The sequence below is a fragment of the Henckelia pumila genome, chromosome 1 (assembly GCF_033568475.1).
Source record: "Henckelia pumila isolate YLH828 chromosome 1, ASM3356847v2, whole genome shotgun sequence".
NCBI lineage: Eukaryota > Viridiplantae > Streptophyta > Magnoliopsida > Lamiales > Gesneriaceae > Henckelia > Henckelia pumila.
The window spans coordinates 105,670,094-105,742,182 of record NC_133120.1 but is presented as its reverse complement, the minus strand read 5'-3'; the positions used below and the strand labels follow the sequence as shown (position 1 = coordinate 105,742,182).

Sequence of the window (72,089 nt, the reverse complement as noted above, 5' to 3'; positions counted from 1 at the left end):
GTGAATGGAGTACGAATATGTGTGAGCCTCTGCTAAAATCTCAGCTCTTAACTGATCGACGTTTGGTACCCACATCCTACCATGGTACTGAACAATGTCATCTACAACTGTATAAAGACGACCACCCTTGGCCTCATCTCTCTGCCTCCAACGCTGTAACTCCTCATCAGTAGTCTGTCCAACTCTGATCCGATCTCGTAGAATCGGTTGCACCATCAACACTGACAAGCTCGGTGCATGACCACTCGAGTAAAACTCCAAATCAAACCTCTGAATCTCGCTCTGCAGTGGTAACTGCACTGTTAAACATGATACCACTATCGACTTCCAACTCAAGGCATCGGCCACTACATTAGCTTTACCTGGATGGTAGCTAATGTCGCAGTCGTAATCCTTCACTAACTCCAACCATCTCCGTTGTCTCATGTTTAACTCCTTCTGAGTGAAGAAGTACTTGAGGCTCTTATGATCCGTGAAAATCTTGCACTTCTCGCCATACAGATAGTGCCTCCAGATTTTCAAAGCGAAGACCACTGCTGCTAACTCCAAATCATGTGTCGGGTAGTTCTGCTCGTGAATCTTCAACTGCCTCAACGCATAAGCAATAACCTTACCACACTGCATAAGTACTGTGTCTAAACCTAGCTTAGACGCGTCGGTGTACACCACTAACTCCTCGTGTGGTACTGCCATTGCCAAAACCGGTGCGGTAGTAAGTGCTTCCTTCAACTGATCGAAGCTCCTCTGACAGTCTGGACTCCAAATAAACTTCGCATTCTTCTTGGTTAAGGAAGTCAAGGGTACTGCAATAGAGAAAAAACCCTTGATGAACTTCCTCTAGTATCCTGCCAAACCCAAGAAACTGCGAATCTCTGAAGAATTCTTTGGAATCCCCCAATTCTGAACCGCCTCAACCTTCGACTGATCCACTGCAATCCCATCTCTCGAAATAATGTGGCCAAGAAATGCCACCTGCTCAAGCCAAAACTCGCACTTGCTGAACTTGGCATACAAACGATACTCCCTCAAAGTCTGTAAGGCTGTCTGTAGATGCTGCCTATGCTCCTCAATGCTCCTAGAGTAGATCAAGATATCATCAATGAAGACTATGATGAACTGATCAAGATACGGCTGAAATACCCGGTTCATGAGATCCATGAAAACCACTGGAGCATTGGTCATCCCAAATGACATCACTAAGAACTCGTAATGCCCATAACGTGTCCGGAAAGCAGTCTTGGACACATCTGCATCTCTAACTCGCAGCTGATGATAACCAGATCGCAGATCGATCTTAGAGAACACTGAATCTCCCTGCAACTGATCAAATAAGTCCTCTATCCTCGGCAATGGGTACTTATTCTTCACCGTGACTCTGTTGAGCTCTCGATAATCGATGCACAGTCTCATACTGCCATCCTTCTTCTTCACAAATAACAATGGAGCTCCCCATGGAGAAAAGCTAGGACGAACAAAGCCTTTCTCTAATAACTCCTGAATCTGCTCCTTCAACTCTTTCATCTTGGTAGGAGCAAGTCGGTACGGTGCCTTAGAGATAGGCACGGTGTCTGGTACTAAGTCGATACTGAACTCTACATCTCTCACTGGTGGAATTCCTGCAACATCCTCCGAAAAGACGTTCGGAAAATCACGAACCACTTCTATCTCTGATAGTGATCTGCTAGATGGTTCTGAGGCCGTGACAATACTTGCTAAAAAACCTTGGCAACCCCATCTCAACAACTTCCTCGCCTGAATAAGAGATATCACCTGAGGAGTAATACTGCTCTGAGATGCATGAAAAGTAAACGGGTCGCCTTCTGATGGTTTCACTGACACTGTCCTCCGACGAAAATCAATCGAAGCTCCATTGACTGTCAACCAGTCCATACCCAATATCAAATCAAAGCCGGTCAACGGCAAAACCACTACATCTGCGTGGATGTAGTGCCCCTTTAGCTCTAACTCCAGCTCTCGGATGACACTGGTGGTAGTAATAATCTGTCCTGACGGCATAGTGAAATCATAACCACTGTCGGCAATCTCAGGTGTAATGCCTATCCGTCTGATAAACTCTAGGGAAATAAACGAATGTGTAGCCCCTGAATCTAGCAACGCAAACGTGGAGTTTCCTCCTACTAGAATTCTCCCGGTGATCAAGGAGGTGTCTGGGTTTGCCTCCTCTGCCTGCATGACGAACACTCTCCCAGTGGTGTTCTTCTTCCTCGGGCAATTGGATATCTGGTTCCCTGGCTCTCTACAATGATAATAGACACCTGCTCCTAGAAGACACGGTCCCGAATGCATCTTCTGGCACTTCGGGCAAGTAGGATATCCTCCAGGATTAGGGGCCCCGCCCCTCGGCTGCTGCCTCTGCTGGTTCGGGCCCTTAGACGGCCCAGTATACTATTTCTTCGCAGGAGGCTGCGAAGATGGTTGCTGAAATCCAGACTGAAACTTTCTTTTACTCTGATGTTCCCTCTGAATCTCTCTCCTACCCTCCTCAGATCTCAGTGCTCTACTAACTGCCGCCTCATAATGGGTGACGTCCATCATACGTACGTCATGCTTGATGTCCGCCTTCAGTCCCTCAACAAACTGTCTCATCTTCTCTGGTGCACTGTCAGCAATCAGCGGCACAAAGTGACAGCCCCTCTCGAACTGTCTGATGTACTCCACAACTGTCCTGTCCCCCTGCCGAAGACTCATTAACTCCCGAATCATGCGGCTACGCACATCCTCCGTGAAGTACTTGGCGTAAAAGATACGCCTGAACTCTGCCCAAGTTAAGGTAGGAAGGTGTACTCCCCTGGCAGCGCCCTCCCACCATAGAGCTGCATCTCCCTTCATCATATAGGTCGCACACTTGACCCGGTCAGCATCAGTAATCCCCATGTAATCGAAGATGGTCTCGAGAGATCGAATCCATCCCTCAGCAACTAGCGGATCTGTAGTGCCCGAAAACTCCTTCGGTCCCTTCTTCTGGAACCGCTCAGCCACATCCTCCTCATGGGAAAGCCTAGGACGCGCCGACTGCTGCTCCAACAGAGCAGTAATCCCAGCCATCATGTTTGCATTGGCCTGCTCCAATGCTGCAATAGGGTTCTGCGGAGGTGGAGGTCCCCCGCGTCTATTCATCGGTCTCGGAGGCATTCTGCACCACCACATTTTTCTTTACGTAAATCGACATGCATAACTAAGTACTTAAAAATTTTCTGCTAACATAAATGCTTAAGTCTTAAACATGATACGACTAAATCAGACTAAAAGCAATTAAAACTTACAAACCGGTAGCATGGATTTCTGAGCTCGCATAACAGTGATGACCCCTCCAAGAACGCGACTTTGATACCAATTGAAACGACCCAAACATTCTAAAATAATATATGTGGAATTTTTTTTTTAAAATAATACTAAGTAAAATAGATGTACATACATGTCCATACATGTATGCACAAAATAAACAGATTTAAAAATAACATAAATAAAAATGCAACATTTTTACTTCAATAACTAAGTCAAACTTAAATAAAATATTGTCAAACAATCCACTAAAAAGTTTGCATGCAATAAAATTATTTAATAAAATAGTACTAAAATTCACCACTGAAAAGTCATAAAAGAAACAGAGTTTAAAAATTCTTAAAAATGTTCTCAAAGACTCAGCCGACGGTCACGGGGGATCACTGCATGTCCCTCATACGTCCTCACCACCGGTAGGTACTACATCTTCCTCTACGTACTCACCTGCACCATATAAGTGTAGTGAGCCTAGAGGCCCAACATGCTAACATAACAAGGGTTTAAAATCATTTAAAACACTAGAATACTAATACATAACATATACATGAATGAGCATGCTTAAAAATTATGAATCATAACTTAAAATCTTGCTTAAACTTGATCTTAAATATAATCATATATTACATACATAACATTGTTGAGCATAAAATTTTCTAACATCGCATGGTCATATCCGTAGTGTAACCTTAAATACATCAAATAGTTCGACTGATCATCCTCATAAACCAACGTACGTGGCGGTGACGAATCACCTCTTAAATTGGCAGTAAACTAGCGTACCGCCCTTCAATAGTTCACATATGGGGACAAGTCCCCCTTCAATTGTCACACTACTTCAACTTCCAACATAAAATTATTTTCTTTGCTCAATCTTAAACATTAAATCATGCCATAAAATTATTTCATGAATGCATGTACTTAACTAAAAAATGTGTGTCCTTCATATATATTTAATTTAATTTTTATACTAACATATAAATACTAAAATAACATGCATGCATAAAATAATTAAATATATATTTAGGACACATGCAATTTCTCATGGTTTGTACTGAACTGCTGGCCCTAAACTCTCAAGCCCATTTACTTAAATCTGGCCCATTAACACTGAGACTGGCCCATTAATATACTTAAGCCCAACATTACATTTCTAATCCCAATTAATTAATTAAATCCCATTAAAAAATTTCTTGCCCAATAACAACCTATTCTGGCCCAATGGGCCCAAAAGCCCAAAGACTGGCCCAATAATTCTCATAGGCTCCCAAGCCCATAAAAATTATTAGGCTAACTTAATTAAATTATTTAAGACCCAAATAAAATTATTTGGAAGCCCAAATAATTTTCTAACTATTTAATTGGCCCAAAAAAAACATCATAAATCATTAAATACTTAGAAATAAAAATACCCGAGCCCGGCCCACCTAACCCGGACCCGGACCCTATTGACCCGACCCTAGACCTACCAGACCCGACCCAGGCCCCAACCCGACCCGTGAACCACCCCCTAACCCAAAACCCGTAACCCCCCCTTCTCGGCTGCTCTCGGCCGTGAGCAGCAGGCCTTCTTGTCATGTTGCCGGCCAGCTCCGGTCGCCCCTGGCCGGAGCTCCGCCGCCCAGGCATAGCCCACGTCTGGGCGGTCCTAACCTGCCCTGGCTCGGCCTCAGCCCTTCACCCTAGCCCAAGGCCGAACCCCCCTTTCCAGAAACCCTAACCTGGGCCCCCATGGCTTCTTCTTGCACCAGCTCGCCCAGGCCTCTACCTAGCCCATAGCCGACCAAGCCAAGCTAGCCTAAGGACCCCGACTGTGACGACCCGAGTTCTAATCTCTCAAAAAAACAATAATCATTAGACAATAATCAAAGTATAAACAAAAGAATAAAAAAAAATATTTTTTAAAAGAGGCTCCTCGCTCGATCGGTGAAAAATCACCGATCGAGCGAGCACAAAATGCTCATCCCTCGGGTTCAAAAAAATATTGGTCTCGCTCGATCCGCAAGAAATGACCGATCGAGCGAGCCACTCCCATCAAAGGTTCTGCCTTTCGAAATAAAGCCTCGCTCGATCGATAAGAAATACCCGATCGAGCGAGCACAGGAACAGAGGAAGAACATCAGCTACATATTGCTTTCAAAATCGAAATCTTGCATCCATTCAATCTAGTATTATCTCCTATGGATTCCATACATAATCAAAAACCAACAAACATGCTAACATGATAACGTTGATAAGATGGAATCATCTCAAAGCCTTAATACATACTCATAAGAGTTCATAAACATGCAAAAAGCCATATTCAACCATACAAGATCAAGTTACAACATGTTGAATTCAGAGGATTTACATCATATTTCCAATCCTATAAAAATCAACAAAACCTCAACTAGATCATCTATAAGTTGTGAATCAAGTAGCTAATACAAGATCATGTTTAAGGCTCAACTCTACATCATGACAGCTCAATCAAACTCATCTAACTCGGATCATCACGCTATGTTCATCTCATTCCCTTGTTCTTTAAGTACGCCTTTGCCCGGTTCCACTCCCTCTTATTGCAACGACACATACAACAAAACAATAGCCGGATAACTTCGGTGAGAAATATATTTCCCAGTAAAAGCGACTAAACAAGCATACAAGCATATATCAAGATCATGATATAAAGAAAAGCAATGCATGCTTTAAAACAAGGTTCATTTCATCATTCGTCGATTGGGATCCCGAGAAGAAGATATCATAACTAAACCACCGACACAACCAATCGAGGTGGGGCTACTATCTTGCTTCTCTAGACTTCAAAGCAATCATATATGCAAATCAGACACTAGGCTAAAACAACCACCCAGGCCATACATATACAATTCCTCAAATCGTCTATTCGAACGTTTCCGTTCATTTCAAAGTCAAGAATAAGTCTTCAAGATGAATGCAACTTATATCATAATCAAAGCATTCATTATATCAAAAACTTATTCAACCAATCAAAGTAAAGCACATAAGAGCAATTAAGCAAACAAGTATGTGATTTAAGGGAACTCGATACAAACCATCTCGAGTTGTAATCCCAATCAAACAGTAGTCCACTTTTACCTTTCAAATATGATGTTTAGGATTTCTTCTAGCTTGTCCAAATCTGTACAAGATCAATCACCAAACTCATCTCAAAATCTGCTCCAATTCAACTCAAACGTCAAAGGCAAAACTCTACCAACATTGTGTGTTCTTCTATCGGTTTCGAAGTCAAGATTATGTAGTTGAAGTGCTCTGATTATGAACTGAAATGATAACATATAGACCAAGTAATCATCAGCTAAAACCCAGCAACAACTTAGTCTAAGATACAATAGCAATTCACTTCAAATCATGAGTTCGACGGCATATCGGTATTACTTCGGCGATCCCGACCATATCAATACCAATATCAGCTATATAAGATTCAAAACCAACATAATCTTCAAGATATCAGTAGGTATAACAATCGAATCATAGCTGGAGATTATAAGAACAAGATATAACAATCAATTTTCAATCCAATCTCAAGAACACAAGATAGCAAAGCTCTTCAACAACAAATCATATCAACATCTGATATCTGTCAAATTCGACTTCTCCAACCTTGATAAACAAAGAAGAAACTTACATCAAATCGAAGGTCTTGTCGATAGGATTCCAAAACATCTTTCGAAATCGAAATCGGATGTCCGTAGCTCAAGATATGGCAATTCGAAAATGAAGAGGAAGCTTGGAGTTCTTGCACTCGGTTCTTCCTTTTCCTTTTTATGAATAAATCTGATGATAATTAATGTATTACACGTGAGGAGGTTGAGAAAATCACAAGTGTCCAGCCCAATTTCCCATATTTGCAATTTGGCCCCTCAATAGTTCAATAATTGCAATTCAGTCCTCAATTCCTCTTTTGATTCAATTTCAATCCTAATCAATTTATGAATATTAGAATTTAAATAAAAACTCCAAATATTCCCAAATTAATTATTCTCGAATTAAAATTAAATAATTCCGGGCGTTACAATTCTCCTCCATTAAGACACGATTTCGTCCTCGAAATCTCAAGTAGTATTACCAGATCAGATAACAGATAACAGATAACAGAAAACTAAAGGAGACTCACATCAATGAAACATCTCTGGAAAATGTTGCCTCATATCTGATTCAGTCTCCCAAGTCGCTTCTTCAATACCATGACGACTCCACTGAACTTTCACAAGCGGAATAGTCTTCGTTCGAAGTTGCTTGTCTTTTCGATCAAGAATCTGAATTGGCTTTTCGAAATAACTCAAAGTCTCGTCAAGTTCAGCCTCATCAGATTGAAGTACATGAGATTCATCAGCAAGGTACTTACGAAGCATCGATACATAAAAGACATCATGTATTCTAGATAACGCCGGAGGAAGAGCTAATCGATAGGCAAGATTGCCTATTTTCTCCAGAATTTCATAAGGACCAATGTAGCGTGGAGACAACTTTCCTCGCTTGCCAAATCTGACAGTACCTCTGAATGGAGAAATCTTCAGAAATACACGATCTCCCTGTTCAAAAGACAAAGGTCGACGTCGAATATTGACATACTTCGCTTGTCTGTCTTGAGCTGTTTTCATTTGTCCTTGAATAAGCTTCACTTGATCATTCATGTCACGAATCATATCAGGGCCAGTGTCAGGTACCTCAGAGATATCATCCCAGTACAGAGGAGATCGACACTTTCTTCCGTATAAAGCTTCAAAAGGAGCCATTCCAATACTCGATTGATAGTTTTTGTACGAGAATTCACAAAGAGGTAATGAATCTTGCCAATTCGTGTCAAAATCAAGCACTACAGCTCTCAACATGTCCTCCAATGTCTGAATGGTACGTTCAGACTGTCCGTCTGTCTGTGGATGATAAGTTGTGCTCAGATGTAGCTGAGTACCCAAAGCATTCTGTAAACTATGCCAGAAGTGAGATGTAAATCGAGGATCACGATCTGATACAATAGACTTCGGCACACCATGTAATCTGACAACTTCACGGACATAAATCTCTGCCATCTGATCATGTCTATACGTCATACGATAAGGTATAAAACATGCTGATTTCGTCAATCTATCAATAATCACCCAGATAGCATCGTAACCTCTAGAAGATCGAGGTAATCTCGTCACGAAGTCCATGAAAATATGATCCCATTTCCATTCAGGCACTGATAAACTCTGTAACAAACCAGGCGGTTTCTTCCTTTCAGCCTTCACCTGTTGGCAGTTAAGACATCGAGATACAAAATCAGTGATATCAGACTTCATTGGTTTCCACCAGTATCGAGTCTTTAGATCATTATACATCTTCCTACCACCAGGATGAATACTATAACGACTACAATGCGCCTCTGTCAGTATTTGTTGTCGCACATCAGAAATATCAGGCACTACAAGGCGATTGTGAACGTAAAGAAGATCATCTTGAACCCGGTATTCAGATACATGCCCTGATCGGACTTTCTCAATCGAATTCTGCACACTCTGATCAAGTTTCTGAGCATCTCGAATTCTTACCAATAAAGCTGGTTCAACTTGAATTTGATAGAGTCGTAATGGATGATAATTTGTATCAAATACTAATCCATATAGACAACAGTTTTCAATCAAATTCGATACACCAATCGTCGATAAGGACAAAGAACATACCTTTCGACTAAGTGCATCTGCTGCTGCATTCGATTTCCCCGGATAGTACTTAATTTCACAATCAAAATCTTTGAGCAAATCAAGCCACCTCCGCTGTCTCATATTCAATTCTGACTGTGGAAACAGATATTTCAGACTCTTATGATCAGAATAGATCTCAAATTGCTTCCCATATAGATAATGTCGCCAAATCTTCAAAGCAAATACAATGGCGGCCAATTCAAGATCATGAATCGGATATCTGGTTTCGTGAGGCTTCAACTGTCTCGAGGCATAAGCAATCACATGTCCTCGCTGCATCAAAACACACCCCAATCCTCGATGAGATGCATCACAGTAAACAGTGAAACCACCAGTAACTGAAGGAATCGTCAAGACTGGTGCACTGGTCAGTCGCTTCTTCAACTCAATAAAACTGGATTCACAAGCTTCAGATCAGACAAAAGGAGCTTTTTTCTGAGTTAACTGAGTAATCGGCTTCGCAATAATGGAAAAATCTTTAATAAAACGACGATAATACCCAGCCAAACCCATGTAACTACGAATTTCAGGAACAGATGTAGGTCTAGACCAATTAATCACAGCCTCGACTTTACTTGGATCAACAGAAATACCATTTCCAGATATAATATGTCCAAGAAATACCACCTGTTTCAGCCAAAACTCACATTTCGACAATTTAGCATACAGCTTCTCAGATCTCAGAGTCTTCAATACAGTTCTCAAATGCTCAGAATAATCAATCAGATTCTTCGAATATATCATAATATCATCAATAAATATAATAACGAAATCATCGAGATATTTTTGAAACACACGGTTCATCAAAGCCATAAACACAGCTGGAGCATTCGTCAAACCAAACGGCATAACTATAAACTCATAATGGTCATACCTGGTTCTGAAAGCAGTCTTAGGAATATCAGAATCCCTAACTCTCAGCTGATGGTATCCAAATCTCATATCGATCTTGGAATACACTGAAGAACCCTGCAACTGATCAAATAAATCATCAATACGAGGCAAAGGGTATTTGTTCTTTACCGTTGCCTTGTTCAGTTGCCGATAATCGATGCATAATCTCATTGAACCGTCTTTCTTTTTGACAAATAGAACTGGAGCACCCCAAGGTGAAACACTGGGTCGAATGTATCCCTTGGCCAGTAAATCTTCCAACTGTTCTTTTAACTCTTTCAATTCCACTGGTGCCATTCGATAAGGTGCTTTCGAAATCGGTGCAGTTCCTGGCATAAGTTCGATGTTAAAATCAATCTCACGATACGGAGGTAGTCCTGGAATTTCATCCGGAAAGACATCCGCAAATTCACTAACCACTGGCAAATCAGCCAGGTTCGGGCTAGCTTTCAAAATATCCACTGCATAAACAAGAAAACTCTCCGCTCCTTTCTGCAAAAGTCGGGTCATAGATAATACAGAAATAAGAGGAATCTTCGCACGTGAACCCTTACCATAGAACTTCCATTCTCCAGCCATCTCGGGTCTGAATCTAACTACCTTCTGAAAGCAATCGACGGTAGCTCTGTACTTGTTTAGCATATCAATCCCGATAATGCAGTCAAAATCAGACAAACTAAGTACAAAACAATCTATCTCAATCTCATTACCTTTATACTGTAGTACACAATGCTTAACTGTCTGAATCGAGATAAGACCTTTCCCCAAAGGAGAAGATACAGATACTACAATAGGTAATGTTTCGACAGGCAAAGCATTCAATGAAGCAAATCGTGTAGAGATAAACGTATGGGATGCACCTGTATCTATCAATACATATGCAAGATAACCATAAAGAGAACAGTTACCTGCAATCACGTCGTCTGGTGCTCCCTGTGCCTGTTCCTCTGTCAATGCAAAGACATGAGCCTGCTGTCTCTGAGGCTGACTTCCGGTCTGACTTCCACCTGGTCGAGTCTGTTGATGTGGATGTGCTGGTTAGAAGGAATGAACAGAATAGGCTTGTCTCCCAGGTTGAGCCACTGATCGTGATGACTCTGCACCTCTTGACTGTCCAGAACCTCTTTGAGGACACACCCTCGCAAAATGACCGGTCTGTTGGCATATATGGCACCTCCCAGATACACCTCGACACTGATCGATTGGATGATTTCCACCACAACTGTTGCAGAACACTCCTGACTTCTGTTTCGTGCCACTGTAACTCGAAGAACTGCTCCCAGACTTTTTAAACTGTTTCCCTTGTGCTTGCAAAAACCCTTTCTTTCCACTGCTACTACCACTTTCAAATCGAGGAGGTTGCTGTGCAATTGGAGTTGAGGGTTGTGACTGTCTCGGAGGCTGAGTGGTATACGAAGCTCCTCGCTGCTGTATCAAGCCAGCCTCCGCTCCTTTGGCACTGTTCAAGGCATCAGCAAAGTTATTCGGTCGCCTTGTGTTCACCAAAGTAAAAACATCCGGACTCAGGCCATTAATAAACTGATCAGTCATAGCCTCGTCACTGTCAGCAACATGTGGAGCAAAACGTAGCAATGTAGAGAATTTTGCAACATAGTCTTCAATATTCAAATTCCCCTGCTTCAGATTAGCAAATTCAGCTCCTTTATCCTTGCGGTACGACACAGGAAAGAAGCGTTGGTAGAACTCGGTTTTGAAGACATTCCAAGTCAGTACAGTTCCTCTACGCTCCAAGGCTTTCTTTGTTGTGAACCACCAACTTTTCGCAACTTCATGCAATTGATGCCCAATCAGTCTGACTCTTCGTTCATCACCGTAGTCAAGTGAATCAAACAACATCTCCATGTCATCAAGTCATCTTTCACATTCAACTGCATTTTCTGTACCTTTCAGGGTTGGCGGCTTGTAGGATTGAAAACGTTTCAGCAATGTTTTCATTGGAGTCGCAGTCATATCAGTCATGTCTCTCGAAGTACTTCCATGTTCATTACTCGGCACTGCAATAGCTTGAGGCACTATCGGTGTTACCACTGTCGGTGGAGTATGAACTGTCTGCTCCGATAGAGAAGTAGGGACCTGTGGTAGAGTAGGGACATGTGGTCTAAGAGGAGGTCTTCCTGGTCGTCGAGACATATCTGATTATCAAAATGGTTAGGATACCAAATCATCAAATTATCTCAGTCCTCCTCTGATCATCTTACCTCTGATCAAGACTCGGTTCTGTTCAGGTGTAAATAAATAATCGAAGTACACAACCAAGACATGCTTCCAATAAATTCCGATAATCAGGTAGCATATCATAATTAACAGATCACATGCCTCTAATCATTCCAGATATTCCAGTAAGCATGCGTCTTTAATCATCGTAAATCATACTTCCAAATAAAATAAATACAATACTGTAATAAATTACTTGAAAGTAAATCATGCTAACATTTAAAACATGTAATTCAATCACGTAATTAAATCATAGTATGATAAAAAAATTAAGCAAGGAAGATGACTCGATCTACCCCACTCACTGTCTAACTAAGTCCAGAATTTTCTTGCTCTGATACCACCTGTTGTGACGACCCGAGTTCTAATCTCTCAAAAAAACAATAATCATTAGACAATAATCAAAGTCTAAACAAAAGAATAAAAAAAAATATTTTTAAAAGAGGCTCCTCGCTCGATCGGTGAAAAATCACCGATCGAGCGAGCACAAAATGCTCACCCCTCGGGTTCAGAAAAATAGTGGTCTCGCTCGATCCGCAAGAAATGACCAATCGATCGATCCACTCCCATCAAAGGTTCTGCCTTTCGAAATAAAGCCTCGCTCGATCGGTAAGAAATACCCGATCGAGCGAGCACAGGAACAGAGGAAGAACATCAGCTACAGATTGCTGTCAAAATCGAAATCTTGCATCCATTCAATCTAGTATTATCTCCTATGGATTCCATACATAATCAGAAACCAACAAACATGCTAACATGATAACGTTGATAAGATGGAATCATCTCAAAGCCTTAATACAAACTCATAAGAGTTCATAAACATGCAAAAAGCCATATTCAACCATACAAGATCAAGTTACAACATGTTGAATTCAGAGGATTTACATCATATTTCCAATCCTATAAAAATCAACAAAACCTCAACTAGATCATCTATAAGTTGTGAATCAAGTAGCTAATACAAGATCATGTTTAAGGCTCAACTCTACATCATGACAGCTCAATCAAACTCATCTAACTTGGATCATCACGCTATGTTCATCTCATTCCCTTGTTCTTTAAGTATGCTTTTGCCCGGTTCCACTCCCTCCTATTGCAATGACACATACAACAAAACAATAGCCGGATAACTCCGGTGAGAAATAGATTTCCCAGTAAAAGCGACTAAACAAGCATACAAGCATATATCAAGATCATGATATAAAGAAAAGCAATGCATGCTTTAAAACAAGGTTCATTTCATCATTCGTCGGTTGGGATCCCGAGAAGAAGATATCATAACTAAACCACCGACACAACCAATCGAGGTGGGGCTACTATCTTGCTTCTCTAGACTTCGAAGCAATCATATATGCAAATCAGACACTAGGCTAAAACAACCACCCAGGTCATACATATACAATTCCTCAAATCGTCTATTCGAACGTTTCCGTTCATTTCAAAGTCAAGGAATAAGTCTTCAAGATGAATGCAACTTATATCATAATCAAAGCATTCATTATATCAAAAACTTATTCAACCAATCAAAGTAAAGCACATAAGAGCAATTAAGCAAACAAGTATGTGATTTAAGGGAACTCGATACAAACCATCTCGAGTTGTAATCCCAATCAAACAGTAGTTCACTTTTACCTTTCAAAGATGATGTTTAGGATGTCTTCTAGATTGTCCAAATCTGTACAAGATCAATCACCAAACTCATCTCAAAATCTGCTCCAATTCAACTCAAACGTCAAAGGCAAAACTCTACCAACCTTGTGCGTTCTTTTATCGGTTTCGAAGTCAAGATTATGTAGTTGAAGTGCTCTGATTATGAACTGAAATGATAACATATAGACCAAGTAATCATCAGCTAAAACCCAGCAACAACTTAGTCTAAGATACAATAGCAATTCACTTCAAATCATGAGTTCGACGGCATATCGGTATTACTTCGGCGATCCCGACCATATCAATACCAATATCAGCTATATAAGATTCAAAACCAACATAATCTTCAAGATATCAGCAGGTATAACAATCGAATCATAGCTGGAGATTATAAGAACAAGATATAACAATCAATTTTCAATCCAATCTCAAGAACACAAGATAGCAAAGCTCTTCAACAACAAATCATATCAACATCTGATATCTGTCAAATTCGACTTCTCCAACCTTGATAAACAAAGAAGAAACTTACATCAAATCGAAGGTCTTGTCGAGAGAATTCCAAAACATCTTTCGAAATCGGATGTCCGTAGCTCAAGATATGGCAATTCGAAAATGAAGAGGAAGCTTGGAGTTCTTGCACTCGGTTCTTCCTTTTCCTTTTTCTGAATAAATCTGATGATAATTAATGTATTACACGTGAGGAGGTTGAGAAAATCACAAGTGTCCAGCCCAATTTCCCATATTTGCAATTTGGCCCTTCAATAGTTCAATAATTGCAATTCAGTCCTCAATTCCTCTTTTGATTCAATTTCAATCCTAATCAATTTAAGAATATTATAATTTAAATCAAAACTCCAAATATTCCCAAATTAATTATTCTCGGATTAAAATTAAATAATTCCGGGCGTTACAATTCTCCTCCACTAAGACACGATTTCGTCCTCGAAATCTCAAGTAGTATTACCAGATCAGATAAGAGATAACAGATAACAGAAAACTAAAGGATACTCACATCAATGAAACATCTCTGGAAAACGTTGCCTCATATCTGATTCAGTCTCCCAAGTCGCTTCTTCAGTACCATGACGACTCCACTGAACTTTCACAAGCGGAATAGTCTTCGTTCGAATTAGAAATGGTTATATTATCATTTTGATAATGTGAAGTGGGCTTTGGCAGCTCGATTTTCGAGCATTAGTCGACGAATATGGGGACATGGTTTTTTGCGAGTCGATCTCAACTGTTTTGAAGGAGTCTCTTCTATGATCTGTTGAAGCCCTGCTTCTCAGCTCTCATTGCTTTGTTGCTGTTGTCCACTTGTCAAGGTAATACTCTCTATTTTCGAGCTTGTTTTCGCCTTCGTTGTATGGATTCCTATGGGAATCCCATTTCTGAAACAAAGAAATGGTTTTTATTGTTGAAATGGTGGGGAAAGAAAAGTGATGCCCACCATTGAAGAGGAGATGGGGAGAAGATAGTTGCTTTACAGTCTTTTAATGCCTGTGATGAGCCTATTTGTGCCATCTTGCCGGTGCAGCATAGCAACAAGATTTGTCGACTTGGTCGATGTCAAGATTGGACATGTATGAGCTTGCTGTCACCACTTATGCAGGTTTAAAAAAAAATCAAGAAAATTAGTGGAATATATTCTTCATTGGCATGATGTTTTCTTTGAACTTTGTTTCTATCTATCTTAATGTAGGGTTGTATTGGTATAGAGTTGGTGATGTGCTTCCAATGGCGGGATTACAATGCACCTCAATTCAACTTCATTTGCAGAAAAAATGTCTTGAGCATCAACACAGATAAAACCGATGAAGTCGAGCTGCAAAATGCTGTCAAGAATGCGGCGAGCCATTTATGCCATTTTGGATATTCAATAATTACTCTTGTAATTGGAGAAACTTTATGTGAATTTGTAGTTGATGTTGTCTCATGATATTTTTATTTTTTTATCATTATTTATATTAAATTTTTTTAGATTTTAGTCTCAAGATAATTTTAGGCATGCATGTGTTCCATAAGATTAAGGAGAAAATGCCTTTATTTCCATATATTAAATGAGAATTTGTATGTTTTAAATTTATATATGTAATTATGCACTAAATGAAAAGGAAAATAAAATCAATCACAAACTTATAAAAATTAAAATAAAAAAAATCTCTATTAAAAAAATTATATAAATCTAATAATAAAAAGTTTTTTTATAAAATAATTGTCAAAACACATTTTTAATTATTTTTAACTATACAAACGTTTTTTATAAAATAGTTGTCCAAACACATATATATTTATGTTTGAAAAAACTTTTAAAACATTTTATAAAATTTTTTTGAAAAACATTTTTAAAATATGTCCACATTTTAAAAATATATGTCCAAAAAGAACCACAGTAAAAAGGAAAGTGATAATTAGATTAGATAAATTGGAGCCCAATAATGTAGTAATTCATCCCATGATTTCATTATTTATTTAGATTTATTATATTTTAAATAATATTTAACATATATTTTTTAATTACGTTTTATTACATTGCTGGTATCTAGCTACTATCAATAGTTTTATTTACCAACCGTCAAAAAAAAATAGTTTTATTTACCAATTCTGGTATCTACTATATATATATTTTCCTTGAATCAATCAAACTTTAGAACATCATGTATTGGACAACAAACGTATATATATCCAGATTGTCTTGATTCAAACCTTAAATAGGTGTACTAAATCATAGATTCATAGTTGTGAACTTGAACAATAAAAAATAAAGTCATAGGTTCTCTCCCACGGTCCCGTCCGCTCGCTCCCAGATCATCATTCCAACCAAACCATGCTGTTTACATGAGGTATCGGATAATATTTGCTCGCACATTTTTCCAACTGAATCCACTGAACATCTCTTGTCCGAACATTATAAGCCCCGCAAAGTTTCTCGGAACCAACAATACCAAAGAGCAACACTTCCCCAGAAGCTAACATACCAAAGACATTGATCGAATTCAAGCCCTTGAATCTGTCACTCAAAGGTTTCAAATCTGAGGTAAACAACATAGTCCACTCTCCAGTTTCAGAATTCATTTCCCAAACTTCCATTAAATATTCGTGGGATTTTGGCTGTCGGGGCAAATGGTAAAAGAATATATTATGGCCCATTGCTAGAAAACCTCGTCTAGGCCCAAATTCAGGCTTAGCAAACTCATAAATGACTTCAGTTTCTACATCCAATGTCAAAACAATTAACGAGTCGATCCAGTGCACATAACCACGAGTAACCCGTGGCTCATTCCATAATACACTTTGAGCTAGCATTGATATGTGTTGTATGTCGATATACCTCCATTCTTCATCAACCCCGATTGTTAGCAAACCAACACACCATGACGATTTGGGATGACATGAGCGCACCACTTTATACTTCATGGAAGCCTCAGCAAATGCTAAAGTTGTAGAGAATATTACAGAATCGTCATAAGGAACTCCCACATGTTGTTTTGTCAAGGGATTGAAAACAGAGAGAATTTGTTTGTCTCGTGATTCTTTATCCTTAGGGGTGGCCAACACTAAACCATTAACACTATTCCCAATTAATTGAAAGGACCCACAATCAAACTTGCATATCTCGAGACAACCTCGTCGCATTTCAACATAAATCCCGTAATTCTTATGATTCTCCATGATTAGGATTCCAGGAGTTGAATTCCAAAGATGACTGTAGATAAAATCTTTTGCACCGGTCATTAACTTCCATTCCTCGTAAACATACCTCTTATCATGTATAACCTGAGCTGGAAGACGTAAAAGAATTTCGAAAATGATCTCTTGAGGAAGACGTCTCCTCTTGTAAGGGTAGATGGACACACTATTGAGATCATCCACCTGCATGGTCTTGCAGAAGAATCAAGTGCTTAGTTGAGAATTGAGATATAGATATCCACCACAAATTCAAAAAAAAAGACCCAATGGCAAAAGAATTAGATAGATATCATAACTAATCCATGAAGTTTCCGTACAAAATAATTCAAACGAGCAAAGAAAATAAGCAGAAAAAGATTGAAACTTGATGTCCCATATACAGATATAGATTCGGGTTTGCCAAACTGCAAACGAAGCAGGTTCAACACAATCCCAAAAAGATCTCAAATAAAAAATCACCGAGCCCCAAAGAGTCTACAATCTTCTCCAGAAAAAATTAGCAGAAAAAGATTGAAACTTGATATCCCCTATATAGAAATAGATTCGGGTTTGCCAATCTACAAACAAACCAGGTTCAACACAATCCAAACAAGATGTCAAATAAAAAATCACTGAACCGAAAAGAGCCTACAGTCATTGAATAGATTCCATAAATTAACTGATAACCACACACTATGTCATTAAGTTTCAATAAAAAAAACTTTAAACTTTCTGCTAAGAATTCAAACGAGCAAAGAAAATTAGCGGAAAAAGATTGAAACTTGATATCCCCTCTATAGAAATAGATTCGGGTTTGCCAATCTGCAAACAAACCAGGTTCAACACAATCCAAAAAAATGTCAAATAAAAAATCATTGAATAGATTCCATAAATTAACTGATTACCACACACTATGTCATGAAGTTTCAATAAAAAAAATTTAAACTTTCTGCTAAGAATTCAAACGAGTAAAAGAAAATTAGCGGAAAAAGATTGAAACTTGATATCCCCTCTATAGAAATAGATTCGGGTTTACCAATCTGCAAACAAACCAGGTTCAACACAATCCAAAAAAGATGTCAAATAAAAAATCACTGAACCGAAAAGAGTCTATAATCTTCTCCTAAACAAAAATTAGCAGAAAAAGATTGAACCTTGGGTAACTGAAAGAAGAATACATATTATCGTTACCTCCGTCTTAGTTACAGTGTCATCATCTGCATCAACCATCAGATCCGCCAATCTTCGGGACATGGTGAAGCAAGTGGTTGGCGGCGACACAACTTCTCTGGGAATCTCTTTCGTTTTTCTATCTTTCTTTTGTTTTTTTGTTTTTTTTTTTACCCTCAGAATCTCTTTTCGATTGTTATAAAGACAGGTTGACAGAAGATGATAATGATGTGTGGTATATTTGTATTTATGGGTGAATTAGAAATCAGTTCCTATATTCAAACATATATATGTTTTCAGTCCCTTGTCAGTAAAAAAAAATTGTTTAAACTCCTTGGGCCCACATTTATTTTGGAATGAAAATCGGTACAAAACATTGAAAATATGGTACGAATGCATGATATTCGAGCACTAATTGTTCAATATCGAGTACAAAAAATAAGATTTTGAGTATAAAATCTGAACATCATTACTAATATGAACTTTAATATATGTTTGAATACTAAAAAAATCATACAAAGTCGGTATAAAACAATGAAAATATGGTACGAATACATGATATTGAAGAACTAATTATTCAAGATCAGGTATAAAAATAAGATTTTGAGAGTAATTCGTACCATCTTTATTAAAATTAACTTGTTGTATCAGATCTAACACATTTGGTACTCAAAAATCATATATTAATACCATATTTTTAATTTTTTGTACCGATTTTCATCAAAATAAGATAAATGTGTCATTAATATCAATATTTTCTTAGTACTCAAAAATCATATATTTGTACCAGATCTACCACAGTTGATACTCAAATATCGTGTATTTGTACCATATTTTCAACGTTTTGTACCGAAATTTATCAGAAAAATTATGTGGGCCCAGGGAGTTTAAACTATATTTTTCTGACAAGGGACTGAGGATGAAATTGTGTTGGGTTTAGGGACTGATATCTAAATTGTTGTATATTTATACGTGAGTGTGTTGCGTGTGTTAGCAGGATGGTGACATACCCAAATTAGGGACGACAACGAGCCAGTCGGCCCAGTCCCGTGTAAAACCCTTCTATTATATACGAGAATGGTATATATTCGATCAAACGAATTATGGAATAAGGCGGGTCCAAGTCAATGGGTTTGGAGACGTGTCCAGGGTAGGTCTCGGGTTTTGATAGACCCGTCCCGGATCCGTCCCACATTTATATATATATTTATGTATATAGACTATGTTTACTTATGTTGATAGGATTGTGAAAATATAATTTATTAGATGATTATTAAACTAATTAGATATAGAGTGTTATGGATAAATAATAATTTGTTTACTGTGATTGATTACGATTGTGATTCGAATTGTAATTAAACACAAATTCACAATTTTGCCCTTAAATATAATAGAAATGATTGGAAATAAGGATATATTAAAAAATTTTAATTTTTTTTATTTATACAAGTCATAGATTATTTATCTTTAATGAAATTGAGGATTGAAAATCATGTTTAAATCTAATTATTAAAGGGCCCTGAGTTTAGAAATTTTTGTAAATTTTTAAGTTAACATGAAATGAATTATTATTAATAGCCTTATCACATGATAATCACTACAACTCCCAAGTAAACGTAGCCATACAATATAATATATATAGTGTAATAAATATTATATTGTATATTGTACATATATATATCTATGACCATTAATAAAGCAAGAACATGTCATAGTAACTGACTTTTGGTATTTCTAGGTGAACTTTCAAAAATAACCTTATCCAATAAATAAATATAATATTTAATAATTTCAATTCATTTTTATATAACTTTCCCACCATTTCATACTTCATATGTGACATATTTTAATTTCAAAATCAAGAAACTAATCCTCTCATATATTACCTACGTGATATCATAATTTTTTTAAAAAAATTATAAATTTTATCATAAATTATTTTTTAATATAATAATTTGATAAACACACGCATTATGTGTGAAAAACGCTAGTATATATTATATATAATGTATACTATGTAATATATATTATATTGTATATACATACATATATATATATATATTATATATACATATATAATATTTACAATATTTATTTTATATATCATATAAAAAAATATATTGTATATATATACACATAATATATAATTAAAGAGTTATTTGCAACAAACACCCCTGTAAAATATTGAAAATGCACAATTCTCCCTTGTGAAATTTTAATAGGCATCTTCAACCTTAACCATTTAAAAAATTAGCACACTCGCCCCTTCGAATGAGAGTGATTGTTGCGCACGCGCCCCTCATGCGACTGGACAAAGATTTTGAAATTTTTTTTGCATCAAATACCCCTGTAAAATATTACAAATGCATATTTGACCCATGTGAAAATAATTTTTAAATCTATTCAACCCATAATACACAATTTTTATTAAAATCTAAATATAAAATATTTAAAAACACTTTTCGTTTTATTAATTTTATTTTTAATTTTAAATTTATTATGATTATATAATTATTTTATAAAAAATATTATTATTTTATATTGTTATAATTATTTTATTAAACTTTCTTTTCGTTTCCATCTTTTTCATTAAACATGCATTCATAAACAATTATTTAAATAATTTCAAGTACCAAAATATTGAACTAAACTGATAAGTTCAAACATATTTCTTTTTCGATTTAGGACTATATATTATTGAACCAAAATTTAAATTTTTCAAAAATATGCATTGCACAATTTGTAATAAATAATAAAAAAAATTACATGCTTATATAATTCTAAATAAAAAAATTAACATTCATAAACTTATAATTTGGTTCAATATTTGGTATTTTTTTATATTTAAATTCTTATTTATGAATCATGTTTAATGAAAAAATTGAAAACACGAAGTGATTTGATAAAATAATGATAACGAGATATAGTAATAAGTTTTTTAGAAATAAATTAATTATAAATTATAAATTTAAAATAAAAATAAATAAAAATAAAAATGTTTGAAAAATATTTTATAATTAGATCTTAATAAATATTGTGTATTATTTAATGAAAATTCTACAATGCATTTTAAAAAATTTAGATTTTGGTTCAAAAATATGTAATCCTAAATTGAAAAGTAACATGCATGAAATTATCATTTTGATTTAATATTTTGGTACTTTTAGGTATTTAAATCTTGTTAATAAATGCATTTTTAATTGAGAAGTTGAAAACAAGAAGAAAGTTTAATAAAATAATGATAACAAGATAAAATAATAATATTTTTTAGAAAATAATTATAATCTTAATAAATTTAAAATTAAAAAAGAAAGTAATAAAACGAAAAGTGTTGCTAAATATTTTATAATTATATTTTAATAAAAAATATGTATTATAGGTTAAATAGATTTAAAAATTATTTACACAGGGGTCAAATATGCATTTTTAATATTTAACAGGGGTATTTGGTGCAAAAAAAATATCAAAATATTTGATCAGTCGCATGAGGGGCGCGTGCGCAACAATCACTCATTTGAAGAGGCGAGTGTGCTAATTTTTTAAAAGGTCAGGGTATAAGATGCCTATTAAAATTTCACAGGGGAGAAGTGTGCATTTTCAATATTTCACAGGGGTGTTTGGTGCAAATAACTTTATAATTAAATATGGACGTATACATATTATATATATATATATACATATTATATATATATATATATATATTTCATATAATAAATATGTATGTATTTAGAAATAGAGCCCGTTTGGATTTTGTAGTGATTTTTTAAAATAAATGCTTTTTTAAGCTATAATTTTTTGCTTTTGAAAAAATTCTTTTTTGACTTAAAAAATGCTTTTTTAAGCACTTATGTGGCCATCCAAACACCTTATTAGCCAAAAAAAACTTTTTTGTAAAAAAAAAAAAAAAATTTGGCCTGGCTTTTGATACCAAACGTGGCTATAATATATATCAAAATAATAATTAATTATTATTTTTAAAAAAATTAAATATTTGTGGGTCCGCGACGGGTATAACCAGGATTGGACCTGTCAGGTTTTTTTATGCGGGATGGATCTACAAAAGGGTGTTTGGGTCCGGGTCCAATTTTCTTTAGCGGGGCGGGTCTCGGGTTCGGAGAAATTCATTCCATTGTCAGCCCTAGCCCAAATAACACTTTTTTTATTGAGTAATTAATTACTTATAAAATTTTGAATTTGGGCCATAAATTATTTTCCCCCAAAAAAAGTCATTGCGGTGGCCCAATATCAGTTTCGGACTTGCATTTTCTTGTACACATGATTCTTCGAGATTTTTGTTACGATAACTTGTAATCTTATTGCCAACATAAAAAGTCACGAATTACAAGCTAATCCTGCCAAACAGACAGATTCCCAGACACCCAAATGAAAGGTGCAGGAGAATATCAAGCAAATTTAGCAAGGGAGCGAGTCACTACATTGGCTGACCTCCTTGCATGCAAAAACAAATATTATCAAAATTACTGCGTAGTGAATCTATCTCCAGAGCACATGAACCAACATAGGTCAGATCATTTAAAGGATCCAAGACTGTTTGCACTGCAAAAAGAATGAATCAGAATACACATGAATATGGTAAAATCCTCTGTTTCAGGCGACATAGATACCTTATTTTAATGCGCATAACTCCCCAATCACTATGGCATCAATCTTAGTCTTGGGTCAATCAAATGCCGCTACCACCTGACCATTTGGAGTACGAATGACACCCCCAACCCCACACTTTGTGGCACCGAAGCTAGCATCCACTTCAGTAGGTACAAATCCTTCAGGCGGAAGCTTCCAAATCGTCCGAGAGACTCTAGGATTGAACGGCCGAGGTAAGGAACATTCGATCATGGCCGCCCGATAATCATCCAGATATGAAGCTGCACTAATAGAAATAAGCTTCAATTCTGGGTTTCTAGGTTGTGAATAGCCTTGCACCGAGCTCCTCACAACATCCAAGCATGACACACAAACTCCTCGGAGTAGGCTCTATCTGTATTAGCCATCAACCACATGCATATCTCTTAAATATCATATTTGTAAAAAATTTTAATCATCCACCAAGCATCATTTACTTTCCAAAGTACACACACAACTAGGCAGAAAAACAAAGCATGACACGTAGAATCGTCCGGGTTTTGACACAAATGGCACCAACCCGACATTGGCACATGGTGTTTAGCCTGATTAGTCTCAGTGGGAATAATGTAGTGAAAAACTGTAGTGACCCGCGCCGTGATCACCTACTAATCAAAACTTAAGCATGCAATTAATCAATAAAATAAGCTTAATCAGAGTAGCTGCGGAATTAAAGTAAGTCAAATACCAGGTAAGCAAAACCTAGTGGACAACCTGCTATCCAGCCTTGGCCACCACCTAGCCTCCCTGTCCCCGGGAGAACTACCTGTAACTACCCCATGGAATAGGGCATCCAGCCAACAAAAACAACCAAAAGTGAGCCTAACATGCTCAGTATGAGTATACAATATTATATGCGCATGAATGCAAATGAACTGGGTATCAAGACACGAGGTCAAGAATATCTGATAGAGAACAACTTGGGCCTTGGTATGTACCACGCTGAGCCTTCGCTACTGTAACACCCGATATTTTTAATACGTAAATTCGCATGCATAATTAGGAATTTTATTTATTTAGAATTTTAGATTATGGGTTAAATAATTATGTGAAATTAATTGTGCATGTTTTAAGTTATTTTAAGCATTTAACCCATAATTAGTGATTTTCATGATTTATGGAAATTTATTTATTTTATCGCGAAAACGGGACCGTGGACGGACGAGATGACAACTTTCTATCCAATTTATTTCATGATCATTTTTAGAGCCCAAAAATATTATTTTGAGTTTTATTTCCTCAAAATTTTTAGTATTTAATTTTATATGATTTTAGGAGTCCATTTTTATTCAAAATAAGCCAAAATAATGACTTTTTATTATCTTTAAAATTCCTTTAATTATTTATTTCGGGATTTTTAAATTTGTTATCAGATTTTAATTATTAGTTAGAGCTTTTATTATATATTTCATAATTAAAAATCCATATTAATATTTTATTATCCTAAAAACCTATTTTAAATTAAAACCTTACCCTAAACCTACCCAAACCTCATGACTCAAAGCATTCAGCCGCCACCTCCTTGATCTTCAGCCTTCTTCATCGGCTAGCATCTCTAAGGACTCCATAGCCACGAGTTTGAAGCTCCCAAGTTGTCATCGTCGCCTCGTCGTCCCGGAATCGTTATACACGCTTCTTTTCTCTTCAATTTCGGTGCAAGGCATGTTTTTATTCCTCTTTTTCACGCTATATCAGTAACTAGTATGTGTGTGTTGAGTATACCTCGAAATCTTTCAAGAATTTTCAGAAAAACAAGATGTGTTATGGTTTGATGCGTTTATCCTTGTGTTTCTTGATCATGTTCACGTTTGGTTTGCCATGGTTGTGTCTAGGCTGCTGGTAAAGGGTCCTATGGTGTCTAAGGTAAGTCTAGACTCGAATGGCTCGAGTGATTCGAGCCAAACGAGCCCAGGATTCAAGCCAAGAGGAGATCGGCCGAATGGGGTGCATGCTTAGGGTTCGATGGTAAGGGGGGCTGGGCTCTGTGCGTGGGCTGCATGGGGTCAGGGCTAGGGTCAGGTTTGGACCGCCCAGACGTGGGCTACGTCTGGGCGGTGGGGCTCTGACCAAGGGCGGCCGGAGCAGGGCGCCAGCAGCCCTAGAAGGGCTGCTGCTCGCGGCCGCGGGCTGCAGGGAAATGGGGTCACGGGTTGGTTAGGGTTTGGGCGATCCGGGTCGGGTTCTTGGGTCCGGGTTGGGTCCAGTAAGTCATGGGTTATGTTAGTTGGGTCTGGGTCCGGGTCCGGGTCAAGTTAGTCGGGCTCGGGTATTTTTATTTTTAAGTTTTAAGTTTAATTAAGTGTTTAATGGGCCTAATTAAATCTCAAAATTTATTTGGGCTCCATTTAATTATTTTGGGTTGAGTTTAATTATTTTGGGCTTAATTAAATTAATTAAGTGAGTCTATTAATTTTTATGGGCCTTGGGGGCCCATGGAAGTTATTGGGCCAGTCTTTGGGCTTTTGGGCCCATTGGGCCAGAATAGGTTGTTATTGGGCCAGAAATGTTTTAATGGGCTTTAATTAATTAATTGGGCTTAGAAATGTAATTTTGGGCTTAAGTATGTTAATGGGCCAGTCTCAGTGTTATTGGGCCAGATTTAAGTAATGGGCTTGAGAGTTTAGGGCCAGCAGTTCAGTACAACCCATGAGAAATTGCATGTGTCCTAATTATATATTTAATTATTTTATGCATGAAAGTTATTTTAGTATTTATATGTTAGTATAAAAATTAAATTAAATATATATGAAGGACACACATTTTTTATTTAAGTACATGCATTCATGAAATAATTTTTATGCATTATTTAATGTTTAAGGTTGAGCAAAAGAAAATATTTTATGTTGGAAGTTGAAGTAGTGTGACAATTTAAGGGGGATTCGTCCCCATATGTGAACTATTGAAGGACAGTTTACTGCCAATTTAAGAGGTGATTCGTCACCGCCAGATACGTTGGTTTTCACGCTGATCAGTATTTAATGTATGATTTAAGGTTACACTATGGATACAACCATGCGATGTTAGAAAATACTTTGCTCAACAATGTTTATGTATTATTATGATATTCAAGTTTAATTTAAGTTATGTTATGTTCATGATATTTTAAGCATGCTCATTCATGTATATGTTATGTATTAGTATTAAAGTGATTTAAATTATTTTAAACCCTTGTTATGTTAGCATGTTGGGCCTTTAGGCTCACTACACTGGTATGGTGCAGGTGAGTACGTTGAGGACGTAGTACCCACCGGAGGCGAGGACCTATGAGCGGACATGCAGTGATCCCCCGCGGCCGTCGTCTGAGTTTTTATGATTATGTTTTTATGAAATATTAAACATGTTGTTCTTTTTATTCGTTTTCAGTGGTTGGTACTAATACTTATTTTTATTTAAATATTTCAGTGCATGCAAACTTTTACTTATTTGTTTATTACAATATTTTATTTTAATGCATGACTCAGATATTTAATTTACTAAAGATTGCATTTTTACTTAAGTTATTTATTTCTAAATTTATTTATTCTGTGCATATATGTATGGGCATGTATGTACATATATTTTAATTAGTACTTTATAAAAAAAAAAAATTTCCGCATTTATTATTAGTATTAGATGTTTCAATTGGTATCAGAGAAGCGTTCTTAGTGAGGTCATCACTGTTATGCGAGCTCAGAAATCCACGCTACTGGTCTGTAAGTTTTAAGTCTTTATAGCATGATTTACTTTTAAGAATTTAAGTTAGCATTAATGTTCAAGAACTTAGCTATGCATGTCGATTTACGTAAAGAAAATGTGGTGGTGCAGAATGCCTTCGAGACCAATGAACAGACGTGGGGGACCTCCACCTCCACCTCCACCTCCGCAGAACCCTCTATCAGCATCGAAGGCATTCTGCACCACCACATTTTCTTTACTTCGAGACCAATGAACAGACGTGGGGGACCTCCACCTCCACCTCCACCTCCGCAGAACCCTCTATCAGCATTGGAGCAGGCCAATGCTAACATGATGGCAGGGATTACTGCTCTGTTGGAGCAGCAGGCTACACGTCCCAGACTGTCCCACGAGGAGGATGTTGCTGAGCGGTTCCAGAAGAAGGGACCGAAAGAGTTTACTGGTACCACCGATCCATTGGTGGCTGAGGGGTGGATTCGCTCTTTGGAGTCCATCTTTGCATATATGGGGATTACTGACACCGACAGGGTGAACTGTGCGACGTATATGATGAAGGGCGATGCAGCTCTTTGGTGGGAGGGTGCTGCCAGGGGAGTACATCTTCCTACTTTGACTTGGGCGGAGTTTAGGCGTATCTTCTACGCCAAGTATTTCACGGAGGATGTGCGCAGTCGCATGATCCGGGAGTTTATGAGTCTCCGATAGGGGGACAGGTCAGTGGTGGAGTATGTGAGACAGTTCGAGAGGGGCTGTCATTTTGTGCCTCTGATTTCAGACAGTCCACCGGAGAAGATGAGGCAGTTTGTGGAGGGACATAAGGCGGATATCAATCACGACGTACGTATGATGGATGTCGCTACTTATGAGGCGGCAGTTAGTAGAGCACTGAGGTCAGAGGAGGGTAGGAGAGAGATACAGCGAGAGCAGCAGGGGAAGAGACAGATTCAGTCTGGTTTTCAGCAACCATCTTCGCAGCCTCCTGCGAAGAAGCGGTATACTGGGCCGTCTAAGGTCCCGAATCAGCAGCAGAGGCCACAGCAGCCGAGGGGTGGGGCCCCTAATACTGCAGGTTTTCCTACTTGCCCGAAGTGTCAGAATATGCATTCGGGACCTTGTCTATTGGGAGCAGGAGTTTGCTTCCATTGTAGAGAGCCAGGGCACCAGATAGCTAATTTCCCAAGGAAGAAGAACACTACTGGTAGAGTGTTCGTTATGCAGGCTAAGGAGGCAGATCCAGACACCTCCTTGATCACCGGTATATCTTACCCCTAGTATTTTATAATTTTTTCCTTTGGTTAAGAATTTCGATTTTCTTTGTGGAATATTTGTTATTTGGGATTTCCTATCTGCATGTTAGAATAGGAAGCATGTTTTGCTTGTGATTAGAATTAAGGGTTGTTAGTGACTCATCTTTGGGGGAAAAGTTTAGTAATAGTATGAAATTGTTGGGATTCTTCTGCGTGCAGGGAGAATTCTAGTTGGAGGTAACTCTACGTTTACGTTACTAGATTCAGGGGCTACGCATTCGTTTATCTCCCTAGAGTTCATCAGACGGATAGGCATCACACCGGAGATTGCCAACAGTGGTTATGATGTCACTATGCCGTCAGGACAGATTATTACTACCTCCAGTGTCATCCGAGAGCTGGAGTTAGAGCTACAGGGACACTCCATTCGCGCAGATGTAGTGGTTTTGCCGTTGAGCGGGTTTGATTTGATTTTGGGTATGGACTGGTTTACAGTCAATGGAGCTTCGATTGATTTTCGTCGGAGGTCGGTGTCAGTGAAACCGTCAGGAGGCGACCCGTTTACTTTCTATGCATCTCAGAGCAGTAGTACTCCTCAGGTGATATCTCTTATTCAGGCGAGGAAGTTGTTGAGACGGGGTTGCCGAGGTTTTCTAGCGAGTATTGTCACGGCCTCAGAACCATCTAGCAGAACATTATCAGAGATAGAGGTGGTTCGTGACTTTCCGGACGTCTTTCCGGAGGATGTTGCAGGAATTCCACCAGTGAGAGAGGTGGAGTTCAGTATCGACTTAGTGCCAGATACCGTGCCTATCTCTAAGGCACCATACAGACTTGCTCCTACCGAGATGAAAGAGTTGAAGGAGCAGATTCATGAGTTATTAGAGAAAGGCTTTGTTCGTCCTAGCTTTTCTCCATGGGGAGCTCCAGTGTTATTTGTGAAGAAGAAGGATGGCAGTATGAGACTGTGCATCGATTATCGAGAGTTCAACAAAGTCACAGTGAAGAATAAGTACCCACTGCCGAGGATAGAGGACTTATTTGACCAGTTGCAGGGAGCTTCAGTGTTCTCCAAGATCGATCTGCGATCTGGTTATCATCAGCTGCGAGTTAGAGATGCAGATGTGTCCAAGACCGCTTTCCGGACATGTTATGGGCATTACGAGTTCTTAGTGATGCCATTTGGGATGACCAATGATCCAGCGGTTTTCATGGATCTCATGAACCGGGTATTTCAGCCGTATCTTGATCAGTTCATCATAGTCTTCATTGATGATATCTTGATCTACTCTAGGAGCATTGAGGAGCATAGGCAGCATCTACAGACAGCCTTGCGGACTTTGAGGGAGCATCGTTTGTATGCCAAGTTTAGCAAGTGCGAGTTTTGGCTTGAGCAGGTGGCTTTTCTTGGCCACATTATTTCAAGAGATGGGATTGCAGTGGATCAGTCGAAGGTTGAGGCGGTTCAGAATTGAGGGATTCCAAAGAATGCTTCAGAGATTCGCAGTTTCTTGGATTTGGCAGGATACTATAGGAAGTTCATCAAGGGTTTTTCCTCTATTGCAGTACCCTTGACTTCCTTAACCAAGAAGAATGCGAAGTTTATTTGGAGTCCAGACTGTCAGAGGAGCTTTGATCAGCTGAAGGAAGCACTCACTACCGCACCGGTTTTGGCGATGGTAGTACCACACGAGGAGTTAGTGGTGTACACCGACGCGTCTAAGCTAGGTTTAGGCGCAGTACTTATGCAGTGTGGTAAGGTTATTGCTTATGCGTCGAGGCAGTTGAAAATTCACGAGCAGAACTACCCGACACATGATTTGGAGTTAGCAGCAGTGGTCTTCGCTTTGAAAATCTGGAGGCACTATCTGTATGGTGAGAAGTGCAAGATTTTAACAGACCACAAGAGTCTCAAGTATTTCTTCACTCAGAAGGAATTGAACACGAGATAGCGCCGATGGTTGGAGTTAGTGAAGGATTACGACTGCGACATTAGCTACCATCCAGGTAAAGCTAATGTAGTGGCCGATGCTTTGAGTCAGAAGTCGTCAGTGGTATCGGGTTTGACAGTGCAGTTACCACTGCAGAGTGAGATTCAGAGGTTTGATTTGGAGTTTTACTCGAGTGGTCATGCACCGAGCTTGTCAGTGTTGACGGTGCAGCCGATTTTGCGAGATCGGATCAGAGTTGGACAGACTACTGATGAGGAGTTACAGCGTTGGAGGCAGAGAGATGAGGCCAAGGGTGGTCGTCTTTATACAGTTGTTGATGGCATTGTTCAGTACCGTGGTAGGATGTGGGTACCGAACGTCGATCAGTTGAGAGCTGAGATTCTAGCAGAGGCTCACACATCTCCGTACTCCATTCACCTCGGAAGTACGAAGATGTACATAGATTTGCAGCTATTGTATTGGTGGCCCGGAATGAAGAGAGACATCGGGAGAGTTGTGTCAGAGTGCTTGACTTGTCAGCGAGTCAAGGCAGAGCATCAGCGTCCAGCGGACTTCTCAGACCTATTCCTATTCCAGAATGGAAATGGGAGAACATTACGATGGATTTTGTAGTTGGCCTTCCGAGGAGTAACAGAGGTTGCACAGCTATTTGGGTGATCGTGGATAGACTCACCAAGTTAGCTCATTTCTTGCCGGTGAGGACTACCTACTCCTTGACACAGTATGCAGAGCTGTACATCAAGGAGATTGTTAGATTTCATGGCATACTTGTGTCCATTGTATCCGATAGAGATCCGAGATTCACATCCGCGTTTTGGAAGAGTTTGCATACAGCTTTGGGGACTAGACTACTGTTCAGCACAACTTTTCATCCCCAGACAGATGGTCAGTCAGAGAGGGTGATACAGATTCTTGAGGACTTACTGAGAGCCTGTGTCATCGATTTTCAGGGCTCATGGGAGACTAGACTGTCATTAGTGGAGTTTACCTATAACAACAGTTTTCAGTCGTCTATAGGTATGGCTCCTTATGCAGCATTGTATGGAAGGAGATGCAGATCTCCTGTGCATTGGGATGAGGTTGGTGAGAGGATTTTACTGGGTCCTGAGATTGTGCACCAGACAGCTGACATTGTGACACAGATTCGGGATCGCATGAGGACTGCTCAGAGTCGTCAGAAGAGTTATGCAGATACTCGACGACGAGATTTGGAGTTCGCAGTAGGTGATCATGTGTTTCTGAGAGTGTCACCTATGAAGGGAGTGATACGATTTGGCCGGAGAGGTAAGCTTAATCCGAGATTTATAGGGCCATTCGAGATCTTGGAGAGAGTTGGCACGTTGGCCTACCGTTTAGCTTTACCGCCAGGGCTTGCAGCAGTGCACAACGTTTTCCATGTATCCATGCTTCGGAGATATATCTCTAACCCGTCGCATGTGTTGGATTTTGAGCCTCTTCAGTTGACACCGGAGTTAGCATTTGAGGAGAGACCTATACGGATCTTGGCTAGGGAGGAGCGCAGGTTGAGGAGCGGGTCATACCGATGGCCAGAGTCCAGTGGCTGAATCACTCGGAGGAGGAAGCTACTTGGGAGACCGAGGCGGACATGAGGACTCGCTACCCGGATTTTTACGGGTAAGTACTATAATTTCGAGGACAAAATCCAATTTAAGGGGGGAGAATTGTAACACCCGGTATTTTTAATACGTAAATTCGCATGCATAATTAGGAATTTTATTTATTTAGAATTTTAGATTATGGGTTAAATAATTATGTGAAATTAATTGTGCATGTTTTAAGTTATTTTAAGCATTTAACCCATAATTAGTGATTTTCATGATTTATGGAAATTTATTTATTTTATCGCGAAAACGGGACCGTGGACGGACGAGATGACAACTTTCTATCCAATTTATTTCATGATCATTTTTAGAGCCTAAAAATATTATTTTGAGTTTTATTTCCTCAAAATTTTTAGTATTTAATTTTATATGATTTTAGGAGTCCATTTTTATTCAAAATAAGCCAAAATAATGACTTTTTATTATCTTTAAAATTCCTTTAATTATTTATTTCGGGATTTTTAAATTTGTTATCAGATTTTAATTATTAGTTAGAGCTTTTATTATATATTTCATAATTAAAAATCCATATTAATATTTTATTATCCTAAAAACCTATTTTAAATTAAAACCTTACCCTAAACCTACCCAAACCTCACGACTCAAAGCATTCAGCCGCCACCTCCTTGATCTTCAGCCTTCTTCATCGGCTAGCATCTCTAAGGACTCCATAGCCACGAGTTTGAAGCTCCCAAGTTGTCATCGTCGCCTCGTCGTCCCGGAATCGTTATACACGCTTCTTTTCTCTTCAATTTCGGTGCAAGGCATGTTTTTATTCCTCTTTTTCACGCTATATCAGTAACTAGTATGTGTGTGTTGAGTATACCTCGAAATCTTTCAAGAATTTTCAGAAAAACAAGATGTGTTATGGTTTGATGCGTTTATCCTTGTGTTTCTTGATCATGTTCACGTTTGGTTTGCCATGGTTGTGTCTAGGCTGCTGGTAAAGGGTCCTATGGTGTCTAAGGTAAGTCTAGACTCGAATGGCTTGAGTGATTCGAGCCAAACGAGCCCAGGATTCAAGCCAAGAGGAGATCGGCCGAATGGGGTGCATGCTTAGGGTTCGATGGTAAGGGGGGCTGGGCTCTGTGCGTGGGCTGCATGGGGTCAGGGCTAGGGTCAGGTTTGGACCGCCCAGACGTGGGCTACGTCTGGGCGGTGGGGCTCTGACCAAGGGCGGCCGGAGCAGGGCGCCAGCAGCCCTAGAAGGGCTGCTGCTCGCGGCCGCGGGCTGCAGGGAAATGGGGTCACGGGTTGGTTAGGGTTTGGGCGATCCGGGTCGGGTTCTTGGGTCCGGGTTGGGTCCAGTAAGTCATGGGTTATGTTAGTTGGGTCTGGGTCCGGGTCCGGGTCAAGTTAGTCGGGCTCGGGTATTTTTATTTTTAAGTTTTAAGTTTAATTAAGTGTTTAATGGGCCTAATTAAATCTCAAAATTTATTTGGGCTCCATTTAATTATTTTGGGTTGAGTTTAATTATTTTGGGCTTAATTAAATTAATTAAGTGATTCCATTAATTTTTATGGGCCTTGGGGGCCCATTGAAGTTATTGGGCCAGTCTTTGGGCTTTTGGGCCCATTGGGCCAGAATAGGTTGTTATTGGGCCAGAAATGTTTTAATGGGCTTTAATTAATTAATTGGGCTTAGAAATGTAATGTTGGGCTTAATTATGTTAATGGGCCAGTCTCAGTGTTATTGGGCCAGATTTAAGTAATGGGCTTGAGAGTTTAGGGCCAGCAGTTCAGTACAACCCATGAGAAATTGCATGTGTCCTAATTATATATTTAATTATTTTATGCATGAAAGTTATTTTAGTATTTATATGTTAGTATAAAAATTAAATTAAATATATATGAAGGACACACATTTTTTATTTAAGTACATGCATTCATGAAATAATTTTTATGCATGATTTAATGTTTAAGGTTGAGCAAAAGAAAATATTTTATGTTGGAAGTTGAAGTAGTGTGACAATTTAAGGGGGATTCGTCCCCATATGTGAACTATTGAAGGGCAGTTTACTGCCAATTTAAGAGGTTATTCGTCACCGCCACGTACGTTGGTTTCCACGCTGATCAGTATTTAATGTTTGATTTAAGGTTACACTATGGATACAACCATGCGATGTTAGAAAATACTTTGCTCAAAAATGTTTATGTATTATTATGATATTCAAGTTTAATTTAAGTTATGTTATGTTCATGATATTTTAAGCATGTTCATTCATGTATATGTTATGTATTAGTATTAAAGTGATTTAAATTATTTTAAACCCTTGTTATGTTAGCATGTTGGGCCTTTAGGCTCACTACACTGGTATGGTGCAGGTGAGTACGTTGAGGACGTAGTACCCACCGGAGGCGAGGACCTATGAGCGGACATGCAGTGATCCCCCGCGGCCGTCGTCTGAGTTTTTATGATTATGTTTTTATGAAATATTAAACATGTTGTTCTTTTTATTCGTTTTCAGTGGTTGGTACTAATACTTATTTTTATTTAAATATTTCAGTGCATGCAAACTTTTACTTATTTGTTTATTACAATATTTTATTTTAATGCATGACTCAGATATTTAATTTACTAAAGATTTCATTTTTACTTAAGTTATTTATTTCTAAATTTATTTATTCTGTGCATATATGTATGGGCATGTATGTACATATATTTTAATTAGTACTTTATAAAAAAAAAATTCCGCATTTATTATTAGTATTAGATGTTTCAGCTACAGGAGGTGACCGACATACCCAGATGCCCTGATGGTGACCTAACACAAGTTCACGTGTCCAACCAAATATCAGTGACCTGACACGAGCTCATGTGTCCAACTAATATTGGTGACTTGACACGAGCCTATGTGTCCAACCATCTACTGACAAGGTAAATATCCCAATACCGAGTATCACAAGGATACATGCTCAATATGCTCATGTATGCAACATACAGTCGTGACATGCTGTATATATAAAGGCATATAAAACATGCAATCACATAATCCATGCAAACACATAATACATGCATACTCATCTGGATATCTCGAATAAATACTTCCGTACCTTACTAAGGCAGATCCTAGAAGCTCCCATCTAGGTCCAAGCCTACCATGCAGCACTACAATGCATAAATAACCATGCATTACCTAGCATGCCAAACATCATGTACTAGGCTCTAAAAGCCTTAATTAAACTATCGCATACTCCCTATTTACAATAGGAAACCAAAGTCATACTTTCGTCCGTCGTCAGCCCGCTGATGTCGCATGCCCCAGAGCCTGGGCATAGCCAAGATACGACCCCTGGACGTATCATCAGAGCTCCGCCGCCTGGCTGCTACTGCGGACACTGTCCGCTATAAAAATATTATTTCCTACTCCAACTCTTAAATAAAGAGTCCCGAAGCCCTTAAAATAGAGCCATTACCGGGAGAGGAGAGGAAATTTGTCATTCCAAATAAGAGCCTCGGAACCATTTTTATAGGCCTGGGTTTGGACGGTCCGAACTGGATTCGGAGGCTTCGCTCCGGGCATGATTCCACGTGTAGAGTGCATTTTGACACCTCAATCTGGCGGTGAGTTCGGACGGTCCGAACTGGGTTCGGATGGTCCGAACTGCCACTTTTCCTAGCCAATTTTGACACCTGGACTCTGCTGAGTTTGGACGGTCCGAACTAGTCCGCATGCTCCGAACTACTTCGGGCCTTCCGAACTCGTTTGGCTGTTTTTGGACTGTCTGAGACCCCCGGGACCCTTACTACCATTTTTGGATGTTCCGGATCTGATTTTCCACTTATTTTTACAAAATGATGAATCCTTAAACATGTTTTGACACTTTTAAAATTATATGTCATTTTCTAACATGTTTAAAATTACTTAATCTTGTAAAATTAAATCGGGCTATGGTAGGGCTTAGTCGTGTCGCGCCCAAATTAACCCAACTCATATTAACTAAATAAACATGTAGTAGCGAGAGTAGGGATCGTTCCCACGAGGAAAGTGAAATTTATTTGTGTTCTTAAAAATACTGGAAATAAATAAAAGAGGATTTGGAATTTAAATCAATTAACATGCAAGATTAAATTAAACTAGAGAAATCAATTAAAAACAAGCCTTGGTATCGGTCGACTACACCCTTGAAAAATCATTCACTCGATCATCGATTCTCTAAAAATAATTAATTCTCATTGAATATTCACCATTGAAAGTCTAATTTCTGTTTCACCTTAATATTAGTTAATTAGACACCTGCGTTCTAGATTAACCATTACCAATAAATCAACCCAAATACCAGCAATCTAAATTTAAATCTAAGGTAGCATTCATATGAGTGAAACTGAAGAATCTAGACAACACATGCACAAGAGGATGTATTTAGCCTAGTCAATGTTGTTCCTACGATTTAAAAAATTCACCAGCGGAAAAAATATTAAACGCAGTTGCTTCACAAATTAGATGATTCAAACAATTACGGATTTGAATTCTAAATTAGCGGTAGATTGTACGAAAGAATTATCAGGTGATCAATCTAATAATCAAACACACAAGCATGAAATAAATCAGAACAACTCTTGATACTCAAATAAATCAAACAATGGAAAATAGAATCTCACGAATAAATAAAATCAAGGGTTCGTCTTCCTCAACCAAGTTCTAAAACCTAGAAGAATAAAATCTAAGAACAAAAAAGATAAAACTTAGCCTGGGCGTGTTCTTCCGTCTTCAGCCGTCTCCTCTCTGCTTCTTACGATGATGATTCCGAATGATTCCCCGACTCTAAAATTCGAGATATATCTTTTAATTAAGGCTAGAGTCATTAAAATACAAATTCCTAAATTTCAAATTTTTTTCCCGAACAACCCGTCTCGCTTGATCGGTTGAAGTCTGCGGATTGAGCGAGATTCTTTTTCCAATCCTACTGTTTTCGAATTTCTCGGCACCGATTGATCGGTTAAACTCTGCGGATTGAGCGAGCAAATTATTCCAACTTTCTGTCCAGCTTTTCTTTCTGCTCCCGCTCGATCGGTTAAACTTTGCGGATCGAGCGAGCAACTTTTTTTCTAGCGAGCAGCGATTTTGAAAAATTCATATACGAAGATCTAGCCGTCGGATTGAGTTAAAATTTGGACAGCTGCTTTAAAACATCTTGAAATTTATTCTGAACGGTGAAGATTCGATTTTTATTTCTCTAAAATTAAAAATGATTTTCTGACCATTGCTGATTTGTAATTCTTCTCTTATCTGGCTCTTTCCTTCCATCTTTAGCTCCATTTCTTCTCTTTTCCTATATCAAATCACATACAATGATTAAAAACAATAACATGAATCTAGCCAATCAAAATGCATCTAATCATCACAAATTAACTCAATCAAACATAGGAAAATACCATCACATCAAACTCCCCCTACTTAATCATTGCTCGCCCTCGAGCAAAACAAAACCAAAATAAGTTCGAACTCATAATCCATAACAAAAATAACCATGATATTCACGTTTGTGCCTCAGGAATAAACTCAATGCATGATCAAGAAAGGCGCTAAAATGCTAACAACGAAACAAGTTCAATATCCAGACATTTCAACTAGAGATATATCCCCGAACGTGTGTGTGTGTGTTTGGTCATTAGCCAGTGTCATGCACACTTCACAGATCCATTCAATGTAAAACCCCACCAGCTCAAGTTGCACACCAACAAATCAAATTAACCATTGAGAAGTTTTATAATCTTTTCACTTGTCCGAGTAATTGAACCCGGTTATCCTCAACTCCATACATTCTCCTCCATATTTAGCTCTTGGAATTTATAGGACTAGAATTTCAATCCTCATTCCAATGTATCCCCTCACCTTACTAACTCCATTCTTTACTTTTTATTTTCTTTTTCGATTAAGCTCAAAAGGGAGGTTGATAGGCTAGCGACTTCCTAAGACTATCACAAGGCTCACACGACCTTCACTATGTCATATACAATTCACAAGTCATGACTCATGCGTGCTAAAGAATATTTAACAACCATATCAAAGTCTAATTTGCATTGGAGATCAAAGTGTTCCAAAGTTAGCAAATCATCTATTTTCAAAAGCATGCATGTCATCCATTATATATCATCATGGGCTAGTGATTTTCAACAGTCAAATTCATTACAAACTATGAGCTCTAAATTTTTATTTTTATTTCTTACAAAAATCGGCTAAATTCTCTCAATGATTGGCTAAGTCCTCTCCCCCATACTTAAAATCTTACATTGTCCCCAATGTAAGAAAAAATTCAAAACAAAAATAAATAAATACTAAGAATGAAAAGAAATAATCCCCTTGGGTTGCCTCCCAAACAGCGCCTCTGTTTACAGTCGTCGGCCCGACTGCAAGCTTAAGTTGCTCATGGTGGTTCATATCTAGTTCTATTTTCCACCTTCACCCACTTGAGAAATTTTCCAGTTAAATTCGTCCCATGCTTCCTCTGCTTTGATTTCTTGGGGATTCCTTTTGATCGATCCGGAGGAAGTTTCGGCTCAATTTTAGATGCCTGCAAATCAGAAGGAAAAATTTTAGCATTAGAATTCTCAGCAGGTCTTACAACAATATCCTTCGACCTATCCTCAATTACAAACTTTTTTTTTTACTTTTGATAAGTGATCATTGACATCAAGAATATTAACAACACTTTCACAACTAGGATTTTTAAAAGTATCAAAAATATTAAACTTAGCAATTTCCCCATTAAATTTCATAGTGAGAGTACCATTATCAACATCTATGATAGACTTTGAAGTTTTCAAAAATGGTCTCCCGAGCAAAGTTGGGCTATTCAAATCATTATTTTTCATGTCAAGAACATAAAAATCAGCAGGAAAAATCAAATTAACCACTTGCACAAGAACATCCTCTAACACACCTCTAGGAAAAATAGTAGATCTATCAGTCATTTGAGTAACAATTGCAGTTTCAAGCAAGAGCCCTAGTTTTAAGGAAGCATATACAGAGTATGACATGACATTAATCGATGCTCCTAAATCTAGCATGACCGTATCAAGATGAACATCTTCTATTTTACAAGAAATCGAGAACATACCTGGATATTTTCATTTTTTAGGTATTTTTCTTTGAATTACCGTAGAGACCTGTTCTCCCAATTAAACTTTCTGACATCCCTTCATTTTTTGTTTCCTTTTCATAGTACACAATTCTTTTAAAAATTTACCATAACGAGGTACTTGTTTGATAACATCTAATAAAGGAATATTTACCTCGCATCTACGAAAAGTTTCATACAACCCCTTAATACCATCATCCTTCCTAGACTGCTTCAATGCTAAGGGAAAAGGGCCTACATGTTTATACTCAGAAAAAGGAGGGAACTTACCTTTTGGTGCGTCCATTTGAACTGTTTCGTCCTCCTCTACCTTAAATTCCTCCTCCTCTTCATTTTTTACTGGCTCTTTCACCACTTCTTCCCTAACCTTCAACTCATTTCCACTCCTCAAGGTGATTGCACTCACATTCTCCTTCGGATTCACCACTGTCTGTGATGGTAAGATGTTCGAATTCAGTGCCTCCAACCTGTTGACTGCGGTTGCCAACTTCCCCATTTGAGTGTTCAAATGTTGGATACTTGCTCGAGTTTCCTGTTGAAAAGTTACAGTATTAGTAGAAAGATCTTTAACAATGTTTTCTAGAAACTCACCAGGCCTTGGAAATTGAGGACGCTGTGGCTGTGGAGGATACGGTGGCCTATAAGCTTGATTGTGCAGTGGTGCCTGAGGCCCAGGTTGATTCGCCTGTGGGTTTCCGTATCTCAGATTTGGATGGTCATTCCAACCAGGATTGTATGTGTTGGAGTATGGATCATAATTCCGCTGTGGAGGTCCAGGAAATCCACCAGTGGCATTCACATGTTCGATCGACTCCTCTTGAATTGTGGGACATGTGTCAGTAGCGTGTCCCCATCACATTGCAAATTCCACAACCTTTCATAGTTTGTCCATTCCCTACAGCCATTTGACGCACAAGAGACGTCAGATTAATCAGTCTTGTTCAAGGAAAGAAACATTTACCTCATTGCCTCGTCTGGGCGCATGATCACTCCTGTTGGTGCCAAATTGCTGAGAATTGGCAGTCATATTCTCTATCAAGTTCCTTGCTTGGACTGGAGTTTTATACACAAGCACTCCTCCACTGGCCGCATCTAACATATTCATGTCATGAGACAACAAACCTTCATAGCAATATTGGATTAAAATATTTTCACTTATCTGGTGCTGCGGACAGCTAGCACAAAGCTTCTTGAACCCAATACTCATGAAGTGACTCTCCTATATATTGTTTTATCCCATAGATCTCTTTTCTGATATTTGCTTCTCTTGAAGCTGGAGAGTACTTCTCTAAGAAGATCCTCTTCATCTCTGTCCAGGTGGTAATGGATCCAGAAGGTAGGTAGTATAGCCAATCCTTAGCAGCATTCTTTAAAGAAAAAGGAAAGACTCTCAATTGAATTTGCTCCTCTGTTACTCCATGGGGTTTCATGCTTATGCACACCACATGGAATTCCATTAAGTGATTGTGGGGATCCTCACCTACAAGACCATGAAAAGCAGGCAACAAATGTATTAGTCCAGATTTAAGCTAAAAAATAGCATTATTTTCTATATTAGGAAAAGTAATGCATAAAGGATGTTGGTTGGGATCAGGAGTGCCCAATTGCCTCAAACTCAAATTGGCGTTGTCAGTCATTGCTCTTGTCAAATCTTCAACCATGCGCTCTTCCTATTCTGGTTTCTCATGAGCTTCTCTCCTTCTCCTATGCAGAGTTCTTTCTATCTCCGGGTCGTATGAAAATTCTTCTTTCGAAGATTCTCTTGTAAGCATTAACAAACCCGAGAAGCACTGGGGAAAGAAATAAAAAATTAAAAGTAAAAACAAGAACACAAATAAATTAAACACCGTTATCCAACAACGGCGCCAAAATTTGGTAGCGCTTAGTCGTGTCGCGCCCAAATTAACTCAACTCAGATTAACTAAATAAACATGTAGTAGCGAGAGTATGGATCGTTCCCACGAGGAAAGTGAAATTTATTTGTGTTCTTAAAAATACTGGAAATAAATAAAAGAGGATTTGGAATTTAAATCAATTAACATGCAAGATTAAATTAAACTAGAGAAATCAATTAAAAGCAAGCATTGGTATCGGTCGACTACACTCTTGAAATCATTCACTCGATCATCGATTCTCTAAAAATAATTAGTTCTCATTGAATATTCATCATTGAAAATCTAATTCATGTTCCACCTTAATATTAGTTAATTAGAAATCAGCGTTCTAGATTAACCCTTACCAATAAATCAACCCAAATACCAGCGATTTAGATTTAAATCTAAGGTAGCATTGATATGAGTGAAACTGATGAATCTAGACAACACATGCACCTGCGAATGTATTTAGCCTAGCCAATTGTTGTTCCTACGATTTAACAAATTCACCAGCGGAAAATATTAAACGTAGTTGCTTCACAAATTAGATTATTCAAACAATTACGGATTTGAATTCTAATTAGCGGTAGATTGTACGAAAGAATTATCAGGTGATCAATCTAATAATCAAACACACAAGCATGAAATAAATCAGAACAACTCTTGATACTCAAATAAATCAAACAATGTAAAATAGAATCTCACGAATAAATAAAATCAAGGGTTCGTCTTTCTCAACCAAGTTCTAAAACCTAGAAGAATAAAATCTAAGAACAAAAATATAAAACTTAGCCTAGGCGTGTTCTTCCGTCTTCAGTCGTCTCCTCTCTGCTTCTTACGATGATGATTCCGAATGATTCCCCGACTCTAAAATTCGAGATATATCTTTTAATTAAGGCTAGAGTCTTTAAAAAAATTCATAAATTACAGATTTTTTCCCGAACAACCCGTTTTTCTCTATCGGTTGAAGTCTGCGGATCGAGCGAGAGTCTTTTTCCAATCCTACTGTTTTCGAATTTCTTGGCACCGATCAATCGGTTAAACTATGTGGATCGAGCGAGCAAATTATTCCAACTTTCTGTCCAGCTTTTCTTTCTGCTCCCACTCGATCGGTTAAACTTTGCGGATCGAGCGATCAAATTTTTTTCCAGCGAGCAGCGATTTTGAAAAATTTATATCCAGAGATCTAGCCATCGGATTGAGATGAAATTTGGACAGATGCTTTAAAACATCTTGAACTTTATTCTGAATGGTGAAGATCGGATTTTATTTCTCTAAAATTAAAAATGATTTTCTGACCATTTTTGCTTTGTAATTCTTCTCCTCTTTCCTTCCATCTTTAGCTCCATTTCTTATATTTTCCTATATCAAATCACATACAATGATTAGGAACTATAACATAAATCTATCCAATCAAAATGTACCTAATCATCACAAATTAACTCAATTAAACATAAAAAAATACCATCACATCAGGCTACTACAAAAACCCACCACCAAAATATCTGTATCTTTGGTGGATGGAGCTAGAGAGCCCAATTGAATCGCCATCAATTTTGTGTAACAATAAAATCCGACTATATTTCCGGTGGATTATGGAAACCTCTTCCAGCTTTGTATCCACTCTTGACCGAATAATTTCCTTTAGGATCAAATTTCCAGAAATTGTATATCTCTCACAACATGTCGGGATATAGGGGTCTTGAGGAATTCTTCTGTTATATAACACGGGCACACTTCCCATATTCTATGTTCATTCCACTCACAATTATTGATCCAGGAACATACCTGCACCCCTTCTGATTCCTGTATACCGTGGGATCCAAGTTTCAAACCAATCCCAGGAACCAATTTGTATCGCGTAATACTTACTGATTTACCATCCCCAATACGGCAGTATAATCTTGTCACCAATAAGTCCTGGCTTCAGAAAATATAACGCTAGATGTAAGATGGATTGCTTCCAAGTGGCACCTGCATAATATGCAAATTCTTGAAATATCTAGCTTTAAGGCCCCATGCAACTAACGAATATGGGTTCTGAATTATGCGCCACACCTATTTTGCCAACAGAACTTTGTTGAAAGTTTCATGTTTTCTGAAACCCATTCCACCCAAACACTTGGGTTTACATACAAAATCCCAAGATGTCCAGTGTATTTTTCTTTTCTCATTCTCAGTGCCCCATCGAAAATTGGCACGCTCCCTTTTGATTTAATCACACGTTGCTTTAGGGATTTGAAAACATGACATTGCATAGGTAGACATTGCCTGCAACATAAATTTAATCAGTATCTTCTTTCCACCAGTTGAGAAAAACTTACTGCCCCATCCCTTAAGCCTACTCGACACCTTTTCCACCAAATAATCGAATTGGACTCTTTTGCTCCTTAGGGAAAAATTTGGCAGGCCAAGGTACAATTCATGCCCTTGAACCACTAGAATTTTTAATGTAGTTTTGATCAGGTCCCTAATGTGAGGCTCGGTGTTTGGGGAGAAATAAAGAGCTGACTTTTCAAAATTAATCAGCAGTCCAGAAGCCTTTTCATACATATTCAAGCACTCCTTAACTCAAGAACATTCATCTGTCGTGGCCCTAAAAAATATTAGGCTATCATCCACAAAAAATAAATCTTTTAGTATTGGGCAACTGGAAGCAATTTTAACCCCCTTTTTCAGAACCCCGTTAGAGTATGAAGACAGTAGAGGTGATAGCCCTTCGGCACATAATGTAATAGATATGGCGAGAGGAGATCCCCCTGTCGGATGCCTCTAGTTTGCAAAAGGTTGCCCACAATTTTTTTTCGAATTGTTGGATATATCATACACCACCCAAAAGAGCTGACATATTTATCCAAATGTTAAAAAATCAAACCATCTACACTACATCGGTTAACCCATATTGTAAACGTGTTCCCTTCACAATGCAAACTCTGTAGGTTACACAACTTAAACTCATCCAATACTCCACTGAATGCTTCAATCTGCATCGATTATCCCCAATTTTATCTTATCATAACAAATCTCATTAAAATCCCCTGACATAAGGCAACAGAACTCTCTAAGCTCACTCAAGCCCGCCAATCTCCTAATTAGCTCCGAGAAAGAATGTCTGAGGGTCATTTCTAGATTATCATAGAAACCTGTAAATCTCCACTGTTTCTCCTTATTCTTCACAAGATAGTCTAAGTGGCCCTGTGAATATGATTAAATGGAAACCTCAAATGGATCCTTCTAGATCAAACACAGCCACCCCGTTCTCCGACCTCTACTGTCTACCACAAAACAACCTGAAAAACCAAGAGCAGTCTACCAATAACTTTTATTAAGATCTCTTTTTTCTGGTTTCACACGGGAACAAAAGAGAGGGTATCTTATCGGCTATAAGTCATATCATTTTCCGGAATGCCCGTTGGTTCCCAAGCCCTCGGACATTCCAAACAATACAACTCATTTGCGGATGGCGGGGTTGCATCGCAACCACCACCAAAATCGAATCTGAAATTTTTGGTTCCTCCGCCATTTTTTTTATTCACTCAGATACTCTTCATAAAGATGTTGTCATAAGGATCAATACCATCCGATGAAGAAATTAATTAAGAAATTAAACCCAGATCAACCCTTGCAGAGATAATCCGATGAAGAAACCTACACTAGCGTAGGAGAGGCTCTTACTAGGTTCCCAGAAAAACCCTAGAAGAGATTAATTATCGTTGTGGTTCTTCGAGATTTTTAATAAAACAAAACTCTTTGGCATTTCTATCAAATATGATGTTTCAAGTCCTCGAAACCTACTTTAGACTGCAGATCGATATCCGAAGTTTGCATATCTTATGTCCACTTCCTACATATGCGAATCCCTCATGTTGAGACATATAGATCTCTTATTTTATGTTTTCATTGAGAAATTGTCTTCACATCTATTTGTCATATTCATAGTCATACCATGCAGCTATGACTAGTAATATCCTAATAGACTTGAAAATAACAAGAAATGGAAAGTTTTCTCATAGTCAATTCCTTATCTTTGAGTGTAGTCTTTTGCTACCAATCTTGCCTTGAAGGTCAATACTTTTTCATCCGTCCCAAGTTTTCCCTTATAAATCAATTTGAATCATATGAGAAAAATTCTCTCAAGTTGATCCAATAATGTCCAAAATTGGTTTGAATACATGTAGTCCATCTCATACTACATGGTTTCGAGCCATTTAGATGATTCAACATCAGATATCGCTTCTTTGAAGTTTCCTGGATTACATCCATTGTCAGGCTCACCATTTCTTTGCTCGTGAAGGAACGTATATCTCGGAGGTTGTAGCAACACATACCTTTTTTAAAAAAAATTAATTAAGAAAAATATGTGTGTTAAAAATATTTATTACTAAATTTTGGTTGATAAACAAAATTAAAATACACATTTGATTTTAAAATAATAGCACACATGAGTTGAAATAAATCAAACTGACCCAAGTTTTAACCTTGAATAAATAAAATAGTACACCCATTTAATTAAATTGTTATTGTTATGGAGAGAAATACATATATACTAGGCATGGGCCACCTCATTTCATGAGGTGTTTACCCAGCTCTGTAGAGTAATGTCAGGTTTTTTTATAACTTTTTTTCAAGATTGTCCAAGTGTTATTTTATATTTAAATTTATTTTAATATACGAATAACAAGAAAATGGATTTCTGTATGTGTGATGTGTTGGATGTACGATGTATGTAATCTCAGTATTATTATTTTTTTATCGCAATTTATGATTTTTTTTCTAAAATGATAGCAGATATTCAGTGCAACATTTAAGATATTAATGAGAAAGCAAAGTAACTACGATAATAAGAATAAGAGTGCTAAAAGTATGAAATTAATAAAAGAAATCTGGAGATCATTTAATAAGGGAATTAATATTAAAAAAAGAAATGAAAATTTATTGTGGTAATTGTAAATTTAATACAATATATTAATCTATTAATAGGTTTATAGAAACGTTTTACAGGCAATCGTTTTCTATACCATTGAGATAACTATTTTATTTATCATTTCATGTACATAAAAGGTTTTAGTAGATACTATTGATATGCGCTTCTGTTTCGATATTAATTACATACACTAACAGGAGAGAACACATAGGTTGCATATTTAGTAATCTTGTTGGCAGCCGACGCAAGTGCAGTAAAAATTGTTTTCCATTGGATTTGATTCACATACGAAACCTGTAGTTAATAAAAACACAACACCGAGAGAATAAATATCAATAAAGACAACATTCGATTAGAAAATACATCTTCAGTATATGAAGTAAAATTGAAGATGGTAATAAATTTTTATACATCTAATAAAGAATCATGGAAAATAAAAAGCAGAAAACATCGAGTTTTTCAGAAAAACATTGTTAATCCAAGGCAGAAATCTAAAACCTTACGACCCCTATTAGAAAATAGTAAGACATTTGGCCTTAAAATAACAAATGGTCAAAGAAACACAACAAATTCCAGGCCTATCGCAAACCAAAAAGACGAGCAACATAATGCAGCGTGGGGAAAAACCAATAGGCAAAAAAAAACCGAGTAGCAACAATCGGCATTCGGAAATTAAAATGTCTAAACATGACAAAAAGCAGATCTAATAAAATCGGTAGAACATGTGGGTAATAATAACAGGGAAAACAGGCGAAGCAGAAACCACATGACGTAAAACAAAATTTGAATCACGAAAGTAGAAGCAATGAGAAGGGCAAAATAAAAAAAATCTTAACAAAAGAAAAACAGATCTGAGCACATGGGAAACGTTGTGCAACATGGCGGGGGGAAAGGCAAGGTTAAAAAACAAGCGATGAGCAAGAAACCATCCTCGAGAATAACAATCTATGAAAAAATAATGATTGCTTACAAAAATGCGGGTTAGCTTCAGCTTTTCACCCTGATCATAAATTTTTGACGTAGGAGTATTAGAAAACGTACAACAGAAACGAATCGATACGTCACTGGAAATCCATGTAAAACTTGTTTAATCCCAAAACACATCATGTTCACCTCGATTTTTCTTTATTATCTTCCTCTGCTGATTCAGTACCCGAGTTCAAGAATGTCATCTTCCCAAAAGATTCTCTAGCATTGCCAAACTAGTCCTTCACTTTATCGAAAACTATTTTGAGTTCAACCTGAGATGGGAGCTGAGAAAATTGCACGAAAAGGCCCCAAAAGTTATTGGAACTCAGCAAAGAAAAAGTCAAGTGCAATTCCAAAGCAAGGAATATTAATAAATGTCAACCTCTTAAGAGCACATAACTTGGATTATTCAATATCCAAAGTATTACCTCAATCACATCGTTTGCAGCAAGTGCAACACTCAAATTGTTATTTTCCTGCATGATAGATATAGGGAACAACATTAGAAAATGAAAAGGGGGTGGGGATGAGTGTGCTTCCGTATTTTCTGTGTTATCGACAAGAAACAAAAATGCAAAAGAATGTGAAGGGTAAAAGGCATTACGATGAGCTTGTAGCCATATTTAAACTCAGTAGCAGATCGCAACACACGAAACTGTTTCACAGCCATCTTCTGCCTCTCCTTCTCATTCTATTTCAATATGTGAACGTTTAAGATTCAATAAAGATGTATGGTGTGGTTTCCACTGCTAACAGGTAACCTATAGAAAAAGTCGAACAAATTCGGCATATAAGCTGCTTCTTCCCACCTTTAAAGATACCATCCTTAAGTGACTTAGCATCTTTTTCAAAAACAGGCAAAATGATTTCATAAATAAGGTAGATTCATATCTAAGATTGTCATGGTACCAAATAAAACAAAGACAGAAAAGTCTGCCATTTAATATTCATTATGATATTCTGAGAAATGTATCAGATTGGAAAACACTGTCATACAGTAAACAGAAAAAAAAATAGAAAAAGCATTTAGAAAAGGAAGACAATAGATCGTGGAGCAGGTTGAAGCACTTAACAACTAAAACCATCACAATTTTACAACAGCAAACAAATTTTCACGAAAGAAAATAATATTTGCTCGAAATTAACTAAAATTTCAAAAGATAGAACAACTTTCCTCATCCTTGAGGATCATCAGTATACCATGTGGAGTCTAGTTCAAATATATGAAAGCCATAACAGCAGTGGAAAACTCACGTTATAAATGACTGCTGCAAGGTTCCTAGCTAGAGTATCTTTGTATATATATTTCCCCACAAGGCTGTCCTTTGTAGCAAAAATAATTTTTGCAGTTGTGCCTCCTGATACAATATTGAGCGGATACCAAAGGTAAACCTGACCAGAAGAAAGCTCCCAACAGTAAAAATCTTTTCAACCCATGAACCAAAAGCGCGGAGCAATCGAGCTGCTTTGTTAGATACAATACAAAAGGATGTCAAGAACTCTACCTTTGGGCGCTTCATTTTAATAAAATGCTACCGACTACATAAGTCAAAGCAACTCTGTCTTCAAGACGTAAAAGTAACTATTGCAAAGAAAGAGGTAGTCAGAAGGCACCTAGCAAAGAAATATTTTCATTGTATTTGCATACAATATTCGGGATTACTTCATTTCAGAAAGTGATAATGGACGGTGGACTAATTGGTTTGCCACATTTAGGAAGAATATTTGGGCATTGTAACTGTTGTGGTTCAAGTTTCCAAGCTATTAAATAACTTACAGTGGTTTTGGCCTTGGAAAGTCACGACTACAATATAGACATGTGAATTCACATCCATATATAGCTCCACAAGGTCTTGAACAATCTGTGCAGGCTAAAAAGTATAGACGATGTTGTGGCTCTGAGACTTTTAGTGTAGTTTTCACCCAAAAAGATTTTACCTGCAAGTGGGAATGTAGTTATGATAAAATTTCTTTATGAGATTTAAGTAAAGAGAAACTAAATTGTCAATGAAAATTACCGTTTTAGTCAAAATGTGGATTTGATTGATCTTCGAATTTGAGAGTTTGATGGCTGATTTCTGCTTTGGTATGATTTTTCATATAACTTTTGAGAGATCGTTTTCTATATAATCTTTTTTTTTAGCAAAAATGTGAGCCGAAAATATTTTTAATTGGAGTTTTGAAACAACATTAAACAACTTTAAATTTCTGAGATATTTATGAACAAAATTTTGAGAACAAATAATCATCTATAAGTAATGAATAAAACGAATGTTGGCTAAGAAGGAATGTCATGTGCAGTTTTGAAAGGTAAAAATTGTAGTTGCCTATATTTTTTTTTAAGCAAAAATGTAAGGCGAAAAATTTTTAATTGGAGTTTTGAAACAGCATTAAACAACTTTGACGAAATTTAAAAACTGTAATTCAATCCTGATAGTGTTGATAGCAATTAAATGAGTATAAGAATTGAGAATCCATCAAATGAAAGATTTGTATGTTAGAATATATCTATCTCAAAGAAAACTCGCTGCCTGTAAAACATCATGGTACACAACGTTCTTTGTATAATTAGTACTCTGGATCAATGGTGTTGATGGTCTAATAAGCACCTTTAACTGATCCATAGTCTTTGCTCTTGACAATGCAACATAAAGTTGTCCGTGTGAGAAAACAGGTTCCTTCAAATAAACACCAACAAAATCAAGAGTTTGACCTTGAGCTTATTAATTGTCATTGCGAAGCATAGTCGGACAGGAAATTGTTTTCTTTTGAATGGAATGGACGAAAAATTTTCATGAGGAGTTTCTAATGTGATACGAGGAATAAAGACAGTCTTTCCAGCATGTATACCAACTGATATTTCAGCGTAGATTACATTTCCGTTGAAACCTTTACAAAGAAGGCGTGTGTCATTGCAAAGTCCCTCGATTGGATTAATATTTCTCAGAAGTATGATTTGAGCATTTAGTTTCAAAGTTAGTTTATGCGGAGGAAGTCCTTGAGGAGTTAAAGAATGGAATAGTTCTTCTTGGTCTGGTATAATACAAGCACTTATGTTTTCGTCGCAGCTATAATAAGTAGTTTCTTCTCCAGGAAATTTATTAATCAATACATCATTAATGTCGTTGACAAACTCGTTTCGTGTGGTGAGTATTGCTCGTTTAACAAATAAAGAGAAATCTAAATTAACATTGGTAATATTTGGGAACATTGTCTCTATTAACATATTTAAAGATGTAGCTTCATCTATAAATGGGATGTTTGCTTCACATGGAATTAGAATTTCATCTTTCTCGTTCGTTTCTTCAACACCGTCACCAATTTTTAATAAGTAAGAAGAAAATGTCGGATCAAGTAATGCTCGCATGTTTTGCTTCAGTTTTAATTTTTCAAAATGGTTCCATAAAGGTGACATAACAATTGACGAATTTATTATATCATCCTTATTAGTTTTAAGAATCACTGGTAATGTTTGGCGAAAATCTCCACCGAAGACAATAGTTTTACCACCGAATATTGTTTGTGTATTCATTATGTCTCTTAACATTTCATCGAATTTTTCAATGATACTGCGTTTAGCCATTGTAGCCTCATCCCAAATTATTAATTTTGATATTTTTATTAAATGAGCAATTGTGCTTTGTTTACTTATGTTACAAGGTTTGAAATTATTTTCGTCCAAAGGAATTTTAAATCGTGAGTGGGAAGTGCGTCCTCCTGGAAGCAAAGATGCTGCGACACCTAAAGTTGCTGTAGCAAGTGCTATATGACCAGCAGAACGAATTGTGGCGAGAATTGTTTTGTATAAGAATGTTTTTCTAGTACCACCAGGACCATCGACAAAGAATACACGAGACAAATTATTATTAACACAATATAAAATCTGGTTGTAAGCATATTTTTGTTCTTTATTTAATTGCTCAACAGCAAGCAAGTCTTCATTAGGTATAGTTATATTTTTTTCAGTTTGTAATTCTTTTGTCAAATTATCAACAGAACTTAGAAATACTTTATCGGTTACTGAGAAGAAATCTTCTAATCTTTTTCCCATTGAGTATAGATGATACACAATATTGTTTAGTACTTTCTGTTTAATAATGTAAGGATTGAGAGATTTATTTTGTTCAAAATCTTGTGATAAGAACTTTTCATACTTCAACCATAATTGTTTAGGATTCTTTGGGTCACAGTAGACGAGGGCAGTAGCAAACAATTGTCGTAAAGCAGTAGGCATCAAATATGAAGTTGCCTCTTCGATACAGTTGTCAATAGTATTATCATGCTCCATTAATCCTAATATTTGCGCTGCTTCTCTAAATGTAGCATAGGTTTTTTCATTGACTGTTCGTAAATCTTTGAATGAAGTAGGCTTTCGAATGTGCATAAGTAACAACCTTAGATAAAAAATTTCGTCGTATGTTGGATGACAGCTAAAAATTCTAGATATAACTTCATTTCTTTTACGTGGTTCCCATTCCTTTATATCATGGTGCCAAGTAAAGTATTCTGGAAATTCAACATGTAAACAAGCGTAGTCATTATATTTATTCATGTGGAAAAATTGTGTTAACATAGTTTTTTTTATCGTAGGATTATTCGTAATGGTAGATAATGATTGAGTGGCAGTAAAAGTTACTAATTGTTGTCCTTCTAAATGAATTGGTAAACATATTACAGATGGATGAACATGGTGAAGATCAAAACTAAAAAAATTCGCCAAATTGCTTCAGGAGGTGAAATCCATCTTGCACTTTAGAAATTTTTTATTTCGTCAACCAATAAGTGTTTTTCATCATTAGCTAATGTATAAAAAATTCTATCGTGTCCTTTGTAAGTATATTTGTATATATATTTTATGGCTTGAATAGTTGAACATATTTCAACATTGATGTGACAATTAAACTTAGCTATATGATATGGGTTATATGGTACAACCCAACGATTATCAAGTTGTGAGCCTCTAATAGTGAGCATATGGTTGTCATTTCGACGTCGGTATATTGGATATGAATTTATATCAAAATTAGTATTTTCTGAGAAATCTTTTGGATAATTAAACTTACATGAGCCTTTTTTCATACAAGGACATGATGGATTAAGAGAACCACAAGGTCCATGTATCATATGCTTAACCACCAATGAAAATAAATATGGATGTGTTATTTGATCAGGTAATTCTGCACAAACAATTCTATCAAATGCTTCAGGGCAAAACATTTTTGATGCTTGGCTTAAAATTAGAAAGTGAGCATGTGGTAACCCTCTTTTTTGAAATTCTATAACATAAGTATAGGCAATCACGTGACCAAAAATAGAATTTTTAAATAAATCATTTTTCAGAACTTGAAGTTTTGCACGGAATATTCTAGCAATCAAATCAGGTCTATTTTGTATTTCATCAAAGGGTAGACATAAAGCTTTTATTTCTGGCCAATTTGGGTTTGAAGTTATTGTGAGGAAAATATCAGGTTTTCCATAACGTTGTACTAAAGTGATAGCATTCATATATGTCTTACGCATATCTCTAGGTCCTCCTATGAAAGAGGCAGGTAATATCATACGCTTACCAATGTCAGAACCCATTTCAAACCCTTGTGTCATACTATCTAATAATCCAGAGTATATTTCATTGCGTAAACGATGTTGCATGTCTTTAGTTCTGAAAAATTCTAGTCTTGATGTTTCAATTTTAATGTACATATCTATTACATATTGTTGTAAAAGCCTACCAGTATGTAGCAAGAAAGATTTATCGTTTTCACGTATCTGTAATTTATAACAATAATATTCACGACAAGACACGGTTGACCTTTGGTTTTCTGTTTTTTTGGAGGAGTTAGTAATTGTGGAATCTTGAATATCATAAATGTTTTCACCACTACATGTTGGCCTTGGAGTAACATTTTTTTGTCTTTCATTCAATCTTTTAATATTTCGATGCCACCCGGATTCTCCATTTGGAAAAATAAGAGGATATTGCATAGGATCATAACAAGCAAAGTAATGTTTAATTATTTGAGTTTGACTGTTTTTTGGATATATTTGTATGTGTTGACTTGAGTACTGGTGGCTTTCATCGTCTTCTAACCAAATTCCAGCAACTTGGGATATGGTAGGTTTGTTAAAAACACGTTGATCAACAATAGGGTCATCTTGTAAAGCAATATTATATTCGTTTAAGTTCTGAATTGTACTAAAACTTCGGAAGAAATTTCCGTATGGATTTATTTTTAAAATATGAGTTAATTTTTGTACGAGAGTTTCTTGAAATTTAGAACTAATACACATTCTATTTAAGATCTCGTGTTCAGTGTCAAAAAAATACAATTGCATATTTTTAGGGTTCTGATTGTTTGATGGTATTAGTTGATCCAAAAAATGATAAACTTGGCCTTGTACACGGAATGTATAAATCCCAGCATTTCTTATAGCTAAAGATTTGTCACAATGTACACCCATTGATGTGAATGCAAACATATTATTGTAACTACGGACGTAGTTAATGAATTCTTTGGCATTCTGATCATTACCAAGATATAATCGAACTAAGTCAGTAGGCATTTCAGTGTTGAGAAGATTTACATCACCTAATGAGCAACAAAATGTAGGTGGTTCCAAGTAAATATGGTGTGCACCACAATATTGACAGTTTGGAACATCAGGCAGTAAATCTGGACTGCTGACTTTGCATGCTAATGGGTCAACATCAACATTTTGTTTGTCAATTGTATTTGAAATTGAAAGTTGTTTCTGTTTTTGTCGTCGATTGTTTTTAGTCACTCTACGATCTTCTATGCTATTGTATTTTCGTTTTTGAGTTTTTGTTGACATGATTGCAAACGTCAAAAGGTAGAAAAAGTATGACAATATAGGCTAAATATTTTGGAACTTGTATTTCCTGCGAGTAAAAATTCAAATAATGTGATGTTCTAAGATTAAATAATTTTTTTACAGCTAAGTAAAATACACAAAGACAGAAAGTTAACATAATAGTACAAGATAGAGTTTAATTTAATTAATCTAAATAACCCTACATATAATCATTGTTGAAGCTACTGACTAAAGCAGCAAGGAAACAATTTTTTTTAATTTTTTTTTCAACTACAGTCCATTAAATATCTGTAAGAACATATATTATCAAACTACCTAGTACAAAAAAACACCAGGAATATCATTTGACGAAATGATAAAGGTAATCTATAATTGCAGACTGAAGGTTAATAATATTAGTAGTCAGATTTAAGCAACTTGATGAAACATAGGATACAAAATCAGTCTGCATGTCTTTATTTCGTAGTCCTTTTAATTTCAGAATTCAGAATTGACAAATAAAAGAGACAACTGTTAAGTGTTGATATTTTATCGTAATCTTAAATAACAAACCAGTTAATGGTTCAGTCTGTAACAGTCCTTTGATTCTAGGTTGGAAAAATAAAAAGTGAAGACACAGTTAAATGGTAGCCGAATATTCCATATGCATGTGTGGTTATGTTGTATTTAAAAACAATGTAAGTTGCAGACAGAACAAGTAATTCAAAGTGCATTAATTAAGTTACAGGAAAATAAGAGAAATGACATAAACTAAGGTTTTTGAGGTCAGGAACAAATAGAAAGAAAAAAAAAAAGATATGCGAGGACATAAACCAAGCTGTTTGAAGTCAGATGCGCAGAAAAGAAAACATAAGTAAATGTAAACCAAACGAATCAAAATCGGAAGACTTACAACTGAGCAGATCAAAGAAAACAGAAGTAAATGTAAACCAAGCGAATCAAAATCGGAAGACTTACAACTGAGCAGATCCGTGTCGTAAACACAGTCGGAAAACCAACCGACGAGCAGATCGGAGCAAATCGATGTCGAAACCTAAATAAGAAAGATTTAGACGTAAGAGTAGATAAGAGAACATAACTATATTCGTAAAACCATAAGAAACCTACCGATTTCGAGGCTGAGAACCCAGCAGTGAGCAGATCGTGAAAAGCACAAGGAGAGGTGACGAAGACAGTAAAGAACGAAAGCCAAGCGATTGACGAACGGAGCACTGAGGAAATCGGCGAGCAGATCGGAGGAAATCGGCGAGTAGATCGGAGCAAATCGGTGTCGTAACCTAAACACGGAAGATTTAGATGTAAGCGTAGAGAAGAGAACACAACTCAATTCGTTAAACCAGAATAAACCTACCGATTCGAGGATGACAACCCAGCAGTGAGCAAATCGTGAAAAGCACAAGGAGAGGCGACGTAGACGGTAAAAAACGAGAGCCAAGCGATTAAAGAACGGAGCAGTGAGAAAATCGATAAGTTTGATATGTATGCGCAGAGAAGACGGTGAAAACGAATAACATTTAATCATTTTTTTTGTGTAAATCGATGGAGAAGTAGGATACAAGACACGTGTATTTGTGAGAAGGGGAAAGCCAAACGCGTGTAATTGTGGCGGACGGGAGACCGGGAGTTAAATGGCCATTTTAAGAAATAGTACACTTTCATATATGTAGATGTAGATATATATATACATTTCTCTATCCTCCTATTCATCATCATCTTCCCAGATTTTCCGATCCTTCTTTTTTTTCTTCAAACTTTTCCCGTCACACGAAATCAATGTAGCGTGATCGATTTTCGAAAATGCATAGTTTCGGAATCCTCGCGATGAGGGCTAGCTAGTGATACCCATTTTGTAAGGTTTTCTTGTGACACTTGAAAACCAGCCACCCCACTATCCATGTTTTATGCCAGTTACCGCCTCCATCACCGCCAGTATTCATGGTGCTCTACTTTGGGACGATTTGAGTTTAATACTTAGTCTTTAATCACAACTTCAGGCTGTTTTTGGGGTGAGAATAATTTTAGTTCGAATTATGAGATTTTTGGTTTGATTTCGATCCAAATAATTGATAATTTTTTTGTTTTGGGTGTAGGAACAACGTACACTTTAGTGATTCGAGGTATCGAACTCAATTTCCAGCGTTAATTGTGGAATTTTGGAAAAATTCAGATTGATACAAGTTGAGATTTTTGAATGTTAAGAGCTATTTAACTCTATATTTTGATGGTTAGATGTGTTAGAATTGGTATATATTAATTTCAGGATTTATGAGTAATTTTCTGGAATTTCATATTATGAAAATTTGGGTATTTCGTACCGGATGTAACTGCAACAAAAGGAAATGAGTTTGAAGATTACTTTCTGAAACGTGAACTGTTGATGGGAATATACGAGAAGGGGTTTGAGAGGCCTTCTCCCATCCAGGTGCTCTTACCGGTAGGGATATCCTTGCCCGGGCTAAAAATGGTACCGGGAAAACTGCTGCATTTGGCATTCCTGTATTGGAAAAAATTGATCCAGATAACAATGTCATTCAAGGTATCCATGCACCTGTTATAATTTGGTAGAAAGAACTATTTATCCAATTGTACAGAAAATTTCTTTGTTGTGTTAATATGGGTAGCCGTTCAAAATATTGTATGAAAATAAATATTGTCAATCTGTCATTTTAACCAGAGTATGTTAAATATAATCAATCTTTCGTTTTAACCTGTGAAAGTGTTTACTGATGTGATTTGCGGGAGGAATTTCTCTTGCTTCATTACAATACCTCAAAACTAGCGAATCTTTGAGTAAACGAGCATTAACTCTGCCTTTTCAATCCAGTTTGGTTGAGGAAATATTGCAATTTTCTAATAAACTAGTATTTTTTTTATGAAACTTCCTTAATCTATTAATTTGAATTTTCGATCACTACTAGGGAGGGATAAAGAATGTGAGTCAAAATATAGAAAACATGAGTTGACAGGTCAAGGATCGCTGCCTCACTCCTTGTCTGATTCAATCATCATTCAATGTTATGAACCTAATTGAAATTTTAACCAAATTTTGAATTGCTGATAATCAATCTGAATCTACTAAAAAAAATCATTAGTAAGACCCAATGGAATTTTGTTACTTGACTAATCCGATTCTGTGGGCAAACTACAAAAGGTCAAATTATTGGCTCAAAAACTATATCTGTATTTTGTAGAGAAGGATTTTAGTGTCTGCTGATGTAGTACCTGAAACTTTTTTTTACATTTGATGATGTAAAAAATGTTCACACCTCCACTGATGGTTCCCTGAAAACTATTTATATGCACAAGTTTTTAGTTTTCCCCAATTGGTTATGCTATCAACAACACTTACCATTTTGTTTTATCTGGCACAGAGTAATTAGATTATCTTTTTATCTGGTTTCATTTTTCCATGAAGTTATTTGTAGTTCTTAAGAGATTAATTATCAAAGACACTTCTAATTAGTTAAAGTGTTGGGTTTTACTGTTTATTCACTAATGTCATCAAAACATCGGCTGACTTGAAAGATATCATTTTCCTGCTCTGTCTATGTCTTACGTTTTTTGACCGGTGAATGTTTATCATCGATTATCTTTGTGAAAATTCATCAATTAAATCTGATGTAGTCAACTTTGATTTTATGTCCTTATTCTGAGCTTTATGTGTTTTTACTAATGAATGCAGCTGTTATATTAGTACCAACTAGAGAATTAGCACTTCAGACATCTCAAGTCTGTAAGGAACTAGGAAAGCACTTGGAAATTCAAGTGATGGTGACCACAGGAGGAACCAGCCTGAAGGATGATATCATGAGATTGTATCAACCTGTCCATTTACTGGTTTGAACTCCGGGGAGGATAGTCGATCTGACCAAAAAAGGGTTATGCATTTTGAAGGATTGTTTGATGCTTGTTATGGATGAGGTTTGTGGCTTGTTACTCTTTTCCCTCATTTTGGCTATTTAGTATTCCTCTTTTGTATCATTCTGATTCAATGTATCCTATGACTGCCAAACCCATAGTTTCAAATATTATAGTGACTCTCTTTTGCTTATTCTGGTGTTCAAAATATGCTAGCTTTTTAATAGATTTAATTTTTCAGGCGGATAAGCTTTTATCTCCTGAGTTTCAACCTTCAATAGCGCAGCTGATAGCTTTTCTTCCTCGGAATCGGCAAATTTTGATGTATTCGGCAACATTTCCAGTGACCGTGAAAGATTTTAAAGACAGATATTTGCATAAACCTTATGTCATTAATTTAATGGACGAACTCACACTCAAAGGTATTACCCAGTATTATGCTTTCGTAGAAGAAAGACGGAATGTTCATTGCCTGAATACACTTTTCTCTAAGGTTTGATTGTAACTTCTCAAGTCTTGTTTATGGCAGCCTTCTTCTTTATGGGAAATTTGTAACACTTTTTACACATTTACAGCTGCAAATTAACCAGTTAAATCTTTTGCAATTCCGTGAATCGAGTGGAGTTGCTAGCAAAGAAAATCACTGAGTTGGGTTATTCTTGCTTCTATATTCATGCTAAGATGCTGCAAGATCATCGCAACAGGGTTTTTCATGACTTCCGAAATGGTGCTTGCAGGAATCTTGTTTGCACTGGTATACTGCTGATTTTTCTCTCTGCCTTGATGAAATTCTATTGCTCAAAGTCTGTCACATCAATGTAATGGAAGCGACACTAGTATTTGTGTGTGCTTAAACACTATGTTCGGCAATATCAAGATTTTCTTTCGTGTATTCTACAGATTTATTTACGAGAGGAATAGACATACAAGCTGTCAACGTCGTCATCAATTTTGATTTTCCTAAGAATTCAGAAACTTATCTTCACAGGGTATGTGGAATTAACTTCTGAAGGAACAACTCGCCAAAGAATACTTGGGACTTGATCCAAGAACTGGAACTCGATATAGTGAAATAATGTTGGTATGTCTACTTGTTTAGGTGGGTCGCTCGGGGAGATTTGTGCATCTCGGATTGGCTGTCAATTTGATCACTTACGAAGATCGCTTCAAACTGTATGTCTAATCTTTCTCCCTAAAAGAGCTTTTGCTTGATTTCTCTTTTTTGGTTTGCACTTGAAACACGTTCACCTCATTGATAGTAAGAGACTAAATTTCGGTATTAATCTCCTTTTTTCCCCCTCTTCTCTGCTTGCCTTGCCCTTTCTTTCAGGTACAGGATTGAGCAGGAGCTGGGTACAGAAATAAAACAAATTCCTCCTTTTATTGATCAAGCTGTCTACTGTCAGTGATACCTGAACCATATGGTGGTGAGTTCCTCGAGCATTTGCTATTTAGATGATGTACCGTTTCCTAGTGTGTCGAGGTGGTTCTATCAAGACTTATATGTCTCTCTTATTTAAATTTTCATGTATGTTCTTAGGATGCCAAATAAAGATTGGGGGTTTCCATGTTCTTGATTATGTTTTTGTGCAACTCAGTCAAGATGGAAACCGGCGATGGTTCATTTGCTACCTGGAGGCTTGGACATCTGGATTGACTTGGGTAATTGGGAGACTGCTTTATTTTTTGAAAGCACGATCAACCAAAAATCTGGAGTTTTCTCCATCATTGCATCTAATGTGTTCGTTGCGTGCTGTACTGCTGTTCATGTTTTTTGTGGTAGTTGTTTTATTTATGTAATGCTGTTACATACGACTTTGCTTGTATTCTCTTGCTATAATGTGTTTTCCTGATCAGCAAAAAATTGAGTAGGTTTTTCTGACGTAGTTCTGAATTGTATCATTATTCAACTAGTAACTAACAGTTGGAAGAATCTTGAATGGATTATGATTATAGGGTTGAATTCTAAGATTAAGTGGGTTTCGTGTTTATTCCTGTTTCTACTGTAAAACTATTTCATTCCTAAATCGTTGGGCAATGGATGTCGCCAGTGTTTGGAAATGCATAAAATAAAATGATTATGGAAAGTTGATAATCATTTTTATTTGAGTATTTGCAAACACTATGTTGAACTTGCAAACTAAATTTGATTCGAGTATGATCGATAATTTAAGAATGAATGCAGAAATCCTACCACTGGCTCTGGCTCTGCGCTGATTTGTGGGCTTGAAGAGTCTAAATATTTTATTTTATTTTTCAAAGAATATTTCTCCAAAATATTATTCATAGTATTATGTTCTTGTATATGTTTCAAATTAGCAGCGATGTTTTTCGCATTTATCACACAACTATCTTCGTAATACTTTGTTAAATATCGAATCATCAACTTCCAAAATAGCGCAATACGATTTCCTTGGATAAAACAAAACTATTCTTAAATAACTAGTTCCCATTTTTTTTATCCAGTAAATATTTTTTTTTAAAAAAAAAAATTCGAATTGGATTTGAGTCGAATTTGAACTTATTTGATCCATTTGACGATATATAAGGTTGCATTTGGATGGTGGGAGTTGGAATGATTCAAATCTTCCAAACAGACCGTCTCAAGTTGCCTTTTAGTTTCTAAATTCTTTAAATTTGAAATCATTTAGTTATTATTCTTAGTTAATTTCGATGATTTCAAATTCTTACTTCAATTAGTACTCATTTGAAATAGATGGTTTTTAAGATCCATATTTCTGAAATCAGATTCTCCAATCGAAATGGAGCCTAACAAGATTTAATCCTTGATCAAACCTAATGCAAGTGTAAAAATTGAGTTTCATTAAAAATTTTTGCAAAACTCAAACATAACAAGTCTTAGTTTCTATTTTATTTTTAAAAAAAATGTTAGGTTCCGTTTGGACATGTATTTATAAAACGTTTTTATAAAGTTTTTTTAAAAAACTTTTTATAAAATGTTTTAAAAGTTGTTTTAAAAATAAATATGTGTTTTGACAACTATTTTATAAAAATATTTTAACATCTCAAAAGTAATATTGTTTATGTTTGTATTCCACAATTCCATTCTAAAAATATCTAAACGGACCTATAGTTTTGTTCTGGGCCTGGTGGAAGTTTGCTGGTTCGTAGCAGACTTCCCACTAGTGCGAGCTTGGGCTTTAAGGATATTTTTCATCACGTTATTGGCTTTTTCTTTTTTCTTTTATTATTATTATTTTTTCTTTTTCAAAAAAAGTTTCTAAGACCATGGCTTCTAATCATTACAGGCTTTTTTGAGCTAATGCTGATATTTTTCAATATGCATAGTGTAAACCCTTGGCTAACATGATAGATTTATTTATTTTCTAAAATGATGTATAAATGAGTTTATGATAGTTGGTGTTCACATACATACAATGTATATCTTTCTGTCCTTCAATACATTATATTTTTATCAATTTCTTGGCAATTTAGATTAAAACGGTTTGATTATTAAGAAAATAATAATAATAATAATAATAATAATAATAATAATAATAATAATAATAATAATAATAATAATAATAATTTAGGAAACTCTAAGGCAAAATGTGCATTAATTGGCATGATGGATGATGGACCAAAAATGGTCAATCGAGCACTTTATGTTGTCTCCCTCACGACTACATCGTCTGATGATTGCAACCTTCACATATTGGGGACCTTTCCTTTTAGCCAACCTATCCTTCGTGATTGTATGTACCTTTTTCTATCTTTCAATTATTCCTCTTCTTTATTCTTTTCTCGTTTTTCTTTTCTTATGAATATAAATTAATTATTTATTAGCCCACTTGACAATTAAGCTGATAACTTGTGTACTTAGATATGCGGATGCCATCTTAACATGTGGTCTAAAAATGCTAACTGATCTTACATACAAGATACAAGTAACTTTTGATTTTAAAAATGGGATAATTGCATGGACTATCTCTGTAAATTCACAAGATTGCTGAAACTTTTTATGACTACTAGCAATCGTGGCACACGCGTTGCGTGTGTAACGAAAAATGTGGTAAACGTATTCTTGTGTAATTAAATTGATTCATGAACGCGTGCGAAAAAATGTGGCAAACGCGTTCCTGTGTAATTAACTTAATTCATATTTCATATACATGTTCCAAAATAAATTTAATACAATCAAATAAGTTAACTAAAATACATAAAACACAAACCAAAACACGCACCATGAACCATTCAAAAGGCATACAACTAAACTCTTTTCCAAATCTACAACTTTCGTACGGTGTCTACAACTATGTCCCAAGAAAATGATAAGATTAGACTATCATAATCATCATTAATATAAATTTATCATCTTCATTACCATTTCGAACAAAAACGGAGTTTGATTCAAGAACCAGAAATCATTTGTACGGGTAAGATGAAAGTATGTACACTATTTTCGTTTTTTCAAGTTAGTAAGTCCGAGCTGAAATTACAATGGCATTTTACTAAGGAAATTGGAAAAGTCATGTGTACGGGTGCAATGATCATATTCATTTGGTGCTAGCTAATGGAGATTTTTTCAGCTTGTGCTAGCATAATGAAACATGATACCCGCACCGTACAAATGTTTACGGGTGGGAACCAAACAAATGTAGTAGTTAGTTACATAATTTTCGCTCAGGTTCAGGAATGAAATATCAAGCTTACTATCAGGGCAAGGAGTTGACCTTTTGCATTTTTGCTACCAAGACACTTCTTTATAGTAGTCTAGAAGAGACAACTTGAAGTCTTGAACCATCTAAGCTGATTTCAATCAGCCAATAAGAGGCACAAAAAAATAGCATGGGCAAATTCACAGAGCTAAAACAAATATTATATTGCATTCCAGCATCAACAGTTATTTATTTGAAAAAAAGGGGGAAAATGAAAGAACTCTGCAAGAAAATTCAAGAATGGTGCAGGTTTAGATGTTTTTGTTTTTACTTCAGCATATTCTACGCACATTCTAACAAACTTATTGCAATTCCTACTAATACAAATGATAATTGAAACATACTCAAACAAACTCATCCTAAAAATTCATTAGCTAGCACCAATTGTTGTTCAGAAATTCAACCAATCTGTAATTGTGCAGTGTATGAAGGAAATTGCAAAAGAAAAGAAAACAGAAAAACGAATAAACTTATTGAGCGAAAACGAAGCCTTGGGCACAGGAAAATTGAATGACACGTATCACCTTGAATTGAATTAAATAAGTTGGCCCGATTTTTGTTTTGCCATAGAGTTTCACCAATCCAGATTTCAAAAAATGTGGAGAGTTTGTTTTGTCTATACTCGATTTTCCAATCCCATTGTTGTAGGAATTTATCGGCTTCGAGTGAGGAAGCAATGGAGAAATCGGTCTTTGCATCATGGGAGATAACCCTCTCATTGTTCGGTTACCAAATGTCACATTTGAAGAAAATAGATATGTGCATCCAATATATATAGGCAAACATTCACTTTGCAATTTTACAAACAGTTAGTGTGCATCCAATATATGTAGGCCATACATAAGGGCATGATAAATCATCAAACATCAATATTCATTGAACATACCTGAGCAACAGGAAAAAAATCCACCTAAAACATAAAACTGAATTTTTTTAGTTTTACTCATCTACTTGATATTTTTGTTAGAAACAATCATATGAAATTAATAGGAGATGTCAAGTCAATGTAAATCTAAATCTCGTCATAGGTCGTATTATATGGCAATTAGAAAGAAGCTAACAAAAATGACCAAACCCATAAAAGATAAACTTGGAAAAACAACTCTAATCACCAAAATAAATGACCTGAAATATGTGAGCCATGGAATTGAAAAATCTTAAAAATTGTTGCGAGTCAATGAAGAGGAATTTTTTTTACCTCAGGTGTAAAGTGAATTTCGGAGGAAGAAGAATAAGTTGTGAGTGTGATTGTTACGACAATATAGACTGTGAAAAATGAAGATCGTTACTTTCTTCACAACTTTCTTTATCTGCTAAATCTGATGAACAAATTTCATAAGCAAACCGAATAATCACTTGAAGCAAAATCTTGTGAATACCTTGTAAAGATTTTCATAGAAATCTTTGAATTACCATATCAAATCCTTCATCACATGCCCAATAGATTGGTAATTTAATGGATCTTGATCGGAGATGCAGGAGTTTTAGAAATAGATTTGGGAAGGTGGCTTTGGGTTGGAGAGAAAATAAACTGTTCCCTCTGTCATTTCATTGGAAATTTAATATTGGTTTGGGTGCAAACTTTCAAATTGAATTTGGTTGAAAAGAGGTTTTCTCGGTGTAAAACGTGGAGTAAGGAGTGAGGAGGAGTTTATAAACTGCACTATTGTTGGATAATTTGAAAAGCCATACCATACTACTAAACAGTTATTATTCCATGCTTAAACTTAATAATATAGAAAGAGATATTTTGGATGATAGGGATAAACCAATCATAACAATGTTAGAGTCCATTAGAAACAAATTGATGCACAGAATTCAGGTGAAGAGGCAAGGAATGGAGAAGTACAATGGTGATATCTGCCCTAATATCATGAAAAAGATTAACAAATGCCAAAAGATGTCCAGAAATTGTTTTGCTATATATTCAGGACAATTTGAGAAGTAAAGAAATTGATAAACTGGCTCACCTGTTCAAGCCATCAGAAGACTTGCCGCAAGGTAGATGGCATATGCATCAATGGATGCAAACATGATCTGCCTTGACCGTAGGCATCCTTTGCCCCACCTCCTGTTGATCGCCTTTGGGGTTCGGTAAGAGCGGTTCAGTACGTGCAGAGCAATGTTCTCTATTCTCCACTTTTTGGTGGCCTCGGCCACCATGACCCTCAAATCTAATTTTTTGGACCCTGATGCTTTGAGAACCAACCCGAATCGAGCCTGTAAAATATCAAGGATGGAGTGAAGAGGAACCCCCACAACAGTGTTGTTGGGGTTATTCAGAAGCATTTGAATGGAATTTGGTACGTAACCACACAACTGAACTTGAAATATCAAACATCTATTCCCACAGCATAACTGAATAATTGCCGGAACTGAAGTTTCGCGACTGTATTTTGCCGTTATCGCCACAGCACAATTTCTAATCGGATTAGCCCATTGATCGGCGGCCAAAGCTTCAGATGTTACCGTCGTAACTATTACGCTGTCGTAAAATCTCACTTCATAGATCTGAGAAATCACAGAATCACTCACAAAAGAAACACTCAGATTCTCCATTTTTCTGCCCGGAGAAGATTCGATCGGCGACGGAGAAATATTCCGATCGGAGACGGAGAAAGAGAAAAAATTGGGGCTGCGCGTGAAGGGGATGGAGATGGAAAGAAGAGAAAAGAAACTGCTTATTTTCCCATTTGTTTTTCTCTGTTTTAACATGTAAGCGCGGTTTCAACACTTAAAAACGTGTTAGCAATCCCGGCCCCAAGTCCTAACGAGGGTATTAAGCAATGATTTGTTAATTAACTATTTCTCCGTAAAATTAACAAATCTAGTAAAAATATGATTTATTTTGTAGAAATTTTTTAACAATTTGTAATTTATTTTTAAAAATAAAAATAAAAAATTGAAATGAATTTAATATTAAAAAACAGTTTAACAAGTCAAAATTAAGTTATCTAGTGGAGAATCGAGTTCATTTATAAACTTGGTTTTCATTGTATATATGTTTTAAAATTGAAGTGATTTTTTTCAGTTTAACAATGAAATTCTCATGTATAAACTTTTATTTTAAAAAAAATACTATTTTAATTTTTTTTCTCGCTGGTTTATAAGTTCAATTTAAAATTTACAGTTTTTATTATTTGACTTTGACCAATGTTGCGGTTGTTACTATACTTATTTCTTGTAAATATTTACTTTTAGACTCATTATTATCGTCTTAGAAAAATACATTTTTAATTTTTTATTTTAATTTATGTTATAATTCTATTACTTAGTTTATTATCAGTATTCTTATTTTGAGTACCCATTTTAAAATTTTAACGGGTAATGATTCATTGGGTTCAAAAAACTTTAATTTGTTGAAAAAAATTGATTCGAGGAATGATATATCGGGTTTAAACTTCAGAGCCCGGCCTTGGAAGAAGTCCAAAAATTATTTTTAAAAAATTATATATATGTTGAGTTGGTGTCAACGGAAATTTTTTTTGAAAAATTTAAACAAATTTTGAATTTTTTAAAACAAAAAGACCAAGGCCTCTGCCCTCAAGGTCGCCCAAAATTATTTTTAAAAAATTTTATATATATTGAGTTGGTGTCTATTGAAATTATTTTTGAAAAATCTAAACTAATGTGCAATTATTATATAGTACTAATATTCAAGTGTACGCGTTATTTGTTTGTATATTTTATTTTTAATCGAAAAATAAATGTTGAAAAAAAATTACATTTTCATAAATAATAATCTTTTTCCATTGAAAAAAATGAAGGAAAATGGCATTACCTTAATTAAACAATCATCAAAGGGCATATCAATTACATACCAAACCTCTAACACTTAATATACATTAATAGAGATAGAGACAGAGATTCGGAGAGATTTTAGGATTTTGTAAGGATTTTAATGTGATCTATGTTAGGGTTATAATTGAATCAAGCCGGTTTGAGAATTTTTCGACTTGACTCGATAAATATTTGATTTATAATCGAAGTTATCGAACTCTCGAGTCAAGTTCAAACTATTTTTCAAGCCAAATTCGAGTAAAATTATTTTGTTGGAAACTTTGTGAGCCACTCACGAACCTGAACATTTTATTAATATAATTGTTATATATATATATATATATATATATATATATCAATCTTCTCGGATATTTCAAACTTTCAAGCATTCATTCTCGAACATTTATGTTTAAGAAATCTATAGTTTAAATAGTTCGCTAATAAATTCAAATATTTCGAGCTGATTTCAAGCTAAAACTTTAAAAATCTTATATTCGAATCAAGTTTGAACTTGAATAATTTATTAGCCCGAATCAAAAATTAAATGTTTGTTAATATTCAATTGATTGGATTCGTTTGCAACCATAAGAATATTCTATGTTCTAAAAGTATATATTCAAATTTAAATCTATTCGAAAACATAGTTTGTTGTCGTGCCCAGAAAATTTTTATGGTATAAACATACTCCGCCTTTATGCTTATACATGGAATTTTATTCATATTCCCAAGAATAATAATAACTATGATAATTGAGCTCGGGCAAGTTGCCCCGGTGGTTGAGCCTTACCCCAATGTATCAATTGACCCTTGTTCGATGCGGGCCCCCACCCCTTTAGACTAGGAATTTCAAAAAAAAATAATAATAATAACTATGATAACCACACACTGACGGTATGTATATAAAATAATATAATATATCGTGTGTATAAAAATAATATAATATATTTAGTATTATATGTTATATATAAATATTATATTTTTTATTTTTCAATAATTTTTAAAATTTTATTGTTTAATTTATAAAATAATATAAACTAGATTTAAACGCTATTATCATTTTATTGTGTATAATTGTTAATTGAGAAAAATATTAAAATATATACATATAAAATCAAATTTACTTATTTATATGGAGTAAGGACAGCTTTGAAAAAAAATAGGTGTCTGATACCCCGTGAAATTATTTTAACCCGAACCCGTTCATTATGGGTTTATGAGTGTCGGCCTACCTATAGGATTGTTATTATTATGAAAATTCCAGCCCGGTTTTCTACCTGTTAGTTTTGTCATGACCAGGGCTGCTGATATTGGGCCGACCCAAGCTGATGGCCCAATGGGCTGGGCAGGCTTTTTTAAATAAAGTGGGATTTCGATGCATTGAGGATAAGTTTGACCATCTCCAGATATTCACGAGATAGAGATAAACTTAAGGGCGGTCCAACGAATGAAGAGTCTTACTCCAGAAAATGTTATAATTCGACTAGATAACTTATTTTATTTTCTCCTATAAATACAGGTATTGTTATTGTTGTGTTCATTCGTTACTCACTATTTATTATTCATCACACATTCACGCACTCATATTCTCTTGTTTTCGCATTCATCATACTCTCTGTCTTCAAGCCACTGACTTAGACATCGGAGGGGTCACGCCGAAAACACTTTCGGTGCCCCCTGACCTAGCTATTGCTTGTGCAGATTTCATTGATACCCGACCCGACCTGCTCTATAAAGGAATTGGAGGATCCATTCTACCAGACCGAATCCGAGTTAAAATTTCGACATCATCAGTGTCCTCACTCTAAGTCTTAAGATGCTCAACTATTATATATAGTATAAATAACAAAACTAGATCTTAAAATTTAGAACATTTCACCTTCCAAATACTTAATATACTATAATAGACAAACTCATTACATAAACAATAATTGATCATTTTAATAGATTTTCAAATTTATCATTATCATTCTTTTAACGTATTCAATAATTAGAAGACAAAAAAAAATTAATTCATTATATTTACTAATCATGAACGATGTTACATTTATTATAATTATTATAGCTCAATTCAGAGTCAACTCCAAGGGAAGGCAGCCTAGGCAGTTGCCTAGGGCCTCCCTTTGGTGCGGGGTATCGATAAATTTTATTTAATTATCAATAATTTTTATTTAAAATATTATGTGTGTCTTTTAATATTTTTGTTCAAATTTGAAATTACGGTCAATTTTTTGTATTGTTTTTCTCATTTATTTTGGTTAAAAACTCATTTCTTGTAAAAAAAAAAAAAAAAAAAACATGTCTTTTGTAGTTAAATTGTTTCATTCTGATGAATTAAAAAATGTTCAACTTGTGTCAACTATTTTCATTTTTTATTGAAATTTTATTTTCTATTTGTGGATTGTGATTTGTATTTTATTTTTAATTTATTTTTGTTTGTGCGTGGTCTATGAAATTCTAAAATCTTGTAATTTTTTATTTCAATGTTGGTCTTATTTTTACTCAAATCGATCAAAATTATTCTTTTCTTTTATTTGTATTTAAATTATAGTTTTTATTTTTTTTTATAAAAATAAATTATTTACACTTATTTAGTTGATTATTCTTATTTTAATCTATGTGTATTGTGTATTAATACATATATGACTCGTGAGATTAGAGAGTTCATTGAATTTTTTTTTAGTTTCAACTTTTTTCTTCTTTCAATGTCATTATTTATGTCATTATTTTTAATTGAAAGATTATATATATATATATATATATATATGAAATTCTCATAAAAATTAGTCTAGGACTTCCAATTTTTCAAGAAACTCGATTAGACCACAAATGATGCTACATTGATGGTGAACTCTGATACTTCTTGTTGTGCAGCATAGAGCTTTTGGTACAATAGTTCGAAATCTCATAAGTAATCGCGAGAGTTTTTCGATAGTAACTAATCGTATGTGTTCGAATAAAATTTTGATTTTTTTAAAAATGTTATTTAAATTAAATTTATTTAAAAAATTGATATATATTTTGGAATTAAAATTAAAAAAAATCGGATTAAATGTTAATTAAAATATTTATATGGAATAATTGTCCAAACATCTTCTTAATTATTTATCTATAAAATATTTATTTAAAAATAGTTGTTCAAACACATTTTTAACTCTAAAAATGTTTTTTAGAGTAATTGTTCAACAAATTTATTCTTAAATCAATTTATAAAAAATTGTAAAATATTTTTAAAAATGTTTATATGTAATTGTCCGAGCTAGAACCCTAATGAATATATCTTTTACTATCTCTTACTATTTAATAAAACATGTCTATAAAACTACTTTCTCTGATGAATCTTTTACTATCTCCTATTATCTAGTGGAGAATCGAGTTATTTATAAACTAGTCTTTCATTGTATATATGTTTTAAAATTGAAATGATTTTTTTCAGTTTAACAATGAAATTCTCATGTATACACTTTTGTAAAAATAAAAAAAAAAATACTATTTTAATATTTTCTCACTGGTTTGCTCAATTTAAAATTTACAGTTTTTAAAAAATACTATTTTAAAGCTTTGATCAATGTTGCGGTTGTTACTATACTTATTTCTTGTCAATATTTACTTTTAGACTCATTATTATCGTCTTAGAAAAATACATTTTTAATTTTTTCGTTTTAATTTATGTGATAATTCTATTAGTTAGTTTATTATCAGTATTCTTATTTTGCGTACCCATTTTAAAATTTTAACGGGTAGTGATTCATTGGGTTCAAAAAACTTTTGTTGAAAAAAATTGATTCGAGAAATGATAAATCGGATTTAAATTTCATTATAATTTATATATATAAATATAAGGAAATATTTAAGCATTTAACCTTCATTTGATCCTCAATTTGAAATATAACTCTCTATTTTTAATTCATTTATTTTCACTTTTTTACACGCACTTGTAAATAATTTTTTTTAACATCATATATTTTCACATTCATCTAAATAACTACTGTCTACGAGTTTCGAATTTGATTTTTCATAAGAAATTTTTCCATCTTTTCCCAACACTACCTACAACCTCCCGGATCAAATATGATCATATTATAAATTTTCAGACATCAATGTCTTTTGATAGAATTTACACACATTTGAGATAAAGATTCATACATTAAATAAGTAAATTATCCACTTAAGCTCAATTATCAACTTCTTAGTATGAGAGTTATAAATACCTAATCTTGTTAGTCATGTTTCGCTCCTCGAATCATGTACAACAGGGGAATAATTTAATTATATGTTATACATCATTAACATATTTATATAACAAAAAAATAATGATAAGTCATAATAATTGGTACGGTACTAAAATAAGTCTTACAATCTATAAAAATAAGTTATTATAATTTTTTTTTTAACAAATTTATAAAAATTTCTTATTTTTAGATGTTGCAAATATTACCTAACCCGATATAAAATTTTAAATTAACATATTTTTTTGTTCAAAAAAAATATCTTTGTTGTTGTTTTATTCTCAATAAGGCATTAAGCAATGAAATGGAAAGAGACCTAAGATTGAAATGGTTGTGAATTCGGTAATGTGTAGTTTGCAAAATAAATAGAAAATCAATATTAATCATCGAACCTCTTTAGTTATATATGGATCTGAAACTCTAAATCACAATAATACTAATGAATAAAAAAATTAGTAATCCATGCACGCGAAAATTTACGTGCATATATAGGTTATATTAAATCTAAAAATGATGAATTTATTTTTATATTTTTAAATTGAAAAATAAAATTGAAATATAATAGTTATAAGTATTAAGGGACATTTTTGTCCATCTATTATTTGATTAAGATAATTATTTTAATAAGTTAATGTATTATTATATTGTATAGATAAAATAAAAACAACTGTCACACAAGAATTGAGTTCTATGTATTATAGGTTCATTTCAACTTACCTATACAGGCATTACCCCCATGATAGATCTAAGGGTCTTCATTTATCAATACACGCGTGGTTCACTAAAAAATAATGGATCCCGCATTTATTAATAAATGTCCACCGTTAGATCTACCTCAAGGCAGTGCCTATATAGGTAGCATCTAACTTCCCATGTATTATATGGGCTTGCCAAATTTTCGAATCATAATGAAATCAATTTTTGGTTTAGATAAGTTTATAAAAAGTTTCAAAAAAAAGTTTAAAAAAATTGATTATTCTCACTAAATAAATCTATAAACAAACGAAAATGTTGAAATATAGGAGGATGGAAGAATGGAAAGGATCTAGGAGACTAGGACGGGCGAGGGAGGGAAAAAAAGATTTTGGGTTAGTGTAATTGTGTTTCACGGGGTCAGTATAATTTTGGAAAATTATTATTAGAATTTTAAATGAAGGTTAATTTTCAAAGTTTAAAGAGAGTAACGTCAAATATATAAAGAAATTGAGAGACGGGGTTATATATATATATATATATATATATATATATATATATATGAGTTTTTTTATGGTGCCCAACACTATATGCCCACTTCATGCCCACCATGTACAAGTCAACTCATCTATTGTTTGTACATGGTGGGCATGAAGTGAGCATATAGTGTTGGACACCATAAAAGAACTCATATATATAGTCTAACATAGCAAATTGATATATATATATAGAGTAATTTTCAGCTGCCCAACCATTCCTGCACAGCTCGTCCCCGACCACTAAAACCCGGTTCCGGGTTTTAGTTGTTTTTTTTAAAATATTTTCGTATCACTAAAACACGATACCGAGTTTTAGTTGTCGGGAACGAGTTGGACATCTTTGGTTGGGCAGCTGAAAATTTCTATATATATATATATATCACTTTGCTATGTTAAACAAGTCTAGATTGTATTTTACCAATTTAATAATTATTTCACGAGTTTGATTTTGATCTCTCTTTTTTCTTGTATGTGTGTGTGTGTGTGTGTGTTTTTTTTTTTTACAGATATATAAGGAGGTTAAGAGTTTGAATCCTCCTATCAACGTCTTCTTGGACTAATTTGTCGCACACAAATTAGCTAGTATTCTTTATTTGCTAGCCTAATTTGTAGGTTATTGCATGTTAGAATCGAAATATATGTGTAGAGATGGGGGTTGAGAGCCTTAATAGTTTGTTCTTGAAATTTTCAAGAATAAATCGAGCACCGATGAATTATATCGAGTTTGGTTTTCAAACCAAGCGGAATACATTTGAAAAAAAATTTCGTAGAAACCGAATAAACATTTTAAAAATCGTTTGAAAGAATGCAAGTTGAAATAATAAAAACAGTGTGGTTAAAGCATTTTAATCAAACACTTTGTATGCAA

General features: G+C 35.6%; 1 protein-coding gene, 2 long non-coding RNA genes and 2 pseudogenes across 4 annotated transcripts; 1 reads left to right on the top strand and 4 right to left on the bottom strand.

Annotated features, from left to right (window-relative positions):
- Positions 1 to 16,412: 16,412 nt before the first annotated feature.
- On the bottom strand, positions 16,413 to 18,812 carry LOC140875184 (uncharacterized). 2 transcript variants are annotated; one of them, XM_073278779.1, is made up of 2 exons: positions 18,648 to 18,812; positions 16,413 to 17,669 (listed from the first exon to the last, which is right to left on the bottom strand). In XM_073278779.1, exons 1-2 carry the CDS (start codon positions 18,708 to 18,710, stop codon positions 16,599 to 16,601), a joined length of 1,134 nt encoding a protein of 377 aa, XP_073134880.1. In that variant the 5' UTR covers positions 18,711 to 18,812; the 3' UTR covers positions 16,413 to 16,598. The 2 variants fall into 2 exon arrangements, with proteins under 2 accessions (XP_073134880.1, XP_073134881.1); XM_073278780.1 differs by having other exon boundaries at positions 16,413 to 17,660.
- A 27,943-nt stretch (positions 18,813 to 46,755) lies between these two features.
- Positions 46,756 to 48,135, bottom strand: LOC140871496 (protein HHL1, chloroplastic-like; annotated as a pseudogene).
- A 499-nt stretch (positions 48,136 to 48,634) lies between these two features.
- On the bottom strand, positions 48,635 to 55,070 carry LOC140888275 (uncharacterized). The gene is made up of 4 exons (XR_012152077.1): positions 54,798 to 55,070; positions 54,554 to 54,723; positions 54,404 to 54,479; positions 48,635 to 48,737 (listed from the first exon to the last, which is right to left on the bottom strand). It is a non-coding gene; the product is annotated as an uncharacterized lncRNA (long non-coding RNA).
- A 675-nt stretch (positions 55,071 to 55,745) lies between these two features.
- Positions 55,746 to 59,274, top strand: LOC140871488 (DEAD-box ATP-dependent RNA helicase 8-like; annotated as a pseudogene).
- Positions 59,275 to 61,803: 2,529 nt separating this feature from the next.
- LOC140883413 (uncharacterized) lies at positions 61,804 to 64,667 on the bottom strand. The gene is made up of 2 exons (XR_012150388.1): positions 63,954 to 64,667; positions 61,804 to 62,893 (listed from the first exon to the last, which is right to left on the bottom strand). It is a non-coding gene; the product is annotated as an uncharacterized lncRNA (long non-coding RNA).
- Positions 64,668 to 72,089: the final 7,422 nt, after the last annotated feature.

What these genes read in the sequence shown, in the direction of transcription:
- LOC140875184 (XM_073278779.1), bottom strand. Translation starts at nt 18,710, where the DNA reads ATGTCCCGAAGATTGGCGGATCTGATGGTTGATGCAGATGATGACACT. An exon ending in ACACTGTAACTAAGACGGAG is followed by an intron (nt 17,670 to 18,647) that starts GTAACGATAATA and finishes TTCTTCTGCAAG; the next exon opens with ACCATGCAGGTGGATGATCT.